Source organism: Sturnira hondurensis, unplaced genomic scaffold (genome assembly GCF_014824575.4).
Source record: "Sturnira hondurensis isolate 20B ecotype Veracruz unplaced genomic scaffold, ASM1482457v3 Scaffold0025370, whole genome shotgun sequence".
Lineage (NCBI taxonomy): Eukaryota > Metazoa > Chordata > Mammalia > Chiroptera > Phyllostomidae > Sturnira > Sturnira hondurensis.
In genome coordinates, this window is record NW_028098001.1 from 12,104,605 (window position 1) to 12,176,693 (window position 72,089).

Consider the following 72,089-nt stretch of genomic DNA (forward strand, 5'->3'; position numbering starts at 1 on the left):
GAATAAATTATGTTCATTGCAAAAGAATTCTACGTAGAATATGAATTAGCTTGAGTTACATATTTTTACATATTAATAACTATATTATTGTACACTGCTTGCTTAACTATGAGGTAAACAAGTATTGCACCTCTTTTTTCCCCAAGATTGACAAATAATACATATTTTGTTTAGAAATATCATTGCAGCATCTGAATTATTTCTTACAACTTTCAAAGAGTTTTTTTCTTTTGAAAAGACTGAACTGCAACTCTGCTTCTCAATATGAAAATAACCTTTATTCCAAGTAACAAGTGGTGAAAGTGATATTTTAAAAAAGGTGAAAAGAATATTTAAAATGGAAGTGAAATGCCTACCTATCTGTCTGTGGCCTGCAAATGTTTTTCTTTTGTGAATGGGTTTGTACATTTAATGACAACCTAGATCCTTGCTAGATAGTCACCCATCTGCAACCCCAGCCACGTGCTTGTCCACGTCTCCAGCTGGAGCATAAAGTCCAAAGCACAGGAGTCACTCAGTAAGTAGTTATTAAATTAAATGAATAATAATAACTTTCCACTGAAATATAGGGCTTTACTTGAATTAAGTGCCAACATACATAAATTTTACGTGAGAGAGAGTGAGATCAAAGCATCATAAAAATTTAGAAGTGAAAAGAAGCTCATGAGTTTTCTTGTGTCTACCATGATTTTAGATTGTTGGAGAAAAGTACTCACTGAGAGAATCTTAATACAGTTCTTAAGTTGTTGGAATTTTTCCTAGTTATGTGCATTTTTCTGATATTTTAAAATTCAAAGTTTCCTTTCCATTCACATTGGAATGACTCTTCAGTCTGTTTACCAGATGCTCCTCAAACTAGCTCTTGTCCAAACTCAGGGTGAAGTATCATCCACTGTCATCAGGCCCCTTTATGTTTCTTCTTTTATACCTAAATTAAAAACTCAGTGTGTCCCAATTATGAGAATTTTATCGATTTCCCAATAGGAAAATTATGGCCCAATCTCAACAGAATAATGGAAATTTCAGAGAGAAATGTTCAAATCACAGGTAGCTAATCTAGAAATTTTCAAATAGAGGACTACAGAACACATCTAGAGAGCTGGCCTAACTCAAAATATACTATTGTTATTCCTAAATATCATGGTTGAATTGAAGGATGCTAGTATGACAGTCAAGGGTGTACAGCAAATACATTAATCCTTCTCACTGTTACTATCCCAATAATTTCATTCCTGTGGATTTTTACAGTTTTAAGATGAAAACATGTGAGATGGGTCATATCTACAATCATGTTAACTATCATTTAACACCTTCTTCAGGGTTACTAATCACTTGACACTAAGCCTAAAGCTCTAAGCATGTACCACAATATGTGAGGAAGAGAAAGGCATTAGAAGTAGTTTAAGTTCATCAAAGATAAATATCTATCTAAATAAACTGGATTTGAGCTCTTTCTCTTCAGACTCCATAAACTTTTCGCACAGTTTTGGAGGACTTGCATGTATTGCTGTTCCACGTGTATTTTCTCCCTGTTAGCAGGTGACCTCTGTGTGCGTAGTAACTGTCTGATGTTTCCGTGGGTTTCCCCAGTCTCTCTGCAGTACTCTCTCTTCATCTGCATGAAGCAAATGCTCATTTTATGTTTGTATATTAAATGTGCTCTGAGCCATTGTTACATGTGGTAACTACACTCTTTGGTCATCTTTAGAATAAAAAAGAAGCAACAGTGCATAGACTTTGGCTAATTAATAGCAGAAGCACTAACATTTTAAAACAAATCAGCCATAAAGCGTAGAAGCATCCATTTTGTTGGTTTTCAATCTCTAGATACAATTTTTTCAAAAATGACAAGTAAATCTGGCATTTTCTTATGTGCTGCAATTTTGACCTATGAAGTTCCAGCCTTTCACCAAGAACCTTTGAAACCCACTAGTTTCTGGTTTTATTTAATATGCCAAAATAGATTTAACAGAAAACTCAGACCCATTCCAGTACATCAGGCGCAAAAGTCTCTTTGATCTTTTTGCCACTTTTGAGAAACATCTGCATCTTTGTAAGGACCTAGCAGGAGGAGCCAAAAGTGTGAGAATGGAAGCGGCCACATGCAAGAAGATAGAGAGAATTGTTTGGGAGCCGATTCTCCTTGTTCAAGTCACAGAGAACCAAAAGAAGACTGGCAGCATCTAGGACTTACAAACACTGAGTAATTTCCAACAGCTGGACTTCAGGAGTGCCCATTCCACCCCGCTATTGTACAAGACGCCCTGCTAATACCATCAAAGAAGAGAAAGGTAAATTTGTTTTTTAAATTATCCAGACATTCACTTCACACATAAGCCAATTCACAACCAAAGTTGTTCTTAACTTGTATTTTTCCCCTTTCTAATTTTTAAGATAAAATTTAGGTGTTTCTTTGTCAAAATCCTTCTGTTGTGGTATATTCAGTCTCACAGAGAAGACCCCGCATGTATCTCTATGCATGTGTAACAATGGCCAACCACTGTGTCTGTCTCTAAGGCTCTAAGCCCCGTTAGTGCTGAGTAACCCTCAGCACACTTCACAGCTCCTGTCAAGTGTTGGAGCAAAACTTCACTTGTTTTGTTCCACATAAATGCTGTGGTATACCCTGTAAAACACTATGCAAACACTTCTCTTTTTGAGCAGAATGAATAGATGAAGATTCCAAGACTCGCTCAGATATGCAGGATAAGAGAGAGGTCATGAAGGCCAGCTTAAAGGCCTGGGAAGGGATGCCCTTTATCTCCTGTTTCTGTTCTGTGGTTCACTCTCCCAAGCAGGTGGAAGTGGACCACTGAATGAAAGCAAAAGCAAAGTGGCAGATGATAGACAGCAGAAGTTTTCAATCACGGCCTCATCCAGGTTTCTAGCACATGTTACAGATTGAGTGTTCTGTGAAGCCCAAAAGGCATGAACTGAACCGAAGGTTGAGCCAACACTCCTGATGGTTTATTGAAAACATTTCCAGGTCTTGGAAATGTATCCTAACATAAATTCCTACCATTTATGGAAAAGCCAGACAAATCAATATGTTCTGAAAATCCAGCAGCCTTCCCTGTTAGTAAGAAAGGCAATGTAGCTTAGTCAAGAGAGTACACATCTGAGAATAAGTTACTTTCAGAATTTAAACAAGAGGGGACAAAGTCTCATAGAATATCCTATATGATTCAAAATTGTCATGCATATGCATACACATTCATACTTATGCAGTTCATACAGCACAGGCTGGGAAGCAAAAGATCTAGAGTCTAAGATATGCTCCTTCCTCAAGGAAGACCACTAAATGATCTCAGAGGCTCCTCCAAATTAGAAATTATATTGTTATTTCATTTTATTTTTATCAAATGTATTGAAGTATATTTTAGGTATAATAAACTGCATGCCTTTAAATTATGCCATTATATGAATTTTGAAGATGTAAACACCCATGAAACTACCAGCAAATACAAAAGGCAGAATATTCCATGACTCCCAAACAATTCCTGGCTCCCTTTTGTAGACAAACCCCTTTCAAACGTACCAACCACTGATCTGATTTCTCTCAATATATAGAAGTATATATTCCACATATAAAAATGGAATTACACAGTAAGTAATTTTATGTCTACCTTTGTTCACTCAGCATGATAATTTTTGTGATTCATCCTTGTGATTGCATGAATCAGTAATTTATTTATGCTAGTTGTTTTATTTAGCATAGTTCAGTGTTTTTTTTCCTAACTATGCATCTGTTGATGGACATTTGATTTATTTCTAGGCTGGAGCTATTATAAATAAAGCTGCTATGGACATGCATGTCCAATTATTTGTGTGTTTCTCCTAGTTAGAAACTTACTGGTATTCCACTGAGAGGAATGGCTGGGTCATATGTTAGTTGTATATTTTAATTTTTTAAGAAAGTGAAAAACTGTTTTCCAAAGTGATTATCTAATTTTACATTCCCACCATCAGTATACAAGAGTCCTTCCACATTGTCATCAACTCTTGAGATTGCTAGTCTTTTCAATTTTATCCACTCTAATATGTGGGCAGCTCTGTCTCATTTCTATCTACATTTTCCCGATGATGAATGATGTTAAACATCTTCTCATGTGCTTATAACCATTACTTTATCTTCTTTTGTGAAGTGTCAGTGAATTTATATTTTATCACTTTATAGGGCTGTTTCTATTATTATTGTTGAATTGTAAAAGTGATTTATAAATTTTGATTACAAGTCTTTTGGCAGATACACCTATTGCAAATATTTATTCTCAGTCTTTGTGATGGTTTTGTTTCCCTAACTATGTCTTTTGAAGAGAAAAACGAGATTTGATCATAAAGTAGAATTTAATGATGCAGATACTTTGTGACAAGGCAAATATCTAGTTTCTCCTCAAACTTTCATCCACTGATTTTGGCATACATCAGAGAGCTTTCCGCAGAAACCATTATTGTGGTTTTTCTAATGAGAATTGTCTATTTCTTTTATTCCATATATATATATATATATATATATATATATATATATAAGGAATATATATATATTCCTTATACATTTAATTAGAAGTCTTCTGTAAGAAAAAACTGTCTCTTTTCCTTTATATACTATTCATTTACATTCACATGTATCCATGGATTTATATAATACCATCCTTAATTATTTTGTTGTCAGATTATTGTAGATTTGGCCATTGGGAGATCTTTCAGGTTTCTTTCTTTACCTTTTTAACATGGTCTCACCCTTTTATAAGAACTTCTTCATTTTCAGGCACCAAAATGTGCTTTATACTCATGTGTATTTTTCCTGACCCAGACCTGGAATTAGCCACATCTCCTTGGTTCCACTTATTAGAGGATCATGTTTAGAACCCAAGATCTATATGCTATATATATGCTAATGGCAAGTGGAGTGCCATTGTTTCTATCTATTTTTAGTGGGCAGAGTTAGGAGATACACACAAACACATGTATGTATATGAATATATATATATATATATATATATATACACACACACTAACCCAAGCATACATAGAAATTCATATTTATTACTGTATACAGCCATGTCTGTATATTTCTGATTTAATTCCAATATATGGTTCTCTACCACCCCCTATCCTTTATTTTGTAGTTGTCATGTGCATTTAAACACCATATATTCTATACCTCACATGACAATGTGGTAGTTTTTGCTGTAAACAATTATATTTATTTTAAAGAAATTAAGAGAAAATTGTTCATTATGTATCCCTAATGTTGCCATATTTGATGCTTTTTGTTCATTCTTAAGATTTGTGTTTTTTTCTTGTATTACTTCCTTCAATTTGAAGAACAATCTCTCTTGAAGTGCAGGTCTTCTGGCAATTTTTTGTTATTGTTTTTTTTTTCATTTTATGGGGGTTTTTTTGTTGTTGTTGTTAGCCCAAATTCCATTTTTTAACCTTCTTTCTTGAAACACATTTTCTTGATGAACTAGAATTTTGGCTTGACGGGTTTTTTTTCTTTTCTTGGTCAAATCTTCAGATCTTCAAAGATTTGACCTGTGCTCTTCTGACATTCTTTGTATCTCATGTGAAAGCTATTGCATTTCAAGTAACATTTTCCCTTACTTGCTTTCAAGATTCTCTCTTTCTCTTTGGTTTTCAATCAGATTTTTTTGATGGGGCTAGGCATTTTAATTTGTATTTATTCTAGTTGTGGTTTATTAAACTTTTTGGAAATATAAAATTAAGTCTTTTCTTGAATTTGGTATATTTTTTACCATAATTCTTGACATATTTATTTTAGCCAACAGATTAGACCCAAACTGCAAATTCTATTTCATCTGCAGTGGGTGGTATTGCAGACATCAGTTCAGTCCTTATCTTTAGAGGCAGCTACTTTGACTCCCACCCCATTTTATACATGGTCACAGGGCAAGTCAGAGATTTGTAGAATCTATGTATAAAACTTAGGGGTCCTCTTCTTTGGCCATTTCCTCTTCAGGACTTCTTCCTCACTCTATAGAGGCTACAGGTGCTCTGGACTCTGTCTTCTGGTTCTTTAGCTGCCCTTCACCACTTTGCACCTGTCACTGTGAGTAGCCTAAAACTCAGGCTCTGGTAATAAAAACTGGAAACTCAGTCCATAAGAGCCTTTTCTTCCAAAGTCCCACTCACCTCCAATATATATCTGTTTTTATCCTATCTGCAGAGCCACCATGTAGAATTGTGTGTGTGTTTGCATGTGTGTACATGTATATGTTGAGAGAAAACTGTCCATTTTCAAAGCAGAACAACCTAAAGAAACCTTAGGAATAATTGAATCTAAGCATTTCCTATGAAAGACTGGAGCTAAGGTCACAGAGGTGACTTTCAAAGCTTGCATAACTATTTAGTACTGTATCAGAACATCTTCCTTTCATCTCAAGTATGAAATTAGTATAAAAAGGCATGAATGGGCCTCAAAAGGCCAATGTCAAGTCTACAGAAGGAATGACTTCTAGCAAAAGTGCCATATAAAATAAAAAATGGAAAAAAAGCTGTAGAGTCTCCATTGATTTAGAGGCATTTAAGCAGAGACTGAACTTGTAGGGAAGCTGTAGGATATATTTGAATATTTGATGGATACTTGAATTATATAGCCATCAAAGTTCCCTCCAGACTTGAGTACCTACAACTGGACTTGAGTTACCACTGTGTTATATCTTAAAGTATCATTCTGACACCATCATCTTGATTATACATCAGGACATATGTCCCTGTCCCAAATAAATAACTTTTACAGTTTTGGAATTAATGTTCTCAGCACGGGGTTCTTGCAAAGTTTATTGATACTGCCTAAGAAAATGTTTTAGAATTCCTGTCTGCAACTGAATTTTGTATAAAATTACTTTCACAAAGTTATTGTTTATTCTAATTTGCAAAGAATTAACCAATTTTATGTTACAATAAAGTAAATTGTTACATAAAAAAGCAAATTTTTTTTTCCTTACAAATCAAACGCAAATACATACAGGTGAGGCAAAGTAGATTTATAGTTGTTTGGATGAATATTAATACAATAGTTAACAAGTAATAATACATGAATAAACTGTGTACGTATCCTCACAACTGTAAACCTACTTTTTCTCCACCTGACATATAGAAATATATATAGATGTATAGATTAAGGATTTTCCAAGGATTTTGTCCTTGGAAAAATATTTCTTTAAATGTATCAATATGAATGCAGTTTGAACGTAAAATTTTTAGTCAAAGAGAAAATGTGAAAACTTGAACCTGTTAGTACTGTTTCATGATTCAGCTTAATATACTCATGAGCCACTGCCTCTTCCCAACAGAGCAACAGTTCTCAAAGTGCAGTCACGGGACCCATGGGATGTCCAAGGGTTTTGCAAGACCAGAACGATTTCTACAATAATATGAAGACATTGTCTGCCCTTTTACTCTCATTCTTGTACAAGAATACAATGGACTTTTCCAGAAATACATGTCATATATGATGTCATTACTTTTGATGCTAATGGAATGTGTGCTTTTGTGTTCTTATGTTTTCTAAAATCTAATATTAACCTATACATAAGTATTTTTCACATATTAACTCAATGTTTCATCAGTATATTATTCTATTATTGTCACTGGTTATACTTCTTGTAATCTTTGTAAACTCATTATCAAGTAATAAATATATCTTACTTTGAAATCCTAAAATTATCCTTGTGCTGTATGAATTTTCATATTTTTAAGTTTTTGAAAAATGTTGAAAATTCTAAGCATTATCTAAAATTGTTATTATATTAGAATGTAATAATTATTTCAAAATTCAGAAACTATATATTCTTATAGTTAAGAAATTATTATTGGCTTTAAAAAAAGATAAGAATATTCTTTTTCTCAGTCCACAAATACACTGTTTACATCCAAAGATGCTGAAGAAAAACTGAGAAAAAAACTTCCATATTAGAGTTTATTTGGCTCATGAGAGACAGGAATCTATTCCAAACAACCTGAGTGAAACTGTAACCAAGAAACAAAGCTATGACAAAGTGCTATTTCCCTCATTTGTATACATGCTAACAATTTTCTTATTTTATTTGAAAGAGAATATTTTAAAATAGATTTATAGCTCTAGTTAAGTTGTGATACCATTTTGAGACTAAATATTCAGAAGTTAAACATGAATATTTTAAAATATAGTTGGGCTGAGGTCTTTATTTTATTTTATTTTTTATTTTAGCTAAGACAAGGGAGGGAGAAAGAGAAGAAGAGAGTCATCTATGTGAGAGAAAAATATCAAGTGGTTGATATCAAAAATATCAAAAATACCTGCACACACCCCCAACTGTGAACTAAGCCTGCAACCCAGGCTTATACCCTGACCAGGAATCAAACCAGCACCCTTTCCATTTGCATGATGATGCCCAACAAATTGAGCCACATCAGCAAGGGCTGAGCTGAAGTCTTTAACAGCAAAAACTATTTTTTAGGGCTTTTCAAACCGAATTTACAGAGCCACTGACACACCTTTCATGATATATTATTATACTGCATTGAAAGGAGAACACACAATAGCTTGCATTTTAATAAAGCTTTGAACCGCTGACATTGCTCAATGCCTGTTGATGAAAAATCAGTTAAAGCATTCACATCAGTGCCGATTTTCAATATCTTTTCAGATTAAAGATTTACAGAAAACATGGAGATGAGATAATATCTAATCTGCAGAACTGTACTTTTTCCCTTACAAATGAATGAATCCATGGATATGGATGGACTTGCTCATTTGCTTGTATTCATCTAGTATGGGCACCAACAAAACATCCAGAAAGATCTCGCTTTATGTGACTATTTGGCACCATGCACAAGTGGCACTGAAATAGTCAGAGTGTTCAGTAACGCCTTTGAATTTCATCACTTTTTGAGCCTGGTAGAAGAATTGAGTTGACTTTCATAATGATAGCACAAAAGTAACTATGGGTAAAACTGCTGGTGTTTTAGAACAAATTGTAGTAGTGATTTCCAACCATATTACCGGCCATGGTATTCTTCACTGATGGGCAATTTACAAGTAAAAAGGAATTGCCAGTTTTATCTAAGAATATCGTTCCATGGCTGTCCCTGTGCACCAAGGATAACTGACGCTGGTACTTGTTTTCTACCTTGGAACACTCAGGGGAGGCTTGAGGGATTTCACTTGAGGGTGGTTTTTATGCCTTCCTCTGTTATACTGTTCCATACCACATGAAGGTTGGGAGGAGGAAGGATTCAAGGATGAATGCACATGCTGCCAGCTTCCCAAAATTTCCCTTCATAGCCCATTGGTAAAATTATGCACAACTAAATCCATTAATCCTTTCTTGCAAGGCTGATTTATTCAATAATTTTCAAACAGAAATTTGTTCTTTACAAGTGTAGTTCTAAGTTGGCAAATTTTCTTTTTGCTTTTGTTGTTCTTTTATTAAATTTTCATTTATTATCATTAAAATTATTTTACTTATTGTTCTCTCTCTCCCTGAATAATGTAAAACCCATGATGATGGGGCTGATGTCTATGTCCTCTTTGTTACCCCAGTGCTTAAAATAATGACAGGGACACTGAAGGCACTCAATAGATAGGTGTAAAGTGCATGATTTTTATTTTTATGGTCAACTTAACCTGTCTAAACTTTTAAATACTTCTGTAAGCTATGCTTCAAACAAATCATCCTAACAACAAAAAATACTCAATTATGCCTGCCATTATTTTTTTTAAATTCTTTCTATGTATAAAGGGCCTTTAAAGATTTTTTATTTTATTATATTCTTTTCTGACTTATGATTTATTGCACTTAATTAGTGATACCTCATTGCTTCTTTTGTCTAGATTGCTCTTTGATATTTTCACCTATGTAGTATTCCAGATTTCTTTGATAATAAATATGTATATTTAAACATAGTTCTATTTAGTGGGTTAAAATCATGTAAATGCATGCTGATAGGATACATCAATAAGCAAAGACATTAACAACTAGAAATGTCACTAAACTTGTTATTTGCTGGCATTCTCTGGTGGCCTATGCCTCACTCCCTTCTCCAGATATTACGACCACTTCCACCCTCACCCTGATTTATCCTAAACAGCTGAGACTCAGCATGGATCTGATTAAAAGCTCCTTCTGTTTTAGTTAAAGACTTGGAAAAAATCTCCTTGCAGTCCAGTTATTCTTTTCCTCCCGTGCATATCCTTCTCACCCCAGCACATCCACAGGAACGACAAACACTTAATCTACTCCCTATTGTGTCTATTTGCCTCCCTAGCCTCCTGGCTGTATACTTGGTCTCCAGTTCTTACCAAAATCTCCTGATGGGTCAGAAGACTGGTGTAGAATCATTTCACTGTTGGTGACAATTGTTCCTCTCTTGACTTATTTCATCCCAATTTTCCTGCTCTGACTTGTTTTACATACAACCCCTTAATCCACAGTTTGTAGACCTACAAATATACTAAATTACACAGCTGCATATGCATACAAATACTGAATGATACCACTGCACCACTGCCTACGAGCACCAAGATCAAACACTCAGGTCATCCTCTTCAGACAGTGATGGCAGTTTGGATTACACTGGAGAGAGCTAATGTGGATGGCTGCCCATGCTCCGAAGCAGACAGATGATTTTGCTCTTCCATTTCCATAACTCGACACAGCTTGCTGCATAAATACGGTTACACTGACTGATGTAATTTCCTTTGTAGTTGTTCATCATCATTATCATCACTATTTACATATATACGTATTTGTTTTCTCTTTGCATTGTGAACACAGCATAAATTTTATTTAAAAATGTTCTGGAATATTCAGTGTACCTGTATTTGCCAAATACAACATCATTTCTAAGGCACCAAATTTGTTTCTATTTTAAAGAAGGAAATTCTGATGTTCAGAGCAGAAAAGTAATTTTTTCCTAATATCCCTCTCTATGTCAGTGATGGAGCTGGTAATAAAACCCTAGTTCTCAGAATCTCCAATTCAGTGCTCAATTGAAATTGCATTCTTCACTCAGTGAAACCTAAATGAGAAAATAAAAGTTACACTGATTCCACAGGAAATGTCATGCCAGACTAATGTCATCCATTTTGCTCCTTGCAACCCAAACATAATTCAAGCACTATTTACTAAATAACCTGTGAAGGTCATTTCATTCAATAGTGAAGGTTGAAGATTGTGAGTCATCAATACTAACAAAATACACTTTGTGAGCCTTCTCTCCCTTGCTGACAGAATTAATAGCCACTTACCTACTCTTAGTCTCCTAATAAAGTTATGAGAACTTACTTTTTTTTCAAACCAATATTAACAATGATAAGTAATATACTAAATAGAAAGTAAATTTTTAAATAGTTTTCTGCCATATTCCAAACAATAACAATGACAATTTAACAACTAATATACCATTGAAACTGCTCATAAAACAGTGAGATTGGTATTATATTATTTTGTTTTTTATTGATTACACTATTATAGTTCTCCCATTTTCCTTCCCTTTATCCTACTCCACCCTACAACTCCTCTCTTTTCAGCATTCCTCCCCCTTAGTTCACATCCATGGGTCATGCATAGAAGTTCTTTGGCTTCCCCATTTCCTATACTATTCTTAAACTTCCCTTGTCTATTTTGTACCTACAATTTATGTTTCCTATTCCCTGTACCTTTCCCCATATTCTCCCTTCTCCCCCGCCCCATTAACAACCTTCCTTGTGATCTCCATTTCTGTTGATTCTGTTCCTCTTCTAGTTGTTTGCTTAGTTTGTATTTGTTTTTGTTTTATAGGTTCAGATTTTGATAGTTTTGAGTTTGTTGTAATTTTACTGCTCATAGTTTTGACCTTCTTTTTTCTTAAATAAGTCCATTTAACATTTCATATAATAAGAACTGAGTGATGATGAACTCCTTTAATTTGACCTTATCTGGGGAGCACTTTATTTGCCCTTCCACTCTAAAAGATAGCTTTGCTGGACAGAGTAATCTTGGATGTAGGTCCTTGCCTTCACGACTGAATGTTTTTTTCTAGCCCCTTCTTGCCTGCAAGTTTCCTTTTGAGAAATCAGCTGATAGTCTAATGAGAACTCCTTTGTAGGTAACTGTCTCCTTTTCTCTTGCTGCTTTTAAGATTCTCTCCTCCTCTTCAATCTTGGGTAATGTAATTATGATGTCTTAATGTGTTCCTCCTTGGGTCCAATTTCTTTGGGACTCTCTGAGTTTCCTGGACTTCCCAGAAGTCTATTTCCTTCATGAAATTGGAAAATTTTTCCTTCATTATTTTTTCAAATAACTTTTCCATTTCTTGCTCTTCCTATTCTCCTTCTGGCACCCTTTTGATTTGGATGTTGGAATGTTTAAAGTTGTCCCAGAGGTTCCCTAAGCTTCTCCTAATATTTTTGAATTCTTGTTTCTTTATTCTGCTCCAGTTGAATGTTTCTTTCTTCCTTCTAGTGTAATTGGTGATTTGAGTCCTGGTTTTTTTTTCTTTTCACTGTTGGTTTCCTCTGTATTTTTCTTCATTTTACTTTGTGTAGCCTTCACTTCTTCCTTTATTTTTTGTCTGTTCTTAGTAATTTCTGCGAACATCCTGATTACCGGTGTTTTGCATTCTGCATCTGATAGGTTGGCTATCTTCTCATCGCTTGATTTTTTTTCTGGAATTTTGATCTGTTCTTTTATTTGGGCCATATTTCTTTGTCTTGGTATACCTATTACATTGTAAGGGGTGGAGCCTTAGGTATTCACCAGGGTGAAGCAACCCACTTCACTGCACTGTATGGCTCTGATTTGGGGAAGGGGTTGGAGAAGGAACACTGCCACTTGCTTGGCTTTTGCCAGCTTTCAGTCACTTTTTCCTGTGATCTACTTGTGAATTGCACCTTTCCGGTGCTGATTCCTAGGTGGGTGGGTGTGTTTATATTCTAGGACCCCATGGGTGCCTCCAACAGACTCTCTTGTGAGGTTGGGAGTTTCTCTGCTGACACAACCCCTACAGGTTTTTATAGTCAGAGGTTTTGAGGTTTTATTTCCCCATGCTGGAACCCTGGGTTCCTCAGTTTTTCTCACTCCCCAGTTGTTCCTCCCAGTTTTCTGCACATGAAATGTGGGATTACCCAGTCTGCCAGCCACTGTCTCGGCCACTCATTCCAGCAGCCACCACCTTGCAGCTCATCCTCTCAGCCTCAGCTGCTCTCTCTTCCCCTTCTACCAGTCTGGATGAATGTTTCCTCTTTAACTCCTTGGTTGTTGGACTTCCATATAATTAATTTTCTGGCAGTTCTGGTTGTTTTTTTGTTTTTAAATTGGTTGTTATCCTTCTTTTGTTTGTGTGAGGAAATGAAGTATCTATCTATGCATCCATCTTGTCTAGAATATATATATCATTTATTATTTTATTGCTTTATTATTTTTTAATTTTATTTATTTTTTTCTTTATCTTTAGATGGGAAGGGAAGGAGAGAGAGAGAGAAACATCAACGTATGGTTGCCTCCCATGCGTCCCTCACCAGGAACTGGCCTGCACCCCACATATGTGCCCTGACTGGAAATCAAACCACAATCCTCTGGTTTGCAGGCCCGTGCTCAATCCACTGAGCTACACCAGCCAGGGCTTATTATTTTATTATTGACAAGGATAAATCCTTGAGCATTCAATTCATATACTTAGTTAATAAAACCAAGTTTCAAATTCTATTATTCAAATCAGCATCTCCTACACTGGGAATAAAAGATTATTTTAAAATCTGTGGAGTTAAAATCTAATAGTAAATATGAAGCTGATATTCAGGGAAAAAATATTTGTAATCATTAGTATTTTTGTAATCCAGACTACTCTACTAGAGACACAACAAAGCATTTGTAATTTGGAGTACACATTCTAAACTTACAAAGAGTTTAACAGGTACTCTACATTTTTAATTTTATTGAATAGACATAGTATTTATCTACCAAAAATAAAAGATGCAATATGAATCATCATATAAAATAGGTATCAAACTAGGCAGGTAATTACCTTAGTTTATTACTTTTCTTTGGTTAAATAAATACAGTCATTTTCTATAGAAAACATCAGAAAAGGAGAGGAAGAGTAATGTAATTGAAATATTTAAAGGTAACTCAGAAAACTTCCACACATATGAGTCAGTAATCTTAAGAAATAAAACTCTATTCACTAACCTGGAAGGGGGAAAAAAGATGTGCAAACAATGAAGAATAACATAGGTGCTGAGGAAGCTGGTTTATGTGCTCTGGCTTTTAAAGTGACAGGATCATAGTAAACATATATCAACAGGCAGCATGGTATGGATACTTACCAACTGGAAGAGAAGCAATAAACCAACCAGTTGTCCAGGTTACCACTGCACAGATGTTTCCCCTTAGCCCATTTTAAAATAAGATGAAGTAAGATGTCTTGATCAAGATTGTACAAAGAATTTGACAGATTACTAAGAAAGGGCTCAGGATAATAAGCAACTTATGATGACCATAGAAACTCATAAAACTTCCTATAGCATAAGAACAAGTAGGAACCATTGTCAGTGTCTGAAAAGTTCATTGAAATGTTTACAGAAGAGCATGTTCTTCAACTTGTATTTGGCTTCTGTCATTCTAGGTGAGAAGAGATAAAGCTTAAAGAGAGAAAGGAATTTGAAATTCAAGAGAGAAATAGGCCACTTTTATACATTCAGTTGTTTAAGCACAGATCAATTACATCTTCATAAAAATATTATGAATAAATTTATAAATTTTCATTTTTATCAATGGAAGATTTGGAAAGATTCTTGGAATTCTGGAGAAGGGCAAATATAGATACTCTGTGAAGCTTTTAAAAAGCATTACTAAGAGTAACTGAGGACACTCATACCAGTATCCATGTTCATTAATTCAATAAACATTCTCAGAGAGCCTATTAAATGTAAAGCCTTGTGTTCTAGAGTGAGGAGAAAGATGAATTTCTGCCCTCTACCAGTCATTATATTATATAGGCTGGTATCATAGGAAACACTATATATACAGTGAAATTTAAATTCTATAAGTTAGTGGTGATGTTCCTGTGAAGGAACTTGAGTAATATGGTTTTATTGAGCCTAATTCAACAGGCCGACATTCCAAACTCAAAAATGATAGTAAGATTAAATACGGGGGTCAACCTAGAACATAATGTTTCTGGGTATTCCACACAGGGCTTAGTCCTTTATTATTTCTTATAAAAGATACTTGTACAAGAATATAAAAGATATAAATACTAAATCTGTATAAATTATAAAACTGAATCAGACAGCTAAAATATCAAATGACAAAACTGAGATTCAGGAGTACTTTGACAGATGATAGGTTCAAACAACGTAACTGAATAAGAAAAAGGGTGAGTCCTAATACCAGAGAAAAAGAAACCAACTGTGTAAGGATAACATGGTGTAAACCTGGCTCAAGAGTAGTTTAAGTAAAGGGATTCAGGAGACTGATCTGGCCATAAACTCTACATAAACAAGAAAAACTTATGGTTAAAAATGTTCTATTTGCATTTATAAGCAGATGTTTATTAATAATAATTAACATTATTAATAAGGAAAAATAAAGACCACACAAAATAAAATATTACATAAGTTAATTATAATACAACAAAAGTCAATGAACAGAGCCTAATAAAAGGACTTTTTGATCACAATAAAATGTTACATAAACATAATGATATTTGTTATATAGTCAGCATGATTTTAGCTATGTAGGAACTTGTATAGAAATTGTACTAAAAAATATGTTAAACATTTAAAAGTGGTTTCCCCATATATATGAGATCAAAAGAATATTGATCCCAGGAATATTTTCCTTAAGTTTCTTTTTAATTTTCTTAATTTTCATAATATATTTAAAGATTACTTTTAAAATCAAAATAGTGTTTTTAAATAAGCTAATCAACCACCTATTCACTTGCAACCATTGAATTGGTTTTGGCTTATTAATATTTAATAGAATCTATCAATAATTGTGGGAAGATAAACTAGACTTAAATCTCACTGCAGGAAAAAAAATCCACTATGCAAATAAATGACTTGCCATGAAATAAGAAAGAACTATTTCCATTATGGTAAAATGTCTGTACACCACAATTTTTTTAACATTTTCTTTTATCATATATCCATTTGCAAATCATTCAAATCTCTTTCCCAAACACTATCTGAAGAAGATTTTGCTAATTCTCCATCCCTCTGTCAATAGAATGCTTCATGATCACCTAGGCAATGGGAGAATCTTCAGTGGGTCTGCTGGGAACAAGGTAAAGACAGAAGGGAAGAAGTACTGCTTCTGAGGTGGGTGAGTGGGTCTAGTTGAAGTGAACAAGAGAACTCTGAGTGGCCTATGGTAACATGGAATCCCTGAGTGTCAGAATTAGGCATTATAGCAGGGAGCCCAAGCTAAAAATGAAAGAGGAGAAACCAAGACCAACCTCACTTATATCCCAGTTTGGGGCTGACATACAAGCAAACCTTGTACATGACTTCCAGTCCTCAGATCCATAAAAACATGTTTACTGCAGTGCAGAGCAGAGAAACATTTCCAAGTAGTGCTAGCTGTCCTCAAGGGATAGAGAAATGGCATATTTTATATATTCAGACATATAGATGCTATCAATAATTTACATTAAATGTGTTCTTTGAATTATATAAATGAAGAAAAATTTTAGTTGATTATATGCCATGGATATTTCTAAGACTCATACAAATTTAAAATCAATATGAAATTTGATAGCAGGAGCTTTTAACCTTATAGGTTTTAGAAGTTATGATTTATGGAATAAATCTGACCATCTGGCAACATCAGTGATGAATGCATTGTTTTGTATTATCAACCTATAATTTAAATATTTATTTCCAGATATAAACATAAAACTCCAAAACTTTAGAAGGTAAGCTTTCTAAAATGAACTACACATTTACAACTGAGGGAAATAAATCATGTAAACAATTATATTTAAAAATATAAATATATTTTTAAAAAATATAAAGCATAGCTTGAGGACTTCTGCCAAGATGGAGGCATAGGTGGAAACACCGTGCCTTCTCCCACAACCAAGTTTGAATACAACGAAGGTTTGGAGAACAAAGACACAGCCAAAGAACAGAAAATTGAATTATACGGAAGTCCAACAACAACGAACCCTTCAACCAAGACGGTAAGAGGGGCGGAGCCAGCAGCGGAGCAGGGTCGGGCAGGAAAGACCCCCTGACCTAGGCATGCATGTAGCCCGGACCCAGTCAGGGTGTGGGGCAGACTGACCGTGGTTGCACATTCGCACACAGTGAGACGGACCGCACAGGCCCCAGTGGCGAACCCTGTAGTGGAGGGCTGATGGCGGTGGCACATTCTCATGTGGGGAGACAAAGCACTCAGGGTCCGGGTGGCAGTGGCAGCTGCAGCACCTGTGGCGGCAGCAGCGGGAGGTGGCAGATGGACCAGCATTTGACCCCGTCCCCACATACAGCATCACAACCCAGGGACTGGGTCACCCTGCTCTGGTGAACACCTAGGGCTCCGATCCTGCTATGTAACAGGCACAAACAGCCCAAAAGATGGCACAAGAAGAACTCAAAGTCCCAGAGCCAATAACTCTAAGCGACCAAGAGATTGCCAGCCTCTAAGATGCACAGTTCAAAACACTGGTCATCAGGATACTCACAGAACTGGTTGATTATAGTCACAGATTAGAGGAACATATGAAGGCTAAACTAATTGAAATGAAGGGAGATGCACAGGAAACCAATAGTGATGGAAAGGAAACTGGGACTCAAATCAATGGAATGGACCAGAAGGAAGAACAAAACATCCAACCAGAAAGGAATGAAGAAATGAGAATTCAAAAAAATGAGGAGAGGCTTAGGAACCTCCAGGACATCCTTAAACGTTCCAACATCTGGATTATAGGGGTACCAGAAGGGGGAAAGAAACAGCCACAAGTGGAAAACTTATTTGAACAAATAATAAAGGAGAACTTCCCCAGTCTGGCAAAGGAAATAGACTTCCAGGAAATCCAGGAAGCTCAGAGAGTCCCAAAGAAGTTGGACCCAAGAAGGAACACACCAAGGCACATCATAATTACATTAGCCAAGACTAAAATGAAGGAGAGAATCCTAGAAGCAGCAAGAGATAAGGGGACAGTCACCTACAAAGGAGTACCCATCAGACTGTCAGCGAATTTCTCAAAAGAGACCTTCCAGGCAAGAAGGGGCTGGAAAGAAGTATTCCAAATCATGAAATCCAAAGACCTACAGCCAAGATTGCTTTATCCAGCAAAACTTTCATTTAGAATGGAAGGACAGATAAAGTGCTTCTCAGATAAGGTCAAGTTCAAGGAGTTCATCATCACCAAGCCCTTATTATATGAAATGCTAAAGGGACTTATATAAGAAAAAGAAGATGAAAAATATTAACAGTGAAAGGACAGCAAACTCACAGTTATTAACAACCATGCTAAAACAAAAGCAAACCAAGAGGACAGCTAGATCAGGAGTGGAACCATAGAAATGAAGAACACATGGGGGGTTAGCAACAGGGGAGTGGGAGGAGGAGAAAGGGGGAGAAGGTACAGGAAATAGCATAGACAGTAGGCAGAAAGAAAATAGGTAGGGGGGAGGGCAAGAATAGTAGGGAAAATATAGAATCTAAAGAACTTGAGACACGTGGTTATAAACTAAGGGGGGGGAGAATGGTGGGGGAGGGAGTGTGTGGGTGGAGGGGAATGAAGGGGGGGAATGGGACAACTGTAATGGTATAATCAATAAAATATATTGGAAAACCGAAAAAAAAAATAAAATGCATAGCTTATTTTATTCATATGCTAACAATTAGTTTCTGAATCATTAAAAAATATACACAGCAGACTTTGTCTTAATGTCCCTTAAGTATGTCTTATTTCTAATAAAAATAACTGTTTTTCATTAAAATAATGAAGCTCAATGCTTTTCTATGTACATTCAGTCTTTTTTCCTGAATTCAAATACACTCGCCCAAGTTCATCAGATGTTTAATAGGAAATTTTATATGTAAATAACTTTATATATATATATTATCTTTAGTGAAAAGATAATTGTAATAGCATGTAATATAGGCTAATTTATTGCTACTTTTTCTATAGAGTTTACATTAATCAACTTTTATGAATCATTGAAAGACTGATGAAGACACAACAAAGAATGTTCATAGCAGCATAATTTACAGTTGCCAAATACTGGAAACAGCCTAAGTGCCCATCAGTAAATGAGTGGATCAAAAAACTGTGGTTCATTTATACATGGAATTACACATGGCAGAAAGAAAGAAGGAGCTCTTACCCTTCATGACAGCATGGATGGAACTGGATAGCATTATGCTAAATGAAATAAGGCAGGCAGTGAAAGACAAATACCACATGATCTCACCTATAAGTAGAACCTAATCAACGAAACAAACAAATGAGCAAAATAGAACAAGAGACTTGGAAAAAAAAACAAACTGACAGTGACCAGAGGGGAGCAGAGAGAGGGATAACTGGAAAGAAGGGGAAGGGGCAAGAAAAGGAACATGAATAGCAGATTCATGGGCATGGGCAATGGCAGTGAGATTGACTTTGGGAATGAGGTAGGGTGATGGAAGTAGGGGTGAGCAATGGGGAAAAAGGTGGGACAACTGTAACTGAACAAAAAAAAATTATTGAAAGATCCATTCTGTTTATTTTCTGCCTGTTTCCCAAAATTCTTAACCAAGACTTAGATCCTCACAGAAAAATAAATTAAACCTCTAGGAACAATACAAGAATAATAGGAGATTTGGCTAGAGGACCTTAAAGTTTATCACATTTTTAAACTTAATGACCCCATGTTAGCTTTCACAATACCAAGTAGGATACAAATTTAGCTGATATTCCCTAGAATTACCACATAAATAGACCAAAGTCTCAGGTTCTCCCTAAATAAGCTTATTCTGGATCTTAATCTGGTATAAAAAAAAATAAAGTAAATGGAAACATCTTTTTGATCTTATATTCTATCATTTAATCTAAGTCACTTTTTGGCTTGCCATGAACTCAGGAAACTTAAGTATTCATAATGACACATAGTGTCAGAAGCACATGGATTCTTAAGCTAAACTGTCCAGATACTCAAACTAACTCTACCACATATTATATGCCCTTGGCCCCACTGGCTTGGCCAATCTGTGACACAGTTCTCTTTAAAATGTGGATAACAACATTACCTACCTCAAAGAGCTATTGTAAGAATTAGGTAAATTATTATATGTTTCAATATGCCTGACACATAGTAGATGCTCTATGTGTGTTTCCTATTATTACTATTATCTTCACCTTTAATTGACCCACCTAAAAACAGAAAAATTGAGTAGAGTTAGCATGAATTTGTAATTCATGCCTTCTCTTCCCTCTGCATCACTTCCTACCAAAGATAATTTGGTTATGTTGTAACAGAAAATAAATGTTAAACTCAATTTCTCCTTTTCTTTTAGCATTTTAAGTTATCATTCTGCTCATTTTGATTAAAGAAAAAAAACATTTTTCTAGGACTAGTTAATAATAAATATCCTCTCATCCAAGAAGAAAATATTAGGAAGTTATTATTTATAAAAACTGGTTCCTACCTGTTTTCAAGAAAAGGAAAAGTAGTCTTTTTAGAATGGTATGGAGTCCAGTTACAATGGGTTACTGAGATTCTGTCCAGTGATCATCAAATACTGGCTTTGTGGGTAAATAAAAGAGGAATTTGATATGCATCTTAATATGGGTAGAGGCTGACAGATTAGAGAGCCTTGGGTTAACAAGAAAAGTTGCAGTTTGGAGGGAAGGAGTACAGCAAATCCAAGAGAATAATCCTAGAGCTCCTAGAGTGCCTTCTGAAAAGCACCAAGAGAGTGGACAAAAGAAGGAATATTATAAGGATATTACCTCAGTGTCCATGAGACATGTTGGAAGAGACTATTTGACAGATAATCAATCTTTGTTTAAATTATATAGGGACTTTTAGTGGTTGCCTCTAAACTTTAGAATGTGAAGCATCTATTTCCTACTCTTTCTATCAACAGTAGCCTGCTTTTTCTTGGAGAGGGATTTTATTTCTCCAAGTATAGTAGCAATATTTTCGAGGTGGGCTGAACAGATTTCATATGGTCAATTCATCTCATCATTATGGCTTTGATATTTATGGCTGATCCATAACCTGGTTCAAGCCAGGGAGACCACAGAAAAGTGGTCTTTTCTTGTTCTGCACGAATGGATGAGATAACAGGAGGTGTTGAACCACAATAATTATAACAGAAGATCCAGGAATCACCATGTACAACTGAAAAAGAACAGAAGTGCTATGAAAGATGGAGCAAAAGACAGAAAAATAAATTAGATACAGAGTGACTTAGTTACTGTGCAAAGTCACATAAGCACCCTTTATCTGGACTGCTGAGTTATAAAGGTCAATTAAATTATCTGTGGTCATTGATTATACCAGTTTGTGTTGAGTTTTCTAATATTTGCAATTAAAATAGTTGTAACAAATGCATAGAACAATTTCATGTCTACATCCCAGGCTTGTACCATTTGACAAATTAGTATACAAGGATGTGGGAATTTTATTCATTGTGAACCATGCATCATGTTAAATGACACCTCTACTGAAGAATATCACACATTTACAATCTAGCCCCACCTGGTGACTCCATAAGAATCTCTGTGAGGTTAAAGAATGCATGTTAGATTAACAAACACTTGGCCATAAGAACTGGAAAACATTAGAGAAACACATTTTTAGTCATTGATAAACACCCTAACTTTTACTCTAATAATCATAGCAAGCACAAATAACTCTAGTCTATATACTCATTTAAAATAGCACTCTAGAGGTCAAACACACACATATACACATGGAACTATTCTATTATGCCAAAATAAAGACACAGAAGTGGCATATGCTCTAATCTCCATCTACACATCTTAGTCAGACATAGCTGAATCATCTTTTCTTTTGTATTACTTGGAATAGGAATCACTTTTGTTTCCAGGAAGAGTAAGAAAAACTGATGAAGGTAGCAAATATCCCATCTGTATGGCCATGTGAGGTCTGTTAGCTTACCAGATAACCTCTCCCCAAAGACTCATCTTCATATTCTAAAACATAAATGTGAAACTTATTATTTAATATTTTAAATAAGTATTTGAAATTCAGGATACCAATAATAGTTTCCACCACATGATAAGTTGCTTTTATAGTAACTAGTATGAAAGTTTCAGTACATACTCAAGTTCTTTTTTAAAAAAAATTTGTATATTCATAAGAATATTGGGCCATTTCATGACATTTGGAACAATATTTGCATAACCATGACAAAAAATCTAAAACTTTCTAAACAGTTTTTGGAATTTTAAAAGATTATAAAGAATGAAAATAGAAACTAATAATCAATACCTACTTTACATTCTCTCATATTACTCTCTAAATTTACCCACAGGACTTTCCACAGTTTGAAATTGTGTGCGTGTAGAGGGGGCATGTAATTGTTTTTGGTTCACTGTTATTTCTTCTTCTAGCCTATAAACTAAAGTGCATAAACAAAGACTGTTGGGGGTGGAGGAGTAAGTGGAAGCTACACTAACCTCCTCCCAGGACCAATCTGGAATCACAACTCAATTGTAGAGAAATCATCCAGAATAACCAACTAAACACTAGCTGGAGAGAAGCCTTATAACTATGGACAGACAGAAGAAGCCATTTCACCACAATGGGACTGGTAGGGAGTGCAGAGGGAATGCAGGAGGGCTGGTTTAGCCCCCACAGGAAGCAGCTGAAGTGTTATAGGGATATTTCAGTGGCAGAGGAGTTCCCCTGAGAAGTGTGGGGTCTAAACCCCAAGCTGGGCTCCCCGGGATACAGCACCAGAGCCAGAAAGGAACCCAAATAACATCCAACTGTGAAAAACAGCAGGGTTACTGTCTGCCAGGGAGAGACAACTAGAGGTGCACAGAACCTCTTAAAGGGCCAAAGCACAAAAATACCATTTGCAACCACTTACCCTACATTCCAACAGAGAGAGGGCAGAGTGAACTGGAGAAACTTGAGAAGAGTTTAGGGCTGGAGGCTCTGGGGAGAGAACTGAAGGAACAGCCACCAGGATCCCAGTGCCGAATCATTCTCCATACTGTAAGAGCCATCTTTTTCAGGCAGAGCACTCCTCTCAAATGACATTTGTCTTAGGAGAAGCAATAGCCCCACCCACAGGAATTACTCTGTCCTTCACAGTGGTGTGTAAGCCCAGCTGCTGATAATAGCAAGGTCAGATTAACAACTGATCAATTTAATGACTGATTAGCTTAACAACTAAGGCAGAAAATATAAAGAAGCAGTAAAGTTAAAAGAGTTCATCATCACCAAACCCTTATTATATGCATTGTTAAAGGGACTTATCTAAGAAAAAGAAGATAAAAAATATGAACAGCAAAAAGACAGTAAACTCACAGTTATTAACAACCACACCTAAAACAAAAGCAAATTAAGCGGACAGCTTGAACAGGAATGGAACCAGAGAATGGAGATCACATGGAGTGTTATCAACAGGGAAGTAGGAGGAGGAGAGAGGGAGAAAAGGTACAGAGAATAAGGTACAGGGGAAAAGGTAGGTAGAAAATAGACAGGGGAAGGGCAAGAATAGTATGGGAAATGTAGAAGCTAAAGAACTTATGACCCATGGACATGAACTAAGTGGGGGAATGCAAGTGGGAGAAGGGTGCAGGGCTAAGGGGAATTAAGGGGAGAAATGGAACAACTGTAATAGCATAATAAATAAAATATATTTTTTAAAAACATGAAGGAAGTAAACAGGCCGAAGTGGAGATATGAACTCATTCTGCCACCTCCCCCGCCCCCAAAAAAGAAAATACAAAGAAGCAGCCAAAATGGGAAGACAAAGAAACAGATGCCAAATAGAAGAATAAGTGAATTCTCCAGAAGAACTAGATGAAATGGAGGTAAGCAAATTATCAGAGAAAATTTAGGGTAATGATTGTAAGGATACACAACAGCATGAAAAAAAAAACATAGAAACTGTAGAAAAGGACCAGTCAGATATAAATAATACAACATCTGAAATAAATAATACACTGGAAGAGATAAAAAGTAGGCTAGTTGAAGTAGAGGATGAAATCAGTGTTTTGGAAGACAAGGTAGAAAAAAATACGCAGGCAGAGCAGTAAAAGGAAAAAGGAATTTTAAAAAAATGAGGAGAGCTTAAGAAACATTTTGGACAACATGAAGTATAACAACATTAGCATCATGAGAATACCAGAAAGAGAGGAGAGCGAGCAAGGCATTGAGGACCTATTTGAACAAATAATAACCCAAAACCCACCCTAATCAGGTAAAGGAAAAAGTCACACAAGTCCAGGGAACTCAGAGTCCCCAAACAAGTTGGACCCAAAAAGACCTACACTAAAGGCACATCACAACTAAAATGGCAAGGCTTAAAGACAAGGAGACAATCCTAAAAGCCACAAGAGTAAAGCAGGGAGTGTCCTACAAGGGAGCACCAATTAGACTGGCATTTGATTTCTCAACAGAAACATTCTGGGCCGGAAGAGAGTGGCATGAAATATTCAAGGTGATGAAAAGCAAGGACCTATAACCAAGGCTACTGTACCCAGCAAGGTTATTATTTAAACTTGAAGGAGAAGGGACTTCCTAGACAAGAAAAAACTAAAAAAGTTAATTAACACCAAACCAGTACTGCAATAAATGTTAAAGGGCTTGCTTTAAGAAGAAAGAGAAAGAAAAGGAAAACAGTCTAACAATAAAATGCCACTACATATTACCTATCAATAATCACTTTAAATGTAAATGGCTTAAATGCTCTGATAAAAAGACAGAAGGTAGCTGAATGGATAAGAAAACAAGACCAAGCCCTGGCTGGTGTAGCTCAGTGAATTGAGCATGGGTCTGCAAATCAAAGGGTTGCTGGTTCAATTCCTATTCAGGACACATGCCTGGGTTGTGGGGCAGGTCCTCAGTGGGGGACAATTGAGAGGGAACCACACATTGATGTTTCTGTCCCTCTCTTTCTCCTTCCCTTTCCCTCTCTCTAAAAATAAATATTTTTTAATTACCTGATTTTTAAAAAAGTAAGAAAAGAAAACAAGACCAATATACACATTCCCTCTAAGAGGCCCATCTCAGATCAAAAGATACACACAGACTAAAAGTAAAGGGTTGGAAAAAGATACTTCATGCAAATGGAAAAGAAAAAAAACTGGGGTAGCAGTACTTACATCTGACAAAATAGACTTTAAAATCAAGGCTATAGTAAGAGACAAAGAAGGACACTACATAACGATAAAGGGAACAATCCAACAAGAGTATTTAACTGTAGTACACATTTATACACCCAACATAGGAGTACCTAAATATCTAAAGCAAATCTGGATAGGCGTAAAGGAGAGACTGACAGAAATACAGTCATAGTTGGGGATTTTAACACCCCACTGACTTTACTGGATAGATCTTCCAGGCAGAAAATCAACAAGAACACAACAGCTTTAAACAACACACAAGATTAAATAGATTTAATTGATATCTTTGAGTATTTCACCCCCAAACAACAAAATATACATTCTTTTCATGTGCATATGGAAAAATTTCTAGGATAGACCACCATTTAGGACACACAAAAAAGTCTCAATAAATTTAAGAAGATTGAAATCAGCCCTCACTGGTGTGGCCCAGTGTATTGAGTGCTGGCTTGCCAACCAAAAGGTAACTGGTTTGATTCTAATTCAAGGTATGTGCCTGGGTGGTGGGCCAGGTCCCCAGTTGGGAACATGTGAGAGGCAAATGATTGATGTGCCTCTTGCACATCAAAGTTTCTCCCCTTCTCTCTCTCCCTCCCTTCCAACCTCTCTAAATATGAATAAATAAAGTATAAAAAATGAATATTGAAATCATATCAGCCATCTTTTCTGACCATAATGCTATGAAACTAGAAATTGATCATAAGAAGAACACTGAAAACAAGCAATAATATGGGAGCTAAATAACATGCTATTAAACAATGAATGAGTCAATGATGAGATCAAGGCCAAAATCAAAAAATATCTTGAAACGAATGAAAATGAGGACACAACAATCCAAAATCTATGGGACACTGGGAAAGCAATCTTAAGAAGGAAATTCAAGCACTACAGTCCTACCTCAAAAAAACAAGAGAAATCCCAAATAAACTATCTAAGTTCACACTTAAATAAATTAGAAAGAGAACAACAAACAAAGCCCAAAGTAAGTAGAAAGAAGGAAATAATAAAGATCAGAGCATAAATAAATGAAATAGAGTAAAAAAAAACAAACTTTCAAGGAATCCAAGGATTGGTTCTTTGAAAAGATAAACAAGATTGGAAAAGCTTTAACCAGACTTATCAAGAAAGAAGGAGAAATGATCCAAATAAACAAAATTAGAAATAAAAGAGGAGACATAACAACTGCCACCAAAACAATACAAAGGATTGTAAATAAAATGTTATAAACAATTATATGCCAATAAATGGGACAACCTGGACAGAATGGATAAATTCCTAGAAATATACAATTTTCCAAAACTAAGTCAGAAAGAATTTGAAAAGAGAGATTACACCTAATGAAATTGAAGCAGTAGTCAAAAAACTCCCAACAACAAAGGCCCTGAAGCAGATGGCATCACAGGTGAATTTTACCCAAATTCCAAGAATTAACACTTCTCCTTCTCAAAATTCTTTCTTAAAATTTAAGAGGAAGGAAGGCTACCAGACTCATTTCATGAGGTCAGAATTACCCTAATTCCAAAACCAGATAAAGACACTGCAAAGAAAGAAATTGTAAGCCAATATCACTGGTGAACATAGATGGTAAAATCCTCAACAAAATACTAGCAAATTGAATACAGCAAAGCATCAAAAAAGATCATACACCATGAGCAAGTAGGATTTATTCCAGGAATGCAAGGTCACTACAACACTCACAAATCAATAAATGTGGTCCACCACATAAACAAAATGAAATATAAAAACCTTGTAATCATATCAATAGATGCATATAAAGCTTTTGAGGAAATCCAGCACCCGTCTATGATAAAAAAACTTTCAGCAAAGTGGGAATAGAGGGATCATACCTAAATGTAATAAAGGCCACATATAACAAACCCACTGCCAGCATCATGCTTAATACACAAAAAGTTTAAGCATTCCCTTAAGATTGGGAACAAGACAGGCATGTCCATTTTCACCTTTCTTATTCAACATAGTATTGGAACTCCTGGCCACAGCAATCAGCAAAAAAGAAGAAGTAAACAGAGTCCAAATTGGAAAAGAAGATGTAAAACTGTCTTTATTTACAGATGAAATGGCACTGTACATAGAGAACCCTAAAGGTTCCAGCAAGAAACTACTAGAACTGATAAATGAATTCAGTAAAGTAACAGGATACAAAATTAATATTCAGAAGTCAGTTGCATCTTTATATGCCAATAATGAATGAACAGAAATGGAAATTAAGAAAACAATCCCATTCATGATTGCTTCAAAAATAAAAGCAAAATACCTAGGAATAAACCTGACTAAGATATAAAAGACCTGTGTTCAGATACTTATAAGACACTGAAAAAAGAAATTGAAGAAGATACACATAAGTGAAAGCACATATATGTTCATGAATAGGAAGAATTAATGTCCATAATACCCAAAGCAATCTATAGATTCAGTGCAATTCCTATCAAGATTCCAATGACATATTTCACAGAACTAGAATAAATATGTCAAAAACTTACATGGAACCAAAAAAGGCCCCACTAGCAACAGTGATCCTAAGAAAGAAGAACAAAGTTGGGGGAATCATGCTAATATCAGACTATACTTCAAGGCCATAGTAATCAAAATAGCCTGGTACTGGCATAAAAATAGATACATAGATCAATGGAACAGAATATTGAACTCAGAAATAAACCCCCACCTTATAGTCAATTAACATTCAACAGAGGAAGCAAAAACATACAACGGGCTAAAGAGAGTTTATTCAACAAATGGTGTTGGGAAAATTGGACAAATACATGCAGAAAAATGAAACTAGACCGCCTCCTTACACCACACAAAAGAATTAATTCAAAATAGATCAAAGATTTAAATGTCAGACCCAAAACTGTGAAAATCCTAGACAAAAATATAGGCATCAAAATCTCAGACATTGCCTGTAAAAATTTTTTTATTAGGTATATCTCCCCAGGCAGGAGAAACAAAGAAAAAATAAACAAATGGGACTACATCAATCTAAAAAGGTTTTACACAGCAAAGAAAACCATCAACAAAATACACAGACAACACACATTCACTGATATATCTGATAAGGGGTTAATATCCAAAATTTATAAAGTACTTACAAAACACCAAAAAAGCAAACAACCCAGGTAAATAAGGGGCAAAGGACCTGAATAGATACTTCTTCAAAGAGAACATACAGATGGCCAATAGATATATGAAAAGATGCTCAACATCACTAATCATCAGAGAAATGCAAATAAAAACCACAATGAGATACCATCTCACATTAGTCAGAATGGCTATCATCAACAAATCAACAAACAAGTGCTGGCAAGGATGTGGAGGAAGGGGAATGAACCCTTTGGCACTGTTTGTGGGAATGCAGAGTGGTGCAGCCACTGTGAAGAGCGGTATGGCAATACCTTGAAAAATTAAAAATAGATCTGCCTTTTGACCCAGCAATCCCACTTCTGGGAATATATCCAAAGAAACCCAAAACACTAATTTGAGAGAACATAAGCACCCCTATGTTCATTGCAATGTTATTTTCAATTGGCAAGATATCGAAGCAGCCCAAGTATCCATCAACAGATGAGTGGATAAAACAACTATGGGACATTTACACAATGAAATTCTACTTAGCCACAAAAAAGAAAAAAAGTTTACCCTTGCAACAGTATGGGTGGACCCAGAGAACATTATGCAAAGTGCAATAAGCCAGTCAGAAAAAACTAATACCACATGATTTCACTCATATGTGGAATCTAATGAGCAAACTGAACTGATAAGCAAACAGACAAACTCATGAATGACAGCTAGTCAGGGCAGTGGGAGGTTAGGAGGAGGAGGGATTGAGCAGAAAGGAAAAAAACTCATGGACATGGACTAATGTGTGGTGATTACAGGTGGGGGAGGGGTGTATAGGAGAACTAAATGGTAATGCAAAAAATATAACATAAATATGAAATTTAAAAAATAGGTAACTACCAGAATGAAATGAAAAAAAAAAGACTGTCAGACTGACAAACGGAGCTCTCAATATCTATTAGATGAATTATAGATGAATAAATTAATTGAATAAATAATTGAGTAAGTAAACAAAGGTGATGTTATATTAAGCACTTATCTAACAATGAAATCAATGTTGCAATGACATCTGTGTGTTCATATCTTTGTTGAGTAATTGTCATTTATTTACTGGGCAAATATTTACTGAGCAGCTACTTTGTCCAGCAGAATAATGCTGTTGGACCACCATACACACAGTGTGGTCTTTGGCAACTCCTACCCTAAGAGAACAGTTGGCTGAACAACTTGTATGAACGGACCACTAAAGTGTTGTTTTAAAAAAAAAGCCAAACTGTTGCACTTTTCCAGGTCGTGAGAGGGTTCATTTTAATACTATCTCTGGGAAAGTCATGTCAAAGAAAAATTGGATCAGATGGAGTTAAACAAAGAAGACCTTGTTCAAGACTAGTGCAATTAGGGGAGAGAGACTGAACCAACAAGACTGAAACAAAGGTGAAAGTGTTGCTAAACTCTGAGGTAAGTGAGTGGAAAGTGCTGAAGAACAATATAGGGGAGATTGGTCAAAGGGATTATCCATTCAAGCTGGCTAAATTCTGTTCATTGAAGTAAGGCTCCAATCCTCCTGAGACACTGGAAGAAGGATGGTATCTTTTGTGATGACTACATATTACAGAGATGACTCACCAATTCCTCAGACAGATATTCCTGTGTTGTAAAACTGTCAAATGGGTGTGAAAAAATTTAAATCTCATAAAGGCAACGGAAATTTACAATGAAAAGTTTTCTAAAGTAAATGCTCTAAGAAAAGGGAGATCAGGGGCTTAGAGTCAGGAAAAAGCAAACAAACAAAAAACTTGTCTAGTATAGTTAAACTGAGGTGAATGAAGTCTCATAATCCAATCATATCGTCAACTATGATTATTTAAATTCTAATGATATGGATATGATTGTTTGTATGTGATTTGAAATAGAAGATATGTTGAAAGGAATATTTTCACTGTGGTAAAAAATAAATATCACAAGTTACCAAGTTACAATGAGTCAGTGCTTTATGTAATAATACACTGTATTGTTCATTTCTTATACTTTTAGTCATTAGGAGAGTTCTAAGCCCATATGGTGAAGGAGTTAGAGACTCTAGAAATGCACTGAACCAAACATGTACTTGAGACAAAAAGGAAAACCCTTTTCCAATGACTGTGGCCAATTCATTGTTGACATGGGCCAAGAAAGCAAAATTGAGAGAGAGCCTAGATATTTCTGTGAAGAACCAAATAATAAATTTTTGCAGTCAAAATGAGGTCAACACCCTTCAGTGTTTGTCATATTAAAAGAAAGAGCATCACATCATCAGTAGTTTAAAACTACATTAATTTTCTTCAGATGGTGAAAGAATGAATTGGTAATGCCAGGAGGTATTTTTTTCCTGCTAATTCCAGGAATTCTACTTCTCTGTGATGTGTGTGTGTGTGTGTGTAACAGTTCTGAGAAACTACCCAGAGGAAATAAAATTAGAAAAATGTTATAACTTAGATTTATTATATTAAGAGTTGAGAGAGAAACAGAAACTGGAGTATGCATAAAAAATAGAAAACATTTGTATGAATAAAAAATACACTTAAATTGTGAATGAAATTCAATTGGTAAAATTTTAGGAAAGAAAACATGTTGAAACTCAAATGAAGAGTGTATTTTTAAAATTATACATTAATTAACTCATTCAAAAAATATTTACTGAGCATCTTCTACATGCCCAGGCATTACAGTAGATTTTATATGGGTAGAAATGTTCTCTGACAAAGTAATATTTAACAAATAGGCTTAGGCATGTATAATCAATCCAACACAACAGAAACCTAGTTCTTGTGTTTACAACACATGGGACACGTGGGTGTGTCAGCAGAACAGTCCTTTTCCATGCCATCTTGCAGAACTAAATTGAAAGAGCCTCTACTGTCTTTTACATATGGCTTTTAAGATCACCCTAGAGGTTGTCTCCACTGCAGCTAGCCAAAAGAGAGAAAAAATAATGGTGGAGGGTGAGGGAGAAGACCAGGGATATTTAATGCACCAGACTTGGAAGTAACCCAAGTCTCATCTACTCAGGAGGTAGCACAGGTCATGAGATCCCAGCTAGAAGCAAAAGGGCCTAGGAAATTCTGCTTGTGCTTCAGAGGAAAACTCTGTAATATGAAAGAGGCAACATGTATTTTAGGTGGACAGTTGGCATTTCTTTCACAATTCATTTTCTTACCATCCAATATTACTCTGTACCACATTCCCAAAAAGGGAACTCAAAACTCCAATCTAGTTTTGCTTTCAGTACAGAGTCCAGAGATACACTGTCTTCACTAGTTCCAGAAGTGGATTCGCCTACTTTTATGACCTGTGTACTAACAGGCCAATTATTCATACCCTCTGACCCTATGTGCCTATTTTACAAGGTGGAGCAAGGATAGCAATACAACGTACCATTGGAAATGTTGAAGAAGACCAGACATACAGTAGTCATTCATTCATAGCAGTCACGGCATTCTAAGTGGCAGGTCTCTACTTTGTCAGTGAGGAAATATATTTTACTCACTTTTCACTGGGAGAAATTTTGCTGTCTATTGTCCTCCAGAGCCACATTTAAAAAGGGTTGTTGGACAGTATGTGCTCTTTGAGAGCTGCACAGATTTCACACTCCTTACTTGTTTCACATACACATTTGATAGGTGGGGAGATGTTCCAAGATTTGAATAGTCAACGACTTCTTTGGTCCAGGCCCACATTTCTTTGTAAGCACAAGTCTTTCAAAAACAGTAGGCTTCTGATTTATTTGTCCTCAGCCAGACCAGGTGCCAGTAACTACAACTTAAATCTTCTAGAAATAATTTTCAAGTCTGATTTGTTTCTTTGCTGCCTTGCCCTTATGTCTCTCTCTATGAAAGCTACCTAGAAGCCATGTGAAACAACACACTTAAATAAAAGGGAAGAATTTTTAACTTAAACCTTTCAAAGCCAAGTTTTTGTTCAATGGGACTGTTGAAAAACCTCTGATGCTTATGTCCTTTTTAAATCTTGTTTCCTACTTTTTTAACTTTCTAGACTCTTCACACTTTATTTCTGCTATACATCAGTCAGTTCTAGCTCACGTTCATTGTTCTGTGTAGTACCTTCCTAAATACAATAAATGAAAAACAACTCAGAATTCAACTTCTGGCCAAGATGAAAGCATAGGTAGATACACTTTGCCTCCTCATACAACCAAAAGAAGGATAACAACAAATTTAAAAACAAAAAATAACAAGAACTGACAGAAAATCAAACTATATGTAAGTCAGATAACAAAGAAGTTAAAGAAGAAATATTCATTCAGACTGGTAGGAGGGGCAGAGACGGGCAACTGGTGGAGAAGACATGTGCCAAGGTGGTGGCTGGAGAACTCGGTGGGTGAGGATGCAGCTGGCAGATCAGAGTGAGCAAGGCAGTGGTGATGGACTGAGCAGTCCCATATTTGCCTGCAGATAAACTGGGAGAAATAATTTGGGAGCAAGACAGACTGTGCAACACAGAGTTCCAGCACAGGAAAATAAATCCTTAAAACCTCTGACTATAAAAACCTGTGGTGGTTGCAGTAGTGAGAGAAACTCCCAGCCTCACTAAAGGCTTTGTTGAAGAGACCCACAGGGTCCTAGAGCATACACACAACTAAGAATCAGCACCAAAAGGGCCCAATTTACTTGTGTGTAGGAGGGGAAATGACTGAAAATCTGAGGAGAGCCCAGCTAGTGGTGTGGTTCCCTCTTGGACTCCTCTCCCACAAATAACACCATAACACAGCCACCTGTGTTGCCCTGCCCTTGTTAAAACCTAAGGCTCCTCCCCTTACAATGTAACCAGTGTGCCAAGGCAAAGAAATATGGCCCAAATGAAAGAACATATCAAAGCTTTCGAAAAAAATACAACTAAGTAATGAAGAGATAGCCAACCTATCAGATACAATTTCAAAACACTGGTAATCAGGATCCTCACAGAATTTGGTGAGTATGGTCACAAAATTGAGAAAAAGTGAAGCCTATGCAAAGTGAAATAAAGAAAAATATACAGGGAACTAACAGTGAAGGGAAGGAAACCAGGACTCAAATCAATGATTTTGTGGAAGAAGAAAGAAATAAACATTAAATTGGAACAGAATAATGAAATAAGAATACAAAAAATTGAGGAGAGGCTTAGGAACCTCTGGGACAACTTTAAACATTCCAACATTGTAATCATAGGGGTGCCAGAAGGAAAATAGAAAGAGCAAGAAATTGAAAACTTATTTGGAAAAATAATATTTGAAGAAAAAATTTCCAAATTTGGTAAAGTAAATAGACTTTCAGGAAGTCCAGGAAGCTCAGAGAGTCCCAAAGAAGTTGGACCCAAGGAAGCACACATCAAGGCACATCATAATTACATTACCCAAGACTAAAGAGAAGGAGAGAATCTTAAAGGCAGCAAGAGGAAAGGAAAGAGTTACCTATACAGGATTTCCCGTAAGATTGTCAGCTGATTTGACCAAAGAAACCTGGCAGGCCAAAAGGGGCTGGAAAGAAGTATTCCAAGTCATGAACAGCAAGGACCTACAACCAAGATCACTCTATCCAGCAAAGCTATCATTTCGAATTGAAGGGCAGATAATGTGCTTCCCAGATAAGCTCATATTAAAGGAGTTTATTATCACCAAGCCCTTATTACATGAAATGATAAAGGACTCATCTAAACAAAAGAAAATGAAAAACTATGACCAGTAAAATGACAACAAACTCACAACTGTCAACAACTGAACCTAAAAACAAAACCAAAAACTAAGCAAACCACTAAATCAGAGAAATGGAAATCACATGGAGGGTTATCAGTGGGGATGGGGAGAAGGGAGAATGATGGAAAACGTACAGGGAATAAGTAGCATAAATGGTAGGTAAAAAATAGACAGGAGGAGGTTAAGAATAATATAGAAAATGGAGAAGACAAAGAATTTATATGTACGACCCATGGACATAAACTAAGGTGGGTGAGTGCTGGTGGGAGGGGGTGTGCGAGTGGAGGAGAATAAAGGGGACAACTGTAATAGCATAATCAATAAAATATACTAAAAATAACAACTCATGATACAAATATTTTGCTCTTTAACTTCTTCTGGAGCTGCAAATGTTATAGGCACTTACGTGGCTAAGTTGTTGACAGCCATCCTTATCTTTATTAGTAAGGTGAGAATGACTGCTAGAAAAATTAGAACCCAAAATGTACACTGGTTTTAACACAATAGAAGATTATTTCTATTTATATAAAAATAGCATTAGGTAGGTTATCAGGTTGTTGGGATCATACTTGTCCACACAATTACTCAAGATTTCATTCTGAAGGAGCCGATAACATTTTCAACATGTTTCTTCAAAGGACACCTGGGGGTTATTCTACTTCTAGTCATACAGAAACCGCAGAGGGAATGAAGGAGTCTGGGTGAGGATCTCAGCAGCTAAACCTTGAAGTGTCATGCAGCATTTCTGCTCATATTCCCTGGGGAGAACTACTGGCCTGGCTCTACCCAGCTGCAAGGAAGATGGGAAATGCAGTGCTTACCACTGACAACTCTATGCTTTGGAAGGGAGAAGAAAAATTTTTGTTGGTGGATAATTAGCCAAACCTGCTGCAGGTACGAATTGATAGATGAGAAGAAAAGAAGACTTTGGGGAGTGGTTTAATAGAGCTGGCCTTCATTGGAAGGAACATTTCAGGCAAAAAAATTGAAATAAAAAGCCTTAAAGTGGAAAGAACTTGTTTTGTTGTTGATTTGAATATCCCAGAGAAGGCCACTATGGCTCAGGTATAGTAAGTTAAGAGGAGACAGGGAAAGGGGATGCTAGAGAGGTAGGCTGGGGAAAATCAAGCAGGGAGAGTTAACAAATGTGAATTGCATCCTAAATTCAATAGTGTAGAAGATATTTAAGTAAAAAAGACATTGTTAAATATTTTAAAGACCAAATCAAAGTTTTTCAAAAATTATGTTTGCTATATGGAAAATGGTGGTAGAAGTAATGGTAGAAGGAAAAGTCAATCACAATAATCTTGACAAGACATTAAGGGAAGTGTAGAAGAGAAGTCGAGAAGGATCCCACCCCAAATGTATCATCAAGCCATTAATTAGGGCCAAAATGGATCACTTGGGTAGTCATGTCTCTGTGAGATGTGAGAAATTGCTATCTAAAACTAGGATGCTTCCCAACCTAAACAGAAAACTTGGAAGCAAAGATCTTGTTTGGATAAAGAATATAACTTGGATTATTTTTCACTCTTTCCACATGTACCCAATATAGTTATCCCCTTTGATTATGCTTTATTTCTTCTTAATAAGTACCTGTTTCTTAATTATTTTAACATATAATAAGCATTATATTAAACATGAGAAAGTTTATGTATCTATTGTTCTTAATTGGAGCTTCTTTATATAAGGATTAGAGATCTCATGGAGAATGAATATATTCATGTTTCTTCATGGTTAGAATATGCAGATAAAAAAACTGGAAGCTGAATTAAAGAAAGAATAAGCCTTGGAAGTTAAAACATGACTGAACAAATTATGAGAGATCTCAAGCAGATTTAAAGAATTTACCTACTTGGTGTTTGCTTACTTTCAAAGGATGAAGTTGAGAGTCATTCCTTTATATTCCAATGATTTGAAACCGCTAGGGAGCAAAGATTTTTCCCTTTCTCTCAGAAAAAGAGAAATACTGTGAAACCTATAGAAATCACACACTCACAGCTTTGGGCTTCCTCTCCTGTAATACAAAACATTCCCTCGCTCGTATGTGGCCCCTCTGGCCCCAACGGCATCACCCTGAAGGGGGCAAATAGGATGTGGAAAGCTGACACAGCTACATTAGAGGAGGTAATACCACTCTGTTTCTGATCGAGAACCCTGGTGTTTGCTTTCAGGATAATATAAATACACATAAAACTTAAAATGTTTCAGATTGGTCAAAGCCTATCCCTTCAAAGAATATATACAACAGATGTATGAAAAAAATATTAAATAATAAATAAACAAACACAGTCCCATATAGCTCTAAAAAATAGCATGTATGAGAATAAATCTCTAACCGAGACTTGTGACAAATAATGGGAACAATATAAAGAAATTTGTAATTATTTCTTAAGCAAGAAGATGAACCATACAAAGAGGTTGTAATATGAAGAAAAGACAGAAAAATAGTCTATTTATAAAAAATAAATTATTTTCAGTAAAATAATCCACATTTTTTCACTGCTTGATTAGGATAATAAATCAAATACAATGGAATTTATTTAGGCAAGGCATTTGACAGTTATAATACCTTTGTAGAATCTTTAAAAATAAGCTAGAATTATAGTTTTTGGGTGAATGTGTGCCAGATTCTAAAATTATTCATTTCATTAATGATTAATAGTGTCTTGTAGATCAGAAGAATGTGAGCCACTCTCCCACAATATTTAATGTTGTCACACATTTTCTGGGTTTTTTCTTTTTTAAAAAAATTTTATTAATTTACTTTTGGAGAGAGGGAAAGGGAGGGAGAACAGGAGGAAGAGCAACACCAATGTGTGAAAGATACATCAATCAGTTGCCTCTCACAGGGTCCCAACTAGGGACTTGGCCTACAACCCCAGCAGGTGCCCTGAGAATCAAACCAGTGACCTTCTGGTTCACAGGGCAGTGCTCAATCCACTAAGCCATACCAGCCAGGGATGTTTCACATTTCAATTCCATTCAGCAGAATGGAAGATGCACTCTTAAACAACAAAATAATTCAAAGTTGCCTCAGGTAGGTAAGCCAAAAACTGGAGGATTAAGTATACTTGGTAAGTTCTCACTTGGGTTTAAAAAGCATTTACAAATTGGGGAGCCCTAACTTAACAGCAGTTTAATTTGAACCTATCTTTGGATTTGGAACCCAATATTTGCCATGAAAGCTAGACTCTTAGCTAAATGACTGCCATGGGTTTTGGCTCTAGCATTATCTGTCAATAGCTGAGAGATGTGAAAGATGCCACACAGTTGCCTACGCTTGTGAATTTCTTATTCCATGTGTGGTATCAAAATTCAGGAGAACGTTAGAACTGTGTTCTGTTATCATTCCAACTTTACAACTTTGAATCTGATTCTAGAAGGTTCACATTGGAAGAGGAATTGACCCACAAGAGAGCATCTGGAGAACAGTAGCCAAGATGTGGCAAGATCCAAAAGTTAATTAATGGGACCCATTTGAGAAACAAGAATATTTAGTATAAAACTCAGAAAACTGGGTAGCACACATATCATCTTCATGGAATCTATTGGCATTAAAAGGGCACATATGTAAAAAAAATAACAGATAAAAAGCACATCATTCTAATAGTGTGTATTAGTTAATATATTAATTGAATATTTAAAAATCATATAAGTAAGAAAAAGGTATAGTGACAAACATTTAAAATTCATTATTTTAATTGTTTGAAATAATTTTTTAAAAACAGTACTGTTGTATGGACAACCAGTTTTGCTATGGGAGAAGATTTTAGGACCGCTAAGTACATGTTAGTAACACAGAGGAATATTTTGGATTAATAAGAAAAATACATTTTCAATTCTTAAAAAAATTTCCTTGGAAAACAGAGAGTGCCAAGTCTCTGAAAATGCTCAAACTAAGGCTGGGAACTACGTAACAGCAAAAGGAATGTTGTAAGATAACCTCCAAGACCTTTTCCAAATATAATTCATTATTCTATTAAATCAGGCCACATAGAGAAAAGGTCAAGAATACAAAAATATCGATTTATTATGAAAATATCTAGTAGAATTTGTAAAAGGTAACATTAGAGAAGAATCTGAAAGTCATGGCTCTTGGAAGACTTTCAGGATTGCAAGAATCAATGGATACTAAATTAATTTTGCAAAAAAAAGTACTGAAGCTTAAAAAATAAAAATAAAAATTTGAAAAGAAAGTAACATTCCAACTTCAGTGCTTTCCCAGCATAGCTGTAGATTTATAGGTTGAAATTTCCGAATCACAAATATATTTTAAATTTTCCTGTTTTACTAAGTCATTTTAAATATCATATAATTTACACAAAGAAAACAGCTTATACATATCTATCCATACACAGGTTTATATGGTCACTTAGAAGTAACCTAAATAGGATTTTCCCATATGCAAAGAGCTTTATAAGTTTTAAAACTTAAGATCATTCAGAATCACTCAATCATTAACTATAGAATGAATTAAATAACCTTTTTCACTTATTTTGTTTAGCTCAAGGCTACATTTACCTATTTTTTAGGTAAAAAAAACCCTATTAACCTATTTTTTCAGCCTATTGTTTTCTCAGGTTTTTTGTACATTTCATATCATTTGTCTTCCTAAGGGATTTCCACTGGAACAAGGTTTCATCGCTATAATTTACTGATTCAGCGAGTTTCATTCATTTATCTGGTTAATATCTAGCTGTCACTCAGAACACTCATGCCTAATGCCAAGCACTGGAGATATTATGGTGAGATGCTACTGAAGGCACTTGATTAAAGTAGCAGGTGACAGATGTTAAAATAATAGATGTACAGAGTGTCATGAGTAGACATAGCAGGAGACATTTGACCTGGTATGAAAGACTCGAAGCAGAAAAGAGTTAATGAAAGAAAGAGGTGTGGTCTTAGCTATACTTGAAGTTTGAGGAGGAATTATTCAGAAAAAAAGAGAAAAAAAGTACTCCAGACTGAAGAAAAAGCCCATATTAGAGTAAAAGTAAATAAGAATTGACAGACACTAGGACCTGAAGGAAGACTAGAATTATGATGGAGCATAGTATACACAGGAAAAAAGGGGATGTCAGAAAAAGTTGGACTCTACAAAAATCTTCAGGGTTTCCCATTGCTTTGAGGATAAAGATTTTTTTTAATTTGTTTTTATCTTGGGAACTTGACATCATTTTTATTTATTTCTATTGTAAATATGGGCTTTACTTTTTAATATATTTTTATTGTTGCTCAAGTACAGTTCTCTCCTTTTTAAGACATGTGAATAAATTTTACCTTTATCCTCAAATCAATGGGAAAGATTGAAGATTTTTGTCCTCCTAAAGGTAGTATTAGAACTTGCTTGCTCTTGTATGAAGAATAAATTTGAGGCACTCTGAGTGGATCCAAGGAGACCATTTGGTGTCTACTATAGCTAGTCACATGAATGATGGTACTTTCACGAGCACAATGATTCTAGGATGAAGGTAAGTAGATAGTCTCAAATAAATGTTTTAAAGAAGAATCCATACAACTTTATTACTGATTGACTATGAGGAGTGAGGGAGAAAAAGTAGTCAAAGACTCTCAGTGTTCTTTTAAGAAATTTAGTAGATGGTGGTTCCAATAAGATACAAAACTGTAAACAAATAAACTAATTTGATTTTGAATATTTTGAGTTTGAGGCAGGCAAAAAAAAGAAAACAGAAGTAGAGATGTCAAGGAAGAAGTTAATTACATAGGTCTAAGATTCATACAGAATGGGAAAAACATTTTCAAATCATACATCTGATAGAAGTCATTTTCCAATATATATAAAGAACTAATCCACGCAATAGCAAAACCCCGAACAATCCAATTAAAATGGGTAGAAGAGCTGAATAAATATGTTTTCAAAGGGGAAATACAAGCAGCCAACTGGTATTTGAAAGGGGGCTAGAATCATTAATCATCAGAAAAAAACAAAACCACAATGAGGTTATCACCTCACATGCGTTAGAATACTTATCACTGGAAAGACGTGAAACAAGTATTGGTGAGGATGTGGAAAAAGAGAAGTCTACTGCACTGTTACTGGGAATGTAAACTGGTGCAACCATTATAGAAAACAACACAGCGTTTCCTCAAAAAAATTAAAAATAGAACTATCATTTGATATAATAATTCCACCTCGAGTTATATATTCCAATGAAATAAAAAACAGTATACCAGAGAGATGTCTGTACTCCCATGTTTGTTGCAGTGTTGTTCATAATAGTCAAATTACGGAAAAAACCTAAGTGTCTGTCAACAGATGAGTGGATAAAGAAGATGCGATTTATACTTATGCACACACACACACACACACACACTGAAATATTTTTAGTCATGATAAAGTAAAAATTTCAGCTATTTGAGACAGGATGGATAGTCTTCGAAGCATTATGCTAAATGAAATAAGCCAGACAGAGAAAGGCAAATAGTGTGTGGTATCACTTGTACGTGAAGCCTAAGGGAAAACAGTCAAATCTATAAAAATAGAGCAGAAAAGTGCCGAAGGGCTGGGAGTGAGGTAAAGGACACACATTTTCAGTTAAAAGATGAATAAGTTCTGAGGAGCTAGTTGATAACATTGTGACTGTGCCTGATAATATTGTTCTATACAGCTCAAATTTGCTGAGAGAATAGAACTTAAGTATTCTCATTTAAAAATGATAAATGTGTGAGTTGATGAATGTATTCATTGATTAGATGGGGGAATCCTTCCACAATGTGTACATATATCAAATTACCATGATGTATACTTTAAATATTTTATAATTTTATAAGTAAATCATCCCTCAATAAAGCTGAAATTAAAAATAAAAAAGAACAAACAAAAAGAGGTCTGGGCTAGAAATCTGGATGTATCCATCAGCAAATGGATAATTACCAAAGCCACATGGGTGTACAAGATTGCCCAGGCTGTCTGAAGACTGAAAAGAGGCCTGGAGCTTTCTGCCATATTCCAGCAGCTTAAGAGACACGCAGAGGAACTGTGGCCAGGAAAAAATAAGCAAGAATACATAAAGAAGAATTGTCAGAGAATATAAGAATTAAGTCCTTCAGGAGTTGGTTATGGTTGAAAGTTTTGAGTGATTTGCTTAAAACCTCTGTATTAGTTTACCAGGCTGCCATAACAAAATAACACAGACCCTCTGGCCTAAACAAATGAAATTTATTTTCTCGTAGTTCTTGAGGCTGGTTCTCCAAAATCAAGTTGCCAGCAGGGTTGGTTTCTCCCAAGACCTCTCTGCATGGTCTTTCTTCTGTGCACATGCATCCCTGGTGTCCCCTCTTCTTCTTGCAAGGGCATAAGTCATATTGGATGAGGGCAATCTATGCAGCCTCTTTTACTTTAATTACCTCTATAATGGCCCTACACAGTTACATTGGTGGTTAGGGCTTTGACACATGAATCTGTGAATGTCACAATTCAGTCTAGAGCAGGTCCCTGGTGGGAAATGGTAATGTTCAAGTTAGCTCTGACTTCCTCGGTCATTTAGTCCAGTATTCTTTCCATTACATCACTCTACATCTCCATGTGATATTTGAATTGGAATTTACTGCTAACTCCATCTAGAAAACTGTAAGCTTTTTGCGCAAAAATGTTCTTATTTATATTTATAACACACAGCAATTACTATAGCATCCAATTAAATTGCTGTTTCATGCCAGTACCAATCTGATTTGATTACAGTGGCCTTGTAATACAATTTGATATCAGGTATCATGATCCCTCCTGCTTTGTTCTTCTTTCTTAAAATTGCTGCAGTTATTCAGGGTCATTTATGGTTCCATATGAATTTCTGAAATGTTTGTTCTATGTCTGTGAAATATGTCATTGGTACTTTAATAGGGATTGCACTGAATCTATAAATCACTTTGGGTAGTATGGCCATTTTGATAATGTTAACTCTTCTAATCCATGAGCATGGTTCATGCTTCCATTTGTTTGTGTCTTCCTTAATTTCTTTCTTCAGTGTTGTATAGTTTAATGAATACAGGTCTTTTACCTCCTTGGTCAAGTTTATTCCTAGATACTTTATTTTTTTGTTGCTATATAAAATGGGATTTTTTTCCTGATTTCTGTTTCTGATATTTCGTTGTTGGTGTACAAAAATGCCTTTAATTTCTAAACTAAAAATGGAATTGCCTTTTGATCCAGCAATTCCACTGCTAGGATTTTACCCTAAGGGCCCTGAAACACCAATCCAAAAGAACCTAAGCACCCTAATGTTCATAGGAGAGCAATTTACAACAGCCAAGTGCTGAAATCAACCTAAGTGCCCATCAGCAAATGAGAGGATCAAAAAACTATTGTACATTTACACAATGGAATTCTACACAGCAGAAAGAAAGAAGAGTTTCTACCCTTTGTGACAGCATGGATGGAACTGGAAAGCTTTATGCTGAGTGAAATAAGCCAGGCAGTGAGGAACAACTACCATATGATCTTACCTTTAACTGGAACATAATCAACAAAAGAAAAAATTGAACAAAATATAACCAGAGACATTGAAATTAAGAACAATCTAACAATAGCCAGAGGGGACAGGGGAGGGGATAGTGGGGAGAAGGGTTTTCAGGAACTACTATAAAGGATACATGGACAAAACCAAGGGTGAAAGCAAAGGACGAAGGTGGGTTTGGCTGAGTGGGTGGGAAGTGGCGGGGAGAAAATGCAGACAACTATAATTGAACAACAATAAAGTAATTTATTTTTAAAAAAATAAAAAGAAATAAATTGTTATTTTAATTAAAGGATGTATATCAAGAAAAGAATACTCTGCTCATCCATTTCAATGGTAAGTTAACATTTTAATTAGTTATGAGTGACCCTTGCCACTTATCTTTACTTCAGGACATTACTCTTATAACTTATAAGTGAATATTTACTAGTGGTCTCTTATGAGGAATAACGTCAACATGTTTAAGAGGAGAGATATCAGATATGAAAAATATATCTAGTAAAGAAATTAGGTGAGAGAGAGAAGGTATGTATGCTCGTATACTCTCTGCTTCATACATTCTCCTTTCCTTTCTGCTTCATATTTTCTCTTTCAGTTTCTGAGTCCCTTAATTCCAAAGAAAAGCAATGCTGGCACTGATACAGGGAAATGGTAGGCTGACCTATGAAGGACTGATGGCATGAAAAGGAGACGTGGTCCTGAGTGAGATGCTACAGACCATCAACAAAAAACCACTGCCAATTTACACCTTGGTAACACAAAGAAATATATCAGAACCCTGAGCAAAACCAAAGTATTAACGATGTCTTTCAATTCCCTTAGAGAAAAACTTCCTTTTTAACTAGCTCTCCCATTTTCTGCATCCTTCATTCCCTTTCCACAATCGCTTGGGTAAAAAAAAATGGGAAGCAAAGAGCTAAACTCACAGATGGAGAAAAGAGGTTAAGTGAAGATTTCTAACACAGATGGGGATGAAGGCCAGAGGTATCAAGGATGCAAACTGAGTTTATCAGATAATAATAGAAAGCCACATGTAAAACACAGTCCAGGAAATGACTTGTGTTACAGTGCTCAGTCATTTTCTTATTAAGAAACATGGTTTTTACGAGCCACAGGAAAAGCTCCTCACTACTTCTGCTGGCTGAAATGTAGGATAAACATTTCATTGGTCTCTGTTCTTGAAATCTGTGGTTTGAAACTTGGAGAGCAAGAAAGGTCATTAGATTTAGTGGACCCAAAATAATGCTCTATGAACCAATTTTAGTTGTCAAATAAAAGTATTGGCTTGGGATCTAAAAACATGTAATTCACAGGAATGAATTAATTGACATCTTTTTTTTTTCTTCCAATTTTTTTATTTAATTATTTTTCAAGTACAGTTTTCTATTACTCCCATCCCGTCCCACCCCCCATCCTCCCCCCTCCCTCCCATTTCCACCCTTCTCAGTTGTTGTCCATGTATCCTTTATATAGGTTCCTCTAAATCCCTCCCTTATTTCCTCTGAAATTCCCTCCCCTCTCCCCTCCGGTCACTGTCAGCCTGTTCTCTATTTCAGTGTCTTTGGTTATATTTTGCTTGCTTGTTTGCTTTGTTGTTTAGCTTCCTGTTAGAGGTGAGATCATATGGTATTTGTCCTTCAACACCTGGCTTATTTCACTGAGCATAATGCTTTCCAGTTCCATCCATGTTGTTGCAAAAGGTAGGAGCTCCTTCTTTCTTTCTGCAGCATAAAATTCCATTGTGTATATGTACCATAGTTTTTTGATCCATTCATTTACTGACGGGCACCTAGGTTGCTTCCAACTCTTGGCTATTGTAAATTGTGCTGCTATGAACATTGGGGTGCATAGGTTCTTTGGGATTGGTGTTTTAGGGTTCTTAGGATACAATCCCAGCAGTGGAATTGCTGGGTCAAAAGGCAAGTCCAATTTTAGTTTTCTGAGAAAATTCCATACTGTTTTCCATAATGGTTGTACCAGTCTGCAATCCCACCAACAGTGGACCAGAGTCCCCTTTTCCCCACACCCTCTCCAACATTTGTTGTTTATTGCTTTGTTTATGATAGCCATTCTCACCGGTGTAAAGTGGTATCTCATTGTAGTTTTAATTTGCATCTCTCTGATAGCTAGTGATATTGAGCATCTTTTCATGTGTCTCTGGATCCTCTGTATGTCCTCCTTGCAGAAGTGTCTGTTCAATCTTTAAAAATGTCAAATTAATCTCAGCATTTAGGAAAATATGTAGTCTCTGTAAACAAAAGATTGTGTTTTGAAAATATTATTTTAGTACTTTTGATACTGAACTTTGAATTTTAAAAGATGTTTAATGTTTTGCCTAATTTTGGTAGATTTGACATATTTATCAGTTATAGTCCCTATCCCTTACCTTTGACAAGGCATGAGGTTGTAATTTTCAGTCTATCAAGAAAAATTATTAAGCCTTGGCCTGGCTGGTGTAGCTCAGTGGATTGAGGGAGGGCCTTCAAACCAAAGGATCATGGTTCAATTCCCAGTCAGGACACATGCCTGGGTTGCAGGCCAGTTCCCAGCAGGGGATGCACAAGAGGCAACCATATATTGATATTTCTCTCCCTCTCTTCTTCCCTTCCCCTCTAAAGATAAATTAATAAAATCTTTTTAAAAAAGAAAAAATATTATCACAGGAAAATGCTGAAACTAAAGTTTGCTAACCCAAATATTAGGGTAGTCCTACTTGCTTCCTTTTTTTCAGTACAGTCCTGGGTATGTATGACTATAACTCCTCCATTTAACCTGTCAAGTAATAAAACCAGGATTTGTTTTAGAATTGTGGAGAGTTGTTAGATTTAAGGAAAATATGGTTTTCTATGGGCCATTAATGATGTTCAACATGTTTTTTCATACATAGGCATGCTTAAACTTTTTCTTGACCTATGTAATATGTGTCTCTGAGCTGTATGCCAAGCAAAGGTTGTGGGAAACCTTGGGGTGGTGTAGCAGTGGGCTCAGGTGCACTTAAAGAACCTGCTGCTGACCTTCGGTCTTCCAGACTCATCATATTCTGAAGAAAGCACTCATTCCTTCAATTTAACAAAAATATTTTAAAATAATTTGTAGATAAACCATGGAGTCTTTCTATAAAAATTTCTGTCAGATAGACTGGGAGTAAGAGAGACAACAGAGCTTTTCACTTTGTGGAGTACTGGGCTGAGAATCACAATCTGTTTAAATGGTGTGGATTTTGCAATTTACAATAGCCAAGTGCTAGAAGCAACCAAACTGCCCATCAGTAAATGAATAAATCAAAAAAAACTGTGGTACACAATGGAATACTACACAGCAGAGAGAAAAAAAGGAGCTCCTACCCTTTGCAACAGCATGGGTGGAACTGGAAAGCATTATGCTGAGTGAAACAAGCCAGGTGGTAAAAGACAAATACTATATGATCTCACCTTTAATAGGAACCTAATTAACTAAATGAACAAGCAAGCAAAATATAACCAAAGACACTGAAATTCAGAATGGGCTGGCAGTGACCAGAGAGCAGAGAGGAGGGGATTACAGGGGAAAGGGGTGAAGGGTTTATAGGAACAATTATAAAGGACACATGGACAATAACAAGGGGTGGTGGGGTGGGAGGGAAGAGGTGAGGGCTTGGGTGGTGGGGGAAAAAGACAGAGAACTGTACTTGAACAACAATTTAAAAAACATGTAACAAAAAGTTTTTTAAACATTTCATAAATGGTGCAGATTTTGCAATTGTGGGACAGTTCACAGCAGCAGTGATTTTTATATTTTGCAGAGCAAGTTTTAGTTCCCAGAATTATATTTATATTTAGTTCATTTGTTTTTAGGATATTTGTTTTTCTCCTCTGCTCTGGGTAGGACCTAAAGACATTTGTTCTCAAGCTTGATTGGATATCAGGATCACCTTTGGGAGCCTTTGAAAATTTTGCTGCCTAAGACCCACACCCAGAGATTCTGATTATATTGGATTAAAACAGTGGTATTTCAAAGCTCCCCAGGGGGTTCTATTGTGCATCTGAGGTTAAGAATCATTGTCTTTTTTCATTATGTAAAGCTAGATCTCTTTGGTTCTATGGCCACACCTACTTCTTGAATTTTGAGGTTAGACTTAGAGATAAATACCTGATTTTGAGTTCATGCTCAACTGCCTACTAGTTGGGAATGAATGGCCTTGTTAGTTTCTAAGGCCCAGACTACTTCATATAAAATATAGAAAATAATAGCTAGTTCATTAGAAGGTGGGGAAGATTAAATGGAATTCTGCAATTTAAAATTGTTAACTAAAGGCTTGGCATAGAGAAATTCCTGAATATATACTAGCTGTTACTCCTGCTACCACTGCGGTTACTATTATACTTCCCTGAATACTAACCATGCTGTACAGACATTTCCAGTGGAGGGACAGCTATAATTGGTGGCTTTTTGCATACTCCTCCCTACATGGTGAGAACAGGTTTCCAACCAAGCCCCCAACAAGGCCTTTTCTCTTGCTGGCACATTCAATTAAAACCTCCTTCCCATATAACACAAAAGTTTTTGAACTGTTCTCGTAGGTTCATGTTGCTAACTAAAATATAAAAGCCAGGTAAAAATGGGAAGAAACACTCTATTTTTGTACTATGTATTTTAGTGTATTTGTTTATAATAGACTGAAAACTTGAAGTCAAGGTCCAAAGCCAATTCTTTTTCCTGATTACATAATGTGTAGTTTAAATTTTTATGCACTAAAGATGAATAATGAGTAAATTAATCAACAAGTCACAAATCTAGCAACCCATGTAGGTCACATCTTGCTTTGCTGGCTTTTAGCATCAGGAAAAATGTCCCAGAAATGTAAAGTTTTGATAGCTCCTATCATACAATTTTGTGACTCCTTGTTTCTTGTCAGCTGAAAGCTTGATGGTGGCATAAACTCTGTCTGTTAATCTCTCTCTTAAGAGAATTTCTCTCATACAAAAGATGTTCAGTAAATATCTGGAACAAGAGGGTATGAATTTATGAATACATATCTAGGATATGAGCTCTTTTTTCTCTGCAAAATTTTCCTGAGCTTTATGATCCATGTAAATATGTTTTACTCTCTGAGAAATTCAATTTCATAGAGCACAAGTCATCGTATCTGTTCATGGTGTCCTCTTATTGTTTCTGAAGTGTGTGTGTATGCTTTCTTTCATAAATTAGATTATACCTTCCTCAAGGGAGGAGGCCACGTCTCCTCCGGCTTTATTATCAACCATGCTACTTGGCCAAGCACCGGACATATGTCGAATGATGATTAATACATATTTGTTCATTGCTCTATTCCCAAGAAGCAAAGGCAAACATATTGTTGTTATTATCTCTTCCATTTTTCAATTCAACTTTGTGTCAGAAGGAGGCCTATGAAATCCCCTCCCATAGGGAAAACTTGTAGCAGATGAAATCCTCATTTATGCAGCCAGTGTGGGTGATGAGGGCTGCACAGGGGAAAGGGGACGCATGGCTTGACCCCCGTCCCATCCCGCTCTGCGGCTCAGAGACCTCAGCAAGGAAGTAAACAGAATCTAAATGAATTCTGCAGATGATACTAAAATAGGAAATGTTGGAATAATAAAATGGGTCCTAGCAAGAAAAATAAAGAAAGGTTCAACTTGGAAAAAAGAACTAACACATCTAGGGAAAAAATAATTCAAAATGCAGATTCAGTAGGAGTGACAAACTTGGAAAGCAGCACATGTAGCAGGCTACCCTTCCACAGTCCAAGGTCTGAGTTGACATTTCAGTGCACTCACTTCCCTTTCTCCCCCTCATTCCTGAAAGATGGACACTTTTCTAGGGTTCCGATAAAATGTGGGGCTGAAATGTTCAACCCTTCTGCCTCAAATAGGCAAGTGGAATTAGGAAGTTCAGATGTCTCTAATGAAATTAAGGAGGAAAACTTTAAATATTAATTCACAATGGTAGTTTCCCAGAGCAGAACAAGACAGATGATCAGAGCAGAAATGAGGTGGCAAAATTTACTCTACAAAATAAAATATTATTACTAATACTTCACTACAGCTTCAACCACATTCATTTTACGGTCCTAGCACAAGGGCTTTTACTGTGGAAGGAGATGAATTTAGGATACTTTGCAGAGGTTCAGAATGTGTTACCAGTCTTATTTCTTCCCCCATGGCCACATCTTATTGGTAACATGTTTACTGGCTCTTCGTGGGCCTCTGCTCTCCGTCAGCTGTGCCACTTTCACTTGAGGCCAGGGGGAAAACTGAAGTTTCTACAGTGCTGGGGTATGTGTGACTTATTAGTAATTAAAGTACGCTGTAGTATAAAATTGTTATAACACAAGCTCACAAATATTGCTCAAAAAGTATGTATGGCTTCAGTCTACTTGACCAAAACACTTTTTAAAAATCACTTTAGTTCATCTTTATTAGATCTAACTACCTTAGATCCCATCAATATAAAGGGTTAAAAGGAACACAAAATGTCTCTATCTCAAGTGGATTTGGAATTTCACACAAGTTCAAATTAGCATGAAAACCAGACAAAAAGAAGAGATGGACTAAATATATTTAGATTTTCATCATTATCCTATAACTGGATTCTCATTTGCTCCACCCTGATTTCTTTTAGGCCAGGGTTATGAGACTGCAATTATTTCCAAGGTTTCTAAGGAAAAAAATGCTTACTATCATTAGTTTAATAAGCAAGGACTTTACTATTTTCTAAATGTGAGTATCTTTCAGACAAAATGGTAATGATACATATTTTCAATCTCTTAAAGACTATTTAGACTGTAATTTATTTTCCAATAGAAAAGCTACCTTATACTTCCACTCCAGACCAAGGTAAGTAAAAGCAACTAAATTTACTCTGTTGTCTGAAATAGCCAAAATGGATGAAATATATGGAAAACATTTATTAGACCCTACAGATCTGACAACAAAGAGCATTGATCTCTGAGAGATGAGAGACAAACAAATGAGACTTAAATTGTCCCAGGATATTCATTTGGGAAACTTCTGGGTCACAATTCAGGAAGAAGGAATTCAAAACAGAGACTGGCAATCTACTTAAAGAGTGAAGACAGAGCTGAAAATCTGTGGAGAAATCACAGCTAGAAATCACAGGAAACAAAACCAGAGAAGAAAGTCTCAGATAGAAAGAGAGATCTCATTTTGGAGAGGGTCATTCTTGAAAATAAATAAAGCTTAAATCTAGTTATTTGAGTGTATTAATAAAATTAATAGATAGCAATATCAGGAATTAATATAATGTTCATTAATTAAGTAATATAAAAATAATGTTCATTAATTTCTGAAGGAAAAAGAAAACATGAACTGTGTCGAGCACAGAATAATTTCAAAGAAGATGGGTTCTGAATTGATCCTCTAATAAGTGATAGTGTGCAGGTAATAGTAAAAGAAATCCCTAAGGAAACAAAGACTTTAATGAAGGCCCAGTGATGAGATTATATATATAAAACTCAAACAAACGAGCAAACAAACATATATGCTGGTTGCCCAGGCTTGAGAGAAAAGGAAGCTGAAGAAGTAGAGTTCTAAAAGATTATGCAGGATCTTGAATGCCAGACTAAATGGACTAGGTTTCATCCTACATGTATTGGAGAGCAAATAGAGAGCTCAGGCCAAATATGGTCACATGAATTAGTAGAAACATTATTTTCACTATTTGTAGTATGGTTTGGAAGGTGTAGTAACTATAGATAACAGGACATGAAGGACTTTTTGAAAGCATGATAACCAAAACTTTCTTGCTGTTCAGAAAATAGCTTCATATCTATTTCAGTTACTCAGTAAATTTCATATAATTTTATTTTCCTAGTTTAATTAGTTAGTGCACTCAATGGGATGCCAGACTTCCAGTCAAGATGCAAGTGCTGGAAGACAGCTTTCTCCTGAGCAAACCTCCAGTGGCATTTTCTCCTCTCTGAGCCCTCCTCCACATGGAGCCACAAAGTCGTTAAATGGGTTACCTCCCCCTGCCAATTACCTAAGGCTCAGTGCCACACAATTTACAGGTATGCTTTTCTCCAATAGTACACACTTCTAAGAAAGGAGGTCAAAGCAGTTCTACGTAATACACAGAAACAAACACAGGGAGGCTGCTGAATTGAGGAGACAAAGCAATATAACCCAAGTGAAAAAAAAAAAACAGAACAAAACTCCAGAAAAAGAACTAAATGAAATGGAGATAATACACCTGTCAGAGGCAGTGTTCAAAACACTAGTTACCAGGATGCTCAATGAAATCACTGAGTATGGCAACAGCATAAAGACCCAGGCAGAAACAAAGATTACATTAAGTGAAATAAAGAAAAATCTACAGGGAATCAACAGTGGAGAAAATGAAGCCAAGAATCAAATCAATGATTTGGAACATAAGGAAGAAAAAAACATTCAACCAAAACAGCAAGAAGGGAAAAAGAATACGAAAAAAAATTTTAAAAAAGGATAGGCTAAAGATTATGAGATATCTCAAAACATACCAACAACCATATCATAGAGATGCCAGAAGGAGAAGAAGGAGAGCAAGAAATTTAAAACTTATTTGAAAAAATAATGAAAGAACTTCCCTAGTTTGGTAAAGGAAATACATAGAAGTCCAGGAAGCACAGAGAGTCCCAACAAGTTGGATCCAAAGAGGCCCACTCCAAACCACATCATAATTAAAATGCCACAGTTTGAAGATAGAGAAAGAATCAAAAGTAACAAGAGAAAAGGAGACGGCTACCTACAAGGAGTTCCCATAAAACTGTTGGCTGATTTCTCAAAGGAAAGTTGGCAGGCTAGAAGGGACTGGCAGGAAGTGTTCAAAGTGATAAAAAGCGAGGACCTACAACCTAGATTACTCTGTCCATCAAAGGTATCATGTAGGATGGAAGGGCAGATAAAGTGCCTCCCAGAAAAGGTAAAGCTAAAGGAGTTCATCATCACCAAGCCATTATTACATAAAGTGTTAAAAGGGCTTATTCAAGAAAAGGAAGATAAAAACTATGAACATTAAAATGGTAACAAATTCACAACTACCAATGACTGAATCTAAAAAACAAACTAAGCAAACAAGAACAGGAATGGATATAGGGATAATTTGGAGGGTTATCAGCTGGGAGGAGAAAGGGAAGAATGGGGGGAAGGTATAGAGATAAAGAAGCATAAATTAGTAGGTACAAAATAGAGAGGGGAACGTTAAGAACCATTTAGAAAATGAAGAAGCCAAAGAACTCAGATGCACAACTGATGGACATGAAGTAATGGGGAGGATTGCTGGAGGGAATAGAGATACCAGACAGAGGTGGGCAATAAAGGGAAAATTGGGACAACTGTAATAGTATAATCAATAACCTATATTAAAAATAATTAGCTAGTACACTTGATGTTAAAACTGTTTAGAGATTAAGAAGTAAACTGGGAAAGTTTTATCATTTCTTCATGAATAAATGCCTCTTGCTGTTAGTTTTGTTAGAATTAAGTATTATGAAAATGCTTACCATAGTAACTATTTTCTGAGAAGTGCTCAAAAGTATGAGCAAAATCTGGTTATTTTTTTAAAATTCTGTTTAATTCATAAACAGTCTAATTCCAAAATTCTGGTATAAATTCCCTAAAAATCCAAGACTCATTAAATATACTGAGTGGCTACTCAATCAAAATTAAGGAAAAAACAAACCAAACCAAACAAACAACAACACACACAAAAAAAACCTGCACTCTTATTCCCCCTCCAAAGTGGACCAACTACACTTTGTTAATACCACCTTCCTTTTGTTATCCAGGATCAGAAACTGTTAACAATGTTCAGCTGGTAATAACCTACACTTTTTTTCGCTGTTAAAACAAGTCTCCTGATACATTGAACTGTACACTCTTTTTGGTTAGAATATTTTAGCTTCATCTTTCCCCTAACTTTTATGTAGGATGTATATACTTTTAATACTTTTCAGACTGAGTGAAGGCAGACATGTCAGAGATCCCAAGCTAAACACCAAAGCTGTGTATTACTTTAGCAGAACAACAACGGACTTTAAAGAAAAAGCTTTAGAGTCAAACATACCCAATTTGACTCCTAGCTTAGCTATGTGACTTTGGGCAAGTTATTTCTCTCTGCCTCAATTTTCTCTTTCGTAAAATATGGATTATACCTGCATTCCTACCACATAAGACTGTTGTATACATTAAAGGATATGTTATTACTTAGCATAAGATTTGAATACAGTTCACATATATTATTGTGGTTATTAGTACACAATTATCATGTATATCATGGATCTATATAAAACTCTTTAGACTCTATGGATGTGTTGTGTGTCATTGGTCTCTGAGCTTTCACAGAAGTTGCTATGAACATATCAAGAGGAAATTGGATATGAAATTTACTCTTTTCTCATCTTCAATTATATGGCCACATCTACTTGAAATATGAATTGTTACAATGATGGAAAGGAGGCAAATGCTGGGAATAAGTAAAATGTGACAAAAAGGAGAAGAGGTTTGGGGCCTACATAACTTTTTGTCAAAATATAGCATTTTGAGCCAAAATTGTAGACACCCATAGTCTCATGATGTTTGCATGCATGAGAATATCAAACCAAGCCCTCTCTTTTGAACTCTGAAAATCTAAACAATTAGAACATTAAAAAGAAGAAAACTTGAAACTTTCAAATTAAAAATATCCCCCTTGCGCCCTATCTGGTGTAGCTCGGTGGATTGAGCGCGAGCCTTTGAACCAGATGATCGAGGTTTGATTCCCAGTCAGGGCACATGCCTGGGTTGCAGGCCAGTTCCCAGCAGGGGACTCACGAGAGGCAACCATACATTGATATTTCTCTCTTTCCCTTCCCCTCTAAAGATAAATAAATAAAATATTTTTTAAAATCCCCCTTGCTTTCTTAACTGATTTTTAAAAAATTTTCTCCAGCTAAGAGAAGGCCAACAAAATAATTTTTATTGTTTACTATATTACCATTCTTATTTTTATTATAGGTTAGTTATTGACCTATATGAGTTAGATATGCTACTAAACACTAAAATGTTGTTATTCCATTCATCCTCACAAAAAAATTCACTCTCCATAGATTGTTATTAAATTTCTTGCTTACAGATTAGAAAGCTGAGGCTTGCAGATATTAAATTTTTTTTTCAAAGACATAGAGCTATTAAATATTGTATGTGGACTTGGAACTCCATTGTCTCAACTGAAGTTCCTATGTTCCTGCGTGGGCGTACTTTCAAGCACCATGTGTCTGGGGCTGAGATTTCTTAATTTTCTTAAAGAGAATCATATCTTTACTCTGATACTTTGAACAAATTACTTAAACTCAATTTTCTCAACTGTCCTGTTTATCCTAGTGTTTTGTTACAAGAAAAAGTGCAATTCAGTTCTATAAATCACAATAAGAATGTGTATGTTATCACCACGATTATCATTTTAAAGCCCATATTAATTAATAAGGGTTTTCAGGTAGCTTCCAAATAATCATTGTAATAATTAAAATAAACACCTTGTTGAAATATTATTAGAACCTAGCAATACTAACAAATTTTTAATGTTTCCATAATTACCCAAAGGATATTCCAGTTTGATCACAAAGATCATAGAAAAGCATAAAACAAGCTTTAACACACTCAATATGTAAGCAGAAAAATACAGCCTTATCAATATAAAATATAATATGACAATTTTATTACCATTTATCACATACACTAGACTCCACAGCTGTTTGAATATTCTCAACATCAAACCTTAAGAAATGTAAAAAGATGTCTTGCTCTAATAAATAGATCTATGATACGGATCTAACCCTCCTTAAGCACACAGAATCAGATTTTCAGAGTTCAGATCATGGAATTTTGATCAGATTAAGATTAAGATTAAGATTTGATTAGATTTGTAAATAGAGGTGGTAAGAAATAAGGTTGCAACTGCAGTTTCAGGACAGACTGCAAGAGTTTGTACTGAAAGGCTTAAGAATTTGTATTTTGCAGTGCAACACTGGAAAACCATTAAATATATCTAAAAAGGTGCATGTTAAAATTTTGGGGTTAGAAATACCAGTAACACATCAGAAGAGTTCAAATTGGGAGGGAGACTGAGTGGCTATTGAAAGCTTGGGGATTGAAGTGATGGTAACAGAAAGAAAAAGAAATGAATGGAAAACATTGACAAATCATAGCCAACTGTAATGGGAGTTGACTTTGCAAGGAAATTTTGAACTGGACAGCCTGAAAAAACAAGTAAATAAAAAACAAAAGTAGGACAGTCACCTGAAAGTAAAAATAGTTTTGAAGGAAATGTTTAAGCATGGTTAGCTCAAAGTGATTATAAGGTAACAAGAAGAATTAGCTGAGTAGAGAGTTAGAAACATAGGAGCCCAGGAGAAACTTTAGGATCAGCTCAATAGTTTGGTAATCAGTTACCAAGAGACCTTCCAAAGAATAAAAATTGAGAGAGACAAAGGGACAAAGATAAGCAGAAAGTGTAAGTGAGAATGTTCTAAGTTATGGAAAGAAGTGATGAAGAAAAAGCAGAGAAGAAAATAATGTTTATTGAGAGCCTATCGTGTGCTGATCTATGTGCAGAACCTTGTGCTACAGAATCAGAAAAACAACATTAACTAGAGAACATTTCTCCCAAGGATAATCCTGGGGCAACCATCCTATAAGTCAGAAAAGATATCAATGGGGAAAATGGCTTCAATTAGGAGAGCCAATTTTTTATTGCGGCGACAAATTTTGAAAATCCAATTACCGCAGTCAACATGAGGTGTGTTTAAAACAGTGAATTTCAGCATCAGGGCCAACCCCTCACTAGTAGAATGTGAGGCAGAGTGATATCATGCAGAATGATTTCAATGTACATGAACTGTGCACTGAAGCTAGATCAGAGTTCAAAGTCAGTTATCACTAATTATAACTTTGACTACCACAGTTTTCTGAGTTTCAGTTTATTCTTAAAAAATTAACAGATTTATGATAGAAAGTAACTATAATGCCTATAACTTTTACAATCATGACATTAAGTAATTTAACAAAATGGAACATAGAATTCGATCTTAAAGCTAAAAACAACGAACCAAAGGCAAATGGTGTTGTATAGATCAGGCCAACAGCTAGCTCAAAATCAAGTCATAATCTTCATAGTATGTAAGTGCTTACCACAAGTCTTTGAACTGAGAGAGAAGACATGTTATATTAAATCCATACATTGAAGGTTTTATCATCAAAGCTTGAACACATTCAAGTGAACAATTTCCATGCTGGGAGATCAAAACCAATATTCTAAACTAAAGAAGACACAATTGATACTTTTAAGGTCAAAATGAACACATAGCAATTTGATGACATAACACTGGAGACAATAAGCCACGGGTAGCAGATGAAGGAGATTATTTAAGTTTGCTTGTCAGAAACAATAAGTATTGCTACATTTCACCTTTTAAAACTGCTCATTTCATAAAGAAAAATTTTACATTTGTAGGATTCCACAATTGGGAAAAATTAACACCTCACATCAAAAAGAAAAGAGAGATCCAAACCGGCAACCTCAAAACTAACGATGAGAGGGTTACTCCAAAGTTTGGTCTCTGCCTTGCGTACCCTGGCCTCACATTACAGTAGCACCTCCTGGGTAAAATAAAGAAACTTGATTTAGAGTCCACACATTCTCTCCTCAGTTAGACGCACATTCAACTGCTCCTGAGAGGATATTGTATGACACCAAGTGTTGAGTGCCACAATATAAATAGGAAAAGAGTGGGAAAGAGGAGAAAGGAGCAAACTAAAAAGAGTTATTTGTATATAAAGTTCAGGGTTAGAGCCTCAATATCTATAGTTTTAGCTCTAAAACAAGTCTTAAACGGTCTTATTAGAAGCACAGCTGAAGAACTTACGTTATTATTTATCTCGAACTCCAACAATCTGCACACACACACAAAATCATCTGAATCCAAGAGTCACTAGAGTAAAGACCCTACCAAATGCTGCTATGTGAAATGCATATAGACACGAAATAAAAGCCAAGACACATATCCAAAAAGGGGTATCTACTTATAGCACCACCTGTTCTTTCGAGTTCTGGTCTCACCCAAAGGGTAGAGATGTATCAAAATTTAGTTTATATACTACTAAATGCAATGAAAAATCCATTGACAATACAAAACTTCCCACTACCAACAAGAGGCATTAACATTCTCCAAGAAGTTTGCCGATGAGCAATAATCTTTGATGGCCATTAATGCAACAGGGAGCGAAAGGATGCATGCATCTTCTCCACATGTAAGCTTTAGGAACAGGATTACACAGACTGGTTTGCAAAACATAATGCCCTAGACAGATAAAGATGAGAAACTCCCTCCATTAAAAAATTACATTTTTACTTATTTAGTCATATAGCTTCCTTAAGAATTCTGTAACTTAATATTATCTGTATGGGCAACTTTTTATGTAGCTGAGGCCTAGGATATCTCAGATTATACCTGGGATTATAGTATTTCCTCTTAAACTGCTAGACATGTAAGTTAATTTAATAATTTCTAATTGGGCTTAAAACTGATATGAGATCAGAATGTGTGACACCCTGTATTGCTTGCTAAGGCTACCGTAATGAAGTCCTATAAACTGGATGGTTTAAACAACAATTTATTGCCTTACAGTCCTGGAGGCTAGAAGTCCAACACTGAGCAGGACCGGTTCCTTCACAGCGGTAGCCTCGGGAATCCCTTGCTTTATAGATGGTGTTTATCTGTGTCTTTACATTCTCTTTGATCTGTACATGTGCTTGTGTCTAAATTTCCTCCTATGAGGACACCTGTCATATTGGAGTAGGAGTGTGCCAACTTTGAGGAGGATGAAATTTAATGCATACTGTAACCATCACTGCAAAGTCAAAACAGTGCTGAAAACAGAATACTATGTAACACTTCTTATTATACAATTCTTCTACACCTACAACAATCATAATTAATTCAAACATTCCTATATTTATATGTTCTTTGTTAAAAGAAATAAATTAGAAATTATTACATTTACAAAAGTAGTTTTAATGTTAAAAGTAGCAGAACTGAAGCGTAAGAAATTATTGAAGTTACTAAAATAGACTCAAGATGTATTAGAATAAGTTTTCATTAAATTCTCCCAAATGTATGTTAACAATGGAAAGCCTTTCCTTTAATATTATCTCAGCCTCTGGGAAATCTGTAGACAACTAATGGAGGTACACACCTGGGTTTGGCTCAAACCTGACGTAGACACGAGCATCACTTTTTCGGCTCCATGTAGCACTAGCTAACTTTGCTAAGGTATAGTAAATGCCAGGAACTGTTATAATTTCTTTATATGGACTTTCTCACTTAATAGTACTCTACAAAAGATGTCTCCACTTTCTCCACCTCCGTTTAAGGAGATATGTCTGGGGGAGGTGAAATACTCAGCCAGGAGCACATAGCTGGTTCAGAGGCCCTTAAAACGACGGAAATGCTTAAAGTGTTAGAGATTACAATGTTTTTGAGAAAACTAGAAATGTATACATTTTCTAGCTGGCGGAGAAAATTATTTTTTATATAAACAATCTTTTTGAACAAAACAGGCAAAAACTGGGGCAAATGAATCCCCCAAAAGTGTTAAATTACATTTCTCTTTCAAAGTAAATCATTAAACAACCCAAAGCCACATTACTCATCTGGGCAATAAACCAGACTATGTAATCTACAACATCAAAAAAGCTAGAATATTTGAAAGATAAGCTTTTTGAACAGAAAGTGTTAGCAGGTGTGGTAGAGATTGCTGTACTCACCCATTTCCAGTTATGCTCTCTCACTCCTCGCTTCCTGCGTTCACATCTTAGGTTGGGGCCTTGTGACTAGTTTTAATCTAAAGACTGTGAGAAGTGGCCTGTATCACTTCTGGCTAAGGTGTGAAAGGCTCCCGTGTAACCCTCTGCACCTTCTGCCCTGAAAGCTGTGTGCTCTGTAATTCTGGACCCCAGAGATGCAGTTGGAAAGGGAGTGGCCTTGGGAGGGCACCTGCAGCAGACCGCGCAAATATCAAACCACTAAGTGTCTGGGGTGTATTTGTTACCAGAGCATAGCCTAATGCACCCCGACTGATGCAGATACATCAGAATTCAGAGTTTATTTGTCTGTCACTTTTAAGCTTCCTTAAGATTGTCAAAAATTTAACAGTTCCAACCTGGACAGTAACAGCAGGCCAACACACAGGTGTCTTCTCCTTACAGAAATGAGATTGGCAACACAAGAAAGGAAAGGCCTACTTGTATGGTATGAAATGCATTTTTCACCTCACAACTGTTCTAAATGTATGGGACAGATGGGGAAACAAATTGCCATTAAAAAGTTGCCAGCTTCGACATTCCTAGGACAAAAAACGCTTCCAAAAGGGCATAACTCCACAAGCCTTCAAAATCTGGAGTACCAATTCACTTCACCGCCCTCATCAAATTGTTAGGAATAGTACAATGTTCACTGGGATAAAACTAATGGAGAAAACAGGAAATATTCTGGTGCTTTTGTGCAAATTAGGCATTTTATTTTAACTTTAGACTTTTGCACAAAGCCACCAAAAATTATTTTGAATTATTAAGAAACTGACAGTTGACTAATTTAATTGCTGTAAAGCTATTGTGCCTAAATTATATAACTGTCTACAGAGACTACAAAATTTCAGACACTATACCTGGAAAGGATATATTTGTCACAACCTGGATATTTGCTGATACATTGGAACTGAACTCGCAACTCACATCGCTGGGTGTGGAGTCGCACTGCCTTTGGCTCCCAACTATCCCACTTAAAAGGAATGTGACTTTAGACAAATAAATTGTTTTGCTTCTTGTAAAATATCAATCATTCCCACATTATGGTGAGGCTTAAAGGCAGTGTATATATGATAATCTGTTTTCCACAGGGCCTTACACGTGAAATATACAGAATACTTTTAGTTGGTATTATCACTGTAAGGAAATACATAACACAATTAACTAAAAAGCAAGTAAAAAATGACTTGTGACCTTTAATTTGGGTGGGAGTAGGTGTACTGTTTGGGGAATAGTTTAGATTTCTAAATTTGACTCCCTGGCTCTAATTTATTCTACACCTTCCTTGTTGTGTATTCATGGGTAAATTATTTTATTGCCCAATTCTTCAGTTTCTTCCTCTGGAAAAGGATGTAAACAAAATAGCCCAACATAGAGGAACATGAGAATAACTATGGAAAAAACATGAAAAGCCCTTTTGTCACAAATTACTACTCCAAAAGTCAAAAGATATCACATATACATCATTTCTCTTTAGACAATTGTTATTAAATCTAAGCACGAAAAATGTCCATTTGATCACTATGTTGTAGTTATTCCCAAAGATGATTAAGGTGTAGCATTTGATAATATGTGAAGCCAGTATTAAAAGCAGCAGTATTTAGGAATATTATGGAAAATTACTGTATGATTTAATAAACACCTAAAAATAAAATATTAAAAGGATATTAACACTTTGTCTCTAACAGTGCAACATTTTTCATGGCTTATAACTAGATGTAATAAAATCTGTCCACAGACTATCCGATAGTATTATTGGATATATTATAAGGAAGCTATGATATAAAAATTAAAATCAATTTTGCATCCCTCAGCCTTTCAGATAGTTACAGAAATGATGTTAAAAATACACACAGTTGAAATAAACTATATTTTATCTGGGGAGGAAGATTTTTTTTTTAAAGAGAAAGAGAGAGAGAATAGAGTTGGGAACACAGAGCAGGATCAAACACAAAGTGTCTTTCCATGAGTTTCTCTCACCTGGGCAGGGTACCATTAAAGTAGAAAAGAAGCTGGGGAATCACATTTCTACCTTGCCACTAATCTTTTTACTAGGGAAACACTCTTTCAGTGCCCAGAGAACTGTGTGCCTGCCACCCGTGCCCTGCTGCCTTCATTTGAGGAGTAGTTCATGGACATAGAACTGCTTTTACCTGTGAATGCAACTGAGCATCTCTCTGTGGCCCTGGCCCAGGAAGAGAGAAGCTGCCGCAAGGGGTGAGTGTGTCTTCCCCAAACTGGCTTCTCTCCACACATCCTAAGCACAATGATAATTTTATTTTGTTTTTTTTTTGAATTGTGGGTACCAAGAAAATTAACAGATTTTTTAAAAACCATTTCATGGTACATTTATTTCACAATAATTGGCCAAGAATAAATGTGCACAGTAGGGTGGAGGGGCAGGGGCTAAGATCAAGCCTCCTTGGCTTCTGGTGCTTATTTTCAGGGGCTCACACGTTCTGAATAACAATCCATTTTCCCAGAAGGCTACAATTGTACCTTCAGAGACTGAGGGGGAATGAGCTCACGGACAGTGAACTTGTTCTCTGGCCCAATGGAGGCAAAACGTTGAAGTCAGGAACTCTTCTCTAGACGCCCCACATTCACCACCTGCAGAAAGGAGCAGACCACGCACCGTGGGACTAACCCAACCCATCTTTTTCAACCTCCTCAGCTCCATCACCAGGAGTAGGACATCACTCACACTTCATCCTTTTTTATCCTCCACCCAACCCCACTCAGATCACAGCCTGGCCAGCAATGGCACTATCCCTTCAAACTTTTGGGTCTCTTTAAAATTCAATCACCTCAAGAAGCTCCAGGTGTGGGGGACAACTTATTTTCTGCGTGTTAATCTCTGCTTCCCCTTCTCCCCCTTCTCAACTCCCCTCAATCCCATCTACTGAATCCTATGGAACACACAGTCCAGCATTAGAGAAGCCCGCTTTATCCTCTGCCTCTAAGCCCTAGGTCTTCCTGGAGGTCCCCAGCTCCCCTACAGCTCTCACCAGTGGTGCCTGCTGTTCCTACCACAGTACTTGACCTACTGGGTCTGGAAGGGGAGTGGTAGACATCTTTGCTTTTCATTGCCCTGCTCTCACACCATTCTCCCTCACTTCCTCCTAAAAAGCAAGCCTGCTTTAAACTTCATATCATCCATTGATATCACCCACAGACTTTCATTATTGCAGTATGTGGTTCCCTCACATTTTCCTCAATTTGTCCCTTATATTTTTTCCAGAAATTTACTCTCAGGCTTATTATAAATCTCTGGGTATGTTTCTGAGGGTTCAAGATTTATGTTGCCCCTCCTTTAACACCCCAGCCTCTCAGTTCCACAAATTCCTCTCCTACAATGATCTCGTCCTCTCCATTTCCACAATTCCCAATGCCCATGGTCACAACCTAGTCTTTGCTAGTGCCAATAACTGTGATTCCTTTATTCTCTCACTTTTATGATTGTCATTCACTGACCACCTATTTCTATCATTTTATCTCATTTCCTGCAAATTTCCTGATTTCAAACACTTAGAACATTCTGCGATATTCAATCTATTGATTCTGCTACTACTACTACTACTACTACTACTACTACTACTACTACTACTGTTTCACCTTTCCTCATCTTGATATTTTCTCTTTTTCGCTTAGCTTAAATCCCACAGTTTAACATAATCATTGCTTTACTTATATTCTTGACTTTCTCCATTTCTCTCACCTCATTGTCCTCATTCTGTAAAACCACAGTCCTTGTTAAATCCAATGCTCTACCTATTTTCACCCTACATTTACGGTTAGAAAAAAATCTAACTGTGCTGACTGTTCTCATTTTAATTTCATGACTGAACCTGAGGTGCACGTTTACTGTTACAGGCTAACTCACTGTATGCCCCTACTCAATGTATGCTATCACTTTCTGCTTTATTAGCCTATTCACTCTTCCTCTCCCCTGTATGACTATATTACACATTTATTTCAATCTTCAAATCTCCAACAGTCCCATCCCCAAACTCACTCTAAGCCAGTGATATTCTTTCACATTATTTGACAAGATTGAGGCACCACAGACTTTAAACACCACACACACCCATCTACCTCTCATACCGTCTATCTATACTCACATAGTCTGCCTTCTACCTGGCACCACAGATAAACTATCCATCAACCCTCAAAAAGCCCTTTCCATCATTTGTTCTTTAGATCTTATTCTTTCTTTTCTACCCAAGGATTTCATTGTGGATCACAATTTTTTACTTCTCACTTTCTATTTCTTCTCTCACTTTTCTCATCAATGTAAAATCATGCTGATACCTCTTCCATTTTAAAATAAACTATCCCAAATTTCACTCTTATACCCAAAAACCTATTCAATATCTCTAGCAGAAAGTTATTTCAAATCAACATATCCAAAAGTCAATAGAAAAAAGAGTGATTGAAAGTTGAACATTATGAAAATCTACAAATAAAACAAAAATATATAAAGCATAAAAATTTAACATTTTTGATATTAGACTATCCATTGAGCTATATAAATAAAATATTATAGCATAAAGGCATTACAAAATGTAATTATTTTTAGAAACTGAGTATTAATAAATGCAAAAACTCTAAATATTAAACTTTAGGCTTTTTGAATCTTCTTTTCTAAATCTCTAACATTCTTTCATATTTCACTTTTATATTTAGTTTGAGTAGAACTGACATAAATTATAGTTTCTAACTATAAATTTAAAATTTTCCCCCACATTTCAAAACTAAAAATAAAACAACAATATTTTGTGATAACTTTTTAAAAAAGAAACCTTTTAAAAATCTTTATAGATGACAATCAGAGAGACAATATCCAAACTGTTATTTTAAAGTGACAGCCAATGCTTCATAAAGCAATGATACTGAAACTGCAGAAACAGGAGACACACATCTGTCTTAGAACATTATAGAAAATAATGATAGTATTCATGCATACTCCTGGAATTTTCTTTACACACATATTTTAACTCACATATGTTATACATAAATATCCTCTTGAAAAATGTAAATTCAGTAGGCATTTTATCCAGGGCTAAACAATGAATAAGAAAAAACAAAACACTCTAAGCCCTAGCTGGCATAGCTCAGTGGATTGAGTGGGGGCTGCGAACCAAGGTTTCGCTGGTTCAATTCCCAGTCAGGGCACATCCCTGGATTGCAGGCCAAGTCCCCACTTGGGGGCACACAAGAGGCAACCATACATTGATGTTTCTCTCCTTCCCTTCTTCTCTCCCTAAATAAAAATAAAGTTAAAAAAACACTCTATTTTTGTTAATTTATCTTACCTTCGGGGACAACATTTTTCATCTGAAATACTGGATCAAGTTTTCCAAAACAGTATTCCAAGTAATCCCTTTTTTTTATTGTTGTTCAAGTACACTTGTCTCCATTTCCCCCTACCACCACACCCCACCATGCCAGCCATTCCCACCCCCACCCTTGATTCTACACCTTTGGACTTTGTCCACGTGTCCCTTACCATGTTCCTTGACAACACTTTTCCCTCCCCCCAGTAGCTCCTCCCAACTCCCCTCTGGTTATTGTTGGTTTGTTCTTTATTTCAGCAACTCTGATTGTATTTCTCTTGCTTGCTTGTTTTGTTGATTGGGTTCCACTTATAGCTGAGATCATATGGTATTTGTCTTTCACCATCTGGCTTATTTCACTCAGCATAATGCTCTCCACTTCCACCCATGCTGTTACACAGGGTAGGAGCTCCTTCTTTCTTTCTGCTGTGTAGTATTCAGTGTAAATGTACCATAGTTTCTGGATCCACTCATTTACTGACAGGCATTTAGGTTGCTTCCAACACTTGGCTATTGTAAATTATGCTGCTATGAACACTGGCGTGCACAGGTTCTTCTGGATTGGTGTTTCAGGATTCTTAGGATATAATCCCAGCAGTGGAATTGCCGGGTCAAAAGGCAGTTCCATTTTTAGTTTTCTGAGGCAATTACATACTGTTTTCCACAGTGGTTGCACCAGTCTGCATTCCTGCCAACAGTATACTAGTAGGGTTCCCTTTTCTCCACAACCTTGTCAGCACTTACTGTCTGTTGACTTGGTTATGATGGCCATTCTAACACGTGTGAAGTGGTGTCTCATGGTGATTTTAATTTGCATCTCTCTGATGGCTAGTGATGCCAAGCATACTTTCATATGTCTCTGGGCCCTCTGTATGTCCTACTTAGAGAAGAATTTATTCAGGTCCTTTGCCCATTTTTTAATTGGGTTGTTTGTCTTCCTGGAGTGGAGTTGTGTGAGTTCTTTATATTTTAGAGATCAGACCCTTGTCTGAGGTGTCATTTGCAAATATATTTTCCCACAAGGTTGGTTCACTTTTCATTTTGCTGAAGGAGGTCCCATTTGTTTATTCTTTTCCTTTATGTCCCTTGCTCTAGGGGACATATCAGTGAAAATATTGCTATGGGGAATATCTGAGATTTTCCTGCCTATGTTCTCTTCTAGGACTTTCATTGTATCAGGACTTATATTTAAGTCTTTTATCCTCCTTGAGTTTATTTTTATGTATGGTATAAGTTGGTAGTCGAGTTTCATTTTTTTGCATATAGCTGTCCAGATCTCCCAACACTATTTGTTGAAGAGGTGATTTTTACTCCATTTTATGCTTCTGCCCCCTTTGGTGAATATTAATTGACCATAGAGACTTGCTGTTCTGTTCCATTGTTCTATGTGTCTGTTCTTATGCCAGTACCAGACTGTTTTGATTACCGTGGCCTTGTAATATAGTTTGATATCAGATATTGTGATCCCTCCTACTTGGTTCTTCTTTCCAAGTAATCATTAAACTTATATTAAAACTAGATAAAACAAATAAGTGTAAATTCTATATAGCAGATGATCACTTCATCCCCAATTATTTACAGCATAAACATGAGCAGTTACAACATTACCAGTTGACATTCTCTCCATTGTTGCAAAAAGTTTCTCATACTTTTTCAAACTTATAAACTCATGAGTTTTAAAGATTTTTCTATTGTTTGGTTAATCTCCCACTAAGCCTAGATCCTTGCTATGATTTGTTAGGATTTAGAAGTGATAATCCTCAAGATGTCATCATGGCTTTCCCTTGGGAATTTGTCCTTTAGAATTCCCAGTTCCTCTGTTGGTGGTCATAGCCAACAATAGTGAAATGCCCTTGGAAAATTACATTAAAGAATCGGATCGACCTGGCTGGTTTAGCTCAGTGGATTGAGCGCGGGCCTGCGAACCACATGATCGCAGTTTGATTCTCAGTCAGGGCACATGCCTGGGTTGAAGGCCAGTTCCCAGCAGGGGACACACCAGAGGCAACCATACATTGATATTTCCTTCCTTTTTTCCCTTCCCCTCTAAAAGATAAATAAACAAAATCTTAAAAAAAAAAAAAAAGAATCAGATACAAAACAAATGAAGAGAATGACTAGAAAATTCTTTACTCCACATCCAAAAGAGATTTTTTTTTACTGGCCATTTGTTAGCATTAATCAAGTTAATAAGGGAGATGTAACAGATGTTTATGCTGGTATGAAGCAGACTCTGCACCTTGATGCGAAAATGCAAGCATTTCATTCTTTTTGCTTTGGCATTTTTGCCATAGAGCATTATCAGAAGCTCAGTCCACTCCCACCTGCCTTCTTATTAGTCTATTATTGTTGATGTCATATTTCGTTACCATTGCAAATATTTTTATGCAATATTTTTCTTGCTACAATATACAGCAATATGACATTAGATGTCTGAATTATTAATTTATACCAATTACCTATTTACTAACCAGGCAGAAAATACTGTGAAGAAAAAGCTGGAAAAGATACTGAGTTTTAACGTCATATTTAGATATTAAATTATTAATAAAATATATTAACACCAAAAGATTAAAGAGTAGTATATATGAAATATTTGGTTAACCTCAACTCTGCATTTGATGATAGAACATAAATTGTTAGTTTTCATAAAGCAGTAATATTCAAACTTTTTCATCTCATGGCATACATAAACTAATTACAAAAATTTAGTGGCACACCATAAAATATATCTTTTGCCAATCTGACAAAAACAATAGGTATAATTTTCATTTGTTCACACCAAATGACGATTGTGTTGGCTGTTGTCATTTTTTAATTTGATGATCTAAGGGAAAAGAGGTCAGTGCCCCTGACTGAATACTCAGGTGCTGCATGTTTTAAAGCTTTTTGTGGGACACCAGTTGAAAATCGCCACTTTAAGAAACAGATAATAGAAAAATAGAATATTTTTAGTAGCCACATTTTGACCATAAATTTGAAATTGCATTATTTTTAATATTGCATTTATGAACATGTTTGGAAATAAACACTAAAAAAGAATAAGTTATTTTAAATGTACTTTTGATCAAATTAGTTATACAAATCTGTTGATAAGTCTATTAAAATATAAAGAAATATGTCAATATTTTTAAGTTTTTTTAATATTCTCCTTGTGATGTCAATGTCTTTGCAACAAATGTAGCTTAAAATATATACAAAATAGATGAAAGAATCAGAAAAGAAATGGAGAGAGTGACTAGAAAATGATTAGTTCAATAAAGGGGGAGAGACAGTTCTAAAACATATCAAGCTTAATTATTACGCTAGCTGCATTAGCTACAGATTACCTTTACATTAGCTTCTACTTTACACAGGAGTAAACTTAATATAAATGGTATCACTTAACCTTCCCAGGATCACACTGCTGGCTGACAGAATGATTCTACAGTCAATGTCCCAAGGTTTTTGTCATCTTGTGTACATATGATGTTATGTGTGTGTGTGTGATTTTACAACTCCTTTTGTTACAATATGGCTATAGAAGCTTAGACATGATGACACACAAGCTTGGCACTCACCTATTGGAATAGCAGTGGTCAATTGAGCAAAGCTGTCAAGCTGGAAGAAGTTGCTCAAACAGCAACAACCACAGAAACTACATCACGGCTGAATGTGAAGCTGTGCCTGGCCACGCAGGTGCCCAAACCATTGATACTGTTTGTCCTTATACCTTGAGCTACTATGGTGGTTTCAGGGTAATTATGTTTTCTGTGTTTTGTTTAATAAGCACAGTATTTATATAAGTAAAGCATAAAGTTCTTATTTCAACCCATGTGCTTATAATATTTTAATACATTCTTATCATTAATTCTCAAGATAATCATTAAAGTAATCAATAAATAATAATTTGCACTTTGTTTAAAATATGAAAATGTTTTGTCATGCATGTTACTCATGCACATTTGCTTTTTATTTGCAATTATGTTCCATTAGTCATTTCCATCACTAAAAACTAATACATTCCCAGTCCAAGGAAAGACTTCAATGTTTGTAAACTCAACTGAATTATACTACCTGTGAATTACGCCTTCTAAACACAAAGCTCCCGCTGAGTCTCAAAATCACTTATTTTTAAATTGCACTTGAAGGGATTGATCATAAGCTTCATTTCTTATTTAAAACAAGTATAAAATTGTAAAGTACTTAATATATGATTAATTATGAATCAGTGGTTTATCTTCCTAAATATAGGTTCTAAAAGGCTTCCTTGGAAACTTTTTCCTTTTTCCCCTGCTCTACCTGAGAAGTGAGGGGAACTCCCGGTTTCCTTAGCTGGGAGTTTGTCTATGGCAGATTCTAAAAGGACAGTGAAAGTAGAAAGAAAAGAACACGTTTGCAATGGTGGCCCCTCTTCCTTGTCACACAGACACCCACTGCCATCACTATCCTAGACATATATACAGCTCAACTTTACCCTCATTAATGTAAAGTTACTACTTATTGTTTGGACAGGTAGCAGGAAAAAAACTAGTTCAGTGCTGGCCGAGGAAGATGGCGGCAGAGTATGACAAAGGATTTTGCTTCCCTCCATGCACTGGAGAAAAACCGGGCTGATCTGCAGAGGAGTGCAGCGGATAGCCAACAGGGACCCAGCATATAGGAAGGCAGGACTCCAGAAAGTGGAGCAGACACTGAATGACCAGAGGTTGAGCAGAGGAGACGACTGCAGATCAATAAGGTACAAGGGAACAGCACTGAGGCTGCAGGCCCTCTGCCAGGCCGCACCAGGGCCCTGGCCAGGTCGCCCTAGTCTCTGAGAGCCGAGGGCGGGCAACAACAACACTGGGAGAGAACTAGTCACCAGCACCCCCCCACCCCCATCCAGCAGGATGCAGATTGGAAAACACCAGGAGAGATCAGTTTGCCTGTAGTGGCAGAGAGAGGAGTGGGCATTGGGAATCAAACCAGAGAGCTCTGAAAACCCATGGAGTCAGGCTTCGGTTGCCCACTTGGGAGAACTGAGAACTGGGAGTCGCCCCTTTGTTCCCTGTGGCTCAGGGTCAGAGCCTGGTCTGCCACAGACCCTGGGAACTTTGGGCTACTAGCAAGGCCCCTGGAAGGGAGTCAGTCACCAGCTCCCTCCCTACCCAGCCGGTGCAACTGAGAAGCACTGGGAGTCAGGCTGTGGCTGTTGGCTTGGGGAACTGAGAGTCTCCTGTGCGTTCCCTGTAGCTTGGGGTCAGAGCTGGCTCTCCCACAGACCCTGGGAGTCTCAGGCTACTAGCAAGGCCCCTGGAAAAGAGCCAGTCATCAGCTCCTTCCCTACCAGCCGGGTGCAGACTGAAAAACACGGGAGTCAGGCCTTGGTTGCTAGCTTGGGAGAATTGTGAGTTGCCCTGTGTGTTCAGCCACAGCACTGGGAAAGGTCCAAGCCCAAGCCTGTGAGACCAGGAAAGCCTGGCTGGCAGTGCGCGCCCTCACGCCAGTCCAGGGCTGGGAAGCCTGGGGAAAAATCTGCTCTTAGTGGGGCATGGGAGAGTGGTGCCAGTCTGGATATTGGAAGGGCAATGGCTAGACCAGTTGAGCTCGCCAAGACGTGGGAAAGGCCACGCTAATGGCCCTCAGGCTGCTGCAGCTAGTGAGACCAGAAGAAAAGGTTTGACCAGCTGGAAACCAACAAGAGAAGTAGGTGGAAGCAGAGAACACCAAGATACCTGCAGGAGACTGTACCACTGAATTTCACAGGTATCCTACCACAGAAGTTCACACCACAAACCCAGGGAACCAGAACAGATAAATTTAGGAAGCTGAGGCCAGCAAGAAGAGCATCACAATGGGAAGACAAATAAACAATCCCCAAATGAAAGAAAAGGAGGAAGTCTCAGAAAGAATGTTAGATGAAATAGAGGCATGTCAACTATCAGATATCGAATTCAAAGCACTGGTTATCAGGAAATTCAAAGAGCTCACAACAAGCTACCAGAAACTACAGGGGAGCTACAGTGAACTCTCCACAAACTATATCAACATGAAAAAGGAAATAGAAACCATCAGAAAAGGCCAAGAGGAAATGAATACAATTTCTGAACTGAAGAACACAGTAGAAGGTATGAAGAGTAGGACTGATGAGGCAGAAGACTGCATAAGCGAGATCGAAGAAAGGGTAGAATCTCCCAGATGGACCAAATAATGGAAAAGAGAATCAGAATGAATGAGGAGAGTTTAAGAGAAATGCAAGACAATATGAAACATAATAATATCCAAATAATAGGAATACCAGAAGAAGAAGAAGAAGAATAAGGGATAGAAAACCTACTTGAAAGAGTAATAATGGAAAATTTTCCTAAGTTGAGGAGAGAGAAAGTCACACAAATCCAGGAAACGCAGAGAGTCCCAAGCAGGTGGAACCCAAAGAGGCCTACTGCAAGACACATCATCATTAAAATGGCAAACCTCCAAGACGAAGAGAGAATCCTAAAGGCAGCAAGGGAGAAAAAGGAAGTAACATACAAGGGGGTTCCAATAAGGTTGACTACTGACTTCTCAACAGAAACATTCCAAGCAAGAAGAGAATGGCAAGAAATATTCCAAGTAATGAGAAACAGAGGCCTACAACTAAGGCTACTTTACCTAGCAAGGCTCTGATTCAAGATAGAAGGCCAAATAAAGAGCTTCCAAGACAAAAGAAGTCTAAAAGAATACACCTCCACCAAACCAGCCCTACAAGAATTACTAAAAGGGCTGCTTTAAGGAAAGGAAGGAAAAGAGAGAGACGGAGAGGAACACAGGTACATAAATGGCAATGAATAAGTACCTTTCAATAATAACCTTAAACGTAAATGGATTAAATGCACCAATTAAAAGACATAGAATAGCTGAATGGATAAGAAAGCATGACCCACATATATGCTGCCTACAAGAGACCCACCTCAGGTAAAAAGACCATCAGAGACTAAAAGTGGAAGGATGGAAACAAATTTTCGAAGCAAATGGACAAGAAAAAGCAGCAGGGGTAGCAATTCTCATATCAGACAAAATAGACTTCAAAAAAAGGGCCATAAAGAGAGACCCAGAAGGTCACTTCATAATACTCAAGGGAAGAATCCACCAAGAAGACATTAATATCATAAATATATATGCACCCAACATAGGAGCACCCATATATATAAAGAAAATCCTAGAGGACCTCAAGAAAGATATTGACAGCAACAAAATTATAGTAGGGGATTTTAACACTCCACTGTCAAAAATGGACAAATCTTCCAAACAAAATATCAACAAAAATATTACATCATTAAACAACACCCTAGATGAAATGAACCTAATTGGTATATATAGAGCCATCCATCCCAAAGAAGCTAAATACATATTCTTTTCAAATGCACATGAAACATTTTCAAAGATAAACCACATAATAGGACACAAAACGAGTCTCAACAAATTCAGGAAATTGAAATCATACCAAGCATTTTCTCTGATTACAAGGGACTGAAATTGGAAACTAACACCACAGGAAAAAACCAAAAACACCCAAAATCAGGGAGACTGAATGGTATGCTATTAAACAAAGAATGGGTCAAGATTGAAATTAGGGAAGAAATCAAAAAGTTTCTGAAAACAAATGAAAATGATCTCACAACAACCCAAAACTTATGGGACACAGTGAAGGCAGTCCTGAGAGGGAAGTTCACACCAATACAGGTTCACCTAAAGAAGATAGAAACATTTCAAACAAACAACCTAACCCAAAGCCTGCAAGAACTCAAGGAACAACAACAAAGACAGCCCAGAGCAAGTAGAAGGAAGGAAATAAGCAAGATCAGAGCAGAATTAAATGACATAGAGACTAAAAGTACAATTCTAAGGATCAATGAATCCAGGAGTTTTTTGAAAAGATAAACAAAATAGACAAACCTTTAAGTAGGCTCATCAAGAAAAGAAGAAAGAGGACCCAAATAAACACAATCAGAAATGAAAGAGGAGAGATTACAACTGATATCACAGAAATAGAAAGGATTGTAAGAAATTACTATGCGGAACAGTATGCCAAGAAATTTGAAAACCTAGGTGAAATGGACAAATTTCTAGAAAAATATAATCTTCCAAAACTCAATGAAAAAGAAGCAGAAAACTTGAACAGACCAATAACAGCAAATGAAATTGAAGCAGTAATCAAAAAACTCCCATCACACAAAAGCCCTGGACCAGATGGTTTCACAGAATTCTACAAAGCTTTTAAGGAAGAGCTAACCCCTATTCTTCACAGACTATTCCAAAATATCTAAAAGGAGGGAAAACTCCCCAACTCTTTTTATGAAGCCAGCATCATCTTAATTCCAA